This window comes from Amblyomma mixtum, chromosome 6, assembly GCF_055824585.1.
Source record: "Amblyomma mixtum isolate Tamu chromosome 6, ASM5582458v1, whole genome shotgun sequence".
In the NCBI taxonomy this organism is placed as follows: Eukaryota; Metazoa; Arthropoda; class Arachnida; order Ixodida; family Ixodidae; genus Amblyomma; species Amblyomma mixtum.
Window position 1 is genome coordinate 140,337,131 of NC_143017.1, and position 52,807 is coordinate 140,389,937.

Consider the following 52,807-nt stretch of genomic DNA (forward strand, 5'->3'; position numbering starts at 1 on the left):
CTTCGAAAGCACCAAAACTACTAAGTATCGGCCTAATAATTATTTCAATGATGGAAACTTCTTTACGCGTTGTTGAAGTGTCATATCTTGGTGATGGTACATAACGCTGATTACTTATCCAAAAGATTGCATTGCCATCGCAAGCACTTTCAGCGTTCTGAGCCCGCATTTGGCACCGCACCACATAAAGGGCTCATGAATGTTACATCTCCGTTCAAAAGATCGCTTAGCATCGTGCACGAACCGCCATCGAGGTGTTTAAAAGAAGTTCAGAAGACCCTAGCCAAGGTCGCCAGCACTTCGGGAGTTGTGTTCGACAAGTGCCCTTCTTGTTAGCTGTCAGACTAGGACAGCTCTATTAGAACTCTCGTGTACGGCACATTCCACGCTCTCAAAAACTGAAGTTTTGTGACCGTGGGTTGTGATGTAGGTTTTGAATGCGGGTTCTGAGCATGTCGTAAACACCAATTGTCGCTTGACGGCTTCATGTGTGCATAGGAGTATAGATGAGAGCATACTCCTAGGCAAACAGGAATCAAGTGATCACACTCATTGTTTCTCTGGACTGTTTCCTTTCAAAAGGCCTGCAAAAAATATGGAAAAACTCTTGGTCAATAGAACGAGCATAAAAATTCTCATGCGATCGCCAGAGAGACATTATATATGAGACAGAGGCTTACAAGCAACCTCTTCTGTAGTCAAGACTGTCTCGCGACCATTCATACAAGAGTTTTTGGGAAGTAAAATTGAAGAAGCACAATTCGCATTGAACGTAATTTATTCTCTCAAGAGAACGCGTCGTTGTGCTACGCAGCACAGTCCATCACAGAAGGTTTTTGCTATACGACTTAACCTTGGTCCAGAATTTGCTGATCGTCGATACAACGTTGTCGACAAACCACTGCACTTTGCCGGGGTAATTTTCGAGGGCGCTAGCTCCGGTGTCGAACAGCGGGTACTTCAGATGCTGCTTCCAGTATTGGCACTGGTCCTGCCGCAGGTGGGATCCCGCCTCGTATCGCTGGGGCCTTAGCGAGAGATAGGTGCCGTTGCTCCTTTGAAACTCGGCCCAGCGGACGTCTTGAGTGCTTGGGTTCCTGCAACGCGAAGCAGAGAAGGACCTCTTGTCACTACTCAGCGTTTATGACGTCACACGCGATGACGCAAGGACAAAGAAAAAAAAATGGCCTTTCGATAGCAGCGTGAACAGGGCAAACAAGAGAGCCAACGTCGGCAGCGGACGATTTCGCCTCCGCTGCCTTGCCTGGGCTCTCTGTCAGACGACCTTAAACTGCTGCGGCTAGAGAGGGTATTGGCTAACCCACATCCTGCCCCACAGACGCATGCTCACACGACGGGCCCTTTGTGCTTCTTCGCAGAACTGAAGAGGAGAGTAGGAGTGATTGCGGCTGGCGGTGTCGCGGGTGACTTTCGTGACGGTCGTCAAGTAATACGTAAAGAAATGTATAAAAAGAATAAAGTACAAAAAATGAAACACTTTAGCAAAACTAATGAGCGTCGTGTGACTAATTTTAGATGCGATTGAAGAGAAATGTGAAAGTGACCGGCAGCGCTCGCGTATTTACACATTATACAAAGACAGGAGATTCATGTTGGCCACATGTTATCTTAAAACGACCAGTTCATGCTGAAGGAAAAGCGATGGCTAACAAGAAACTTACTGTAACCTGTTTTTTTCGTTCTTCAATATTTTCTCCACAATTTTTTTTATGTTACCTTTGTTGTAATGTCTGCCATACTATATATTTCGATGCTTGCAGTTGCCGATGTTCAAACAAGGGAAAAAAACACTCGTCTCGCCGACAGTGCGCACAATCTCGCGCCGGGCTTTTCAAGAGGCACTCACCCGGTCTTGGCGAAGGTGACCCACATGCCCATTACGCTCTCGGAGAAGCGCGCCTCCTCGTCGGTGTAGTGCTTAGGCAGCCGGACGGGCATGCCGAAGACGTACTGCACTTCGTCGCTGTGCGGAACGCCCATCCAGCTACCCCAAATGCTCGCCTCGGTTCGGTGCTCGAAGGAGTAGTAGAACACGCGGTTGCCGTGTCGCACGTACGTATCGGCGAAGTGCACCGACGGGCATACGAAGAGGAGGTCGCCCACCATGTCAATTAGCCGCCGACGGAGCCTGTCGTGCTCGCTAATGGCGCCGTCCTCTTCCGCGTCCAAGTACACGTCAAATACGTCGTCGGGCACCGGCGAATGGAAGGCGTGCAGTAAGATGCGCGCCACTTTCTCCGTGTCCCCTCGTGAAACCTTCTGGGCGGACTTGAGCGGGTACAGGTGCGGGAAGCCGAGGAACAAGAAGAGTGAGCCCTCGTCCGCGTTGGTGCCGATCAGGATCTCGCCGCCCTGGAACTGGCCGCGTTCGATCTGCTGCAGGTGCGACTTGGGCATGAACTCTTCGCCGTGCACGGGCCTCATGCTGATGATCTTGCCACGGGAGAAGGCGATGTGCTTGCGCAGAATCTCGTCGGCGCTCTTTGAACGCATGCAACGAACGACCACGTCCGGGTGCGACAAGAGGTCTTCGTCGATATTGCTGGAGCAACCCAGAGTGCGAGCGAACTCGTTCGAGACGCGTATGGCTTCCTCTGTAGTACTCATGTAGGTAGCGGAGTAAAGACTTCCGCTCTGGAGGATGGCGCGCTTGAACAGGCCACGGCTCAGCGGCGACAAGAGGTGAAGGTTGGCCGAGATGGCTCCGGCGCTGACGCCGAAGAGGGTGACTTGCTCAGGATCCCCGCCGAAGTTTCGGATATTGTCGTGCACCCATCGCAGTGCCAGTAGCTGGTCGTGGAATGCCATGTTTCCCGGAGCGTCTTGCGTGTCGGCCATGAAAAATCCGAAGACCCCAAGCCGATAGTTCATGGCGACCACAACGACGTCGCCCAGGGCTGCCATCACAGACCCGTTGTTGTAGCTATGACTGGCTGACCCCATGATGAAGGCGCCCCCGTGAAGCCACACCATCACTGGCCTCGTGGGGGAGTCCGTCTGCGGAGTCCACACATTGAGGTTGAGGCAGTCCTCGCTGTGGCGACTCTCGTCCTCGAAGCCGGCACTGAGAAAGACGTTCTCGGGTTGCAGGCACGAAAAAGGAACACTCGTCGCATTCAGCACATCTTTCCAAGGCACAGCCGGCACAGGTTTGCGGAAGCGCAGTTCACCTGTAGGTGGCTGAGCGTATGGAATGCCGAGAAAGCCGAACACGGTCTTTTCTCTCACAGAAATTGGAACTCCGCGCACTGGACCGTAGCTTGTCTCAACAATGTGCGGCGACGCCGTTGATATCAGCGTGGCCACAACAAGCGAAACTGTCGGCAAAACATTCATGGCTGAAAAAAAGAATCACCAGTCAGTCGCAGTTTCCTCCTAAAAGTAAGTCGCGTAAGTTTGTACGGGTGTGCTCATATCTTGATACATTCTTGCATAAATAATTCAAATAATGAGCGTCCCCAAAGTGTAGTGTAGTATGCTACTGCCAAGGCATTTTATAGCAAAACTGCTGAAGCCGTACTTGAATATTCGCATTACATAGCACGGGTCCTTACCATAAAAAAAATTACTAATTAGCATCAGATGCTGCACTGTTTAAGATTGATGGGGTTCTAACTTGAAAATATACTAGAAATTAAGTCTCGCCATGCGCATATCAAGCAGATGGCATTCACTGAGACACCCCGCCACGGTCAACGTTTATAGATACTTTGGCCCAGTGGCTACGGCGTTCGGCTGCTGGCTCGAAAGACGCGGGTTTGATTCCGGCAGCGGCGGCTGAATTTCGATTAAGGCGAAATTCTAGAGGCCCATGTACTGTGCGATGTCAGTGCACGTTAAAGAACCCCAGGTAGTCGAAATTTCCGGAGCCCTTCCCTACGGCGTCCCTCATAGCCTGAGTTACTTTGGGATGTTAAACCCCCATAAACCAAACCTATTCACTGAGAAGAACGGATTACTAGGCCAGGTTTCTGTACAGTTTTCTTTCTTATCAAGTACACACAAAACATTTCAGTGTCAGGTGAGGTGAAAGTGATACGGATAACTTTATCGCAGTACCGAATGAGATAATCTACGCCAGGCACACAATGCACGCCGAACCAAAACTTGACCCAGTGATTCGTTTCCCAATGTACTCTAATATCCTTTGTTGAAATGTAATCTTTGCTATACTTTTTCAAAGCCCATACCTTGCCTTTAGCCGCATTCTAGGACTGGACGTAGCACTCCCTAAAATGCTCCCTTTAACCAGTTGTCTGAGTAACATCTAATCATAGCATCGTAATAAATGTTGAGACTCCAAATATTTAAATGTTCTTACTTCAATACCGCATCGCAATGTGCTCATGCTGATAGAGTGCGCGTATCGTAGGATTGCATAACGTCTCCACAAAGCAGCATATATCTTGTGCTCTTGGAAGGTTTTTACCAAACTTATTCTTCCTGCATAAAGCATAACCAAGCAAACAACGACACAAAAACTCATACGGAGCCCCACAGGCTAAGCGTAAGAAAAATGAAAACTATCAGTGAAATCAAAAACGGAAACTTTTTACCTGCTCGTGTCCGTCCTGGTAGCGGCCGCATCCCTTCCTCTGTCTGCAAATACACTGATCCATATGTGTTAGGTGTCGTGAAAACTTCTCTCTAGAAGCTGATGATAAGGCGGCCGATTTGTTTGCTGATCGATAGCGTTTGTCATTCTTATCGCGGACGCTTGCGGTGCGCCAACGTTTCTTATCAGTGCTTGCATTTGCGTAAAGAACGGCGTGCTCATTCTACCTAGACAGGACGCAAAATAAAGTTGAGAAGAAAATACCTTTCAACTCAGCCGACACTAGCATGCACAGCCATTTCAGATCTCTCAACCACAGAGGTGAGAACAGATCGGATTTAATACCTATGTTGCTGAAGTTCAGCAGACTGTTTGTCACAACTGAGCGCCTGTAGAACGCATTCATAGTCCATTCTCTGAGCTTAACTCAAGGCATTTGGAGCTTATTTACAGCTTACTGAGCTTATTGTAAGCGAAATTTTCAAAAATTGTGTGCCCGTCTTGTAAGGTACAACAAATAATGTACAAAGAAATTGTCCGATGTTGTATTTTATTTGTGTTGTTCTCATACACACTAAGTGACCTTCAATAAATCATGGCAAACGAACATGAAGCGAACGTGGCATGATGCAACATGAACCTCAAATTTCTGTTGTTTTCTGACAGCGCATTTTTGATGAAAACTCCAACCGCAGTTATGGATGCAGTAGGTGCAACCTTTTCTTAATTATTTGCTCCTTTCGATGTCCGCTGTTTGCTGGGTGCAGACTTTATAGCCTTTTAAGCTTTGGCAGGCCACATTCTTGCTTTCGCAGAGCAATAAAAAAAATCGGTGCTATATATTATTAAGAACAGCAACTCTATATAAAACTGTGCTATAAAGACACCTAACACTGCATGGTTTTCTTCTACATATATTCTCACAAGATTACTTCTCTCAAACTACTGCGTTTCAGCAACTCTTGGTGACACGCCAGCGTAAAAAGCTGATCTAAAGCTTGAGTTTGAACGTGGGTCTAACAAGTGGCCCAAAGATATACGAATCATATGCAGGAAACAAATGCATCAACGCGAGCGACCATCATTATTTGAGGTGCCTTATGTATCGGCCCATCGGGTGCAACAGAAATGCCTTGATGATAATGATTATGAGAACTTCATAGGCAAGCAGCAAGTAAGTCGTTTGAGGTTTGGGCAGTGATATTTTATTCAAGTCTTACGCTGTGAGTTGTGCATGTAACTAACAAATGAAGTTGAATGAAGACAAGACGTTCGTCTCCTTAAAATGATGGCGAAACAAAGTTTTCGGTTGATACTTTTGAATAAGCATATATTTCTGTAACAATTAGCAACATGTATTTATGCTGGTCAATTGAAAAACATTGCTTCACGCCGCCAAGTTTTGAGCGTTTATGAAGAAAGGAAAGACACTAGAAATAGGTAGCTTGGCAAGGCAAGCTTAGATATAGCCTTCTTATATGTACTGTGAGTGATCCATAAACGAAATTACAAGCTCTTTCTGCTTTTCTTCATTATGACACTCAAGTTATTAATGTCTATTATACTGGCCAGCGCCTGAAAGCTACTTAAGGTTGCGTCCAAAACTCTCTGGTCCCCAGTGCTGCTATCAAACACTGCAAATCGCTTGAGAATAAAACATCAGAGGTGCCGTCGTTACCAAATGTAACAAGGTAACGGGGTTCATTGTTATTCTTGTGGTGCAGCACTTGTGGAACGCTCTAAACTCCAAATCTGTGTAAAATTGTAAAGTTTGGTTTGGTTTCCTTAGGCTTAACGTCCCAAAGCGACTCAGGCTATGAGGGACGCCGTAGTGAAGGGCTCCGGAAATTTCGACCGCCTGGTGTTCTTTAACGTGCACTGACATCGCACAGTACACGAGCCTCTAGAATTTCGCCTCCATCGAAATTCGGCCCTCCGCGGCCAGGATCGAACCCGCGTCTTTCGGGTCAGCAGCCGAGCGCCGCAAGTTTTAAAGCAAGAAGAGCCCTTGTCCTCACCTTACGGACCCTAAGGGTTACATACAGTACACAGCTGAGAAGCAAACTCCGTTGCTTGATCAAAGACTGTGCATACCTTTTTTTCTTTTGCAGTTCGTAAAGGCAGTGCCGCCGCCGACTCCATCTTCATTTACCCCGCCACTTACTTGAATTAAAAACGCACTGGCGTAGATATGTCACAATGCGCAAAACCTGCCACCAATATGTAGGACAAAACAATTCGCCATGGTGCCCCGAAATGATGTGGTGGCTTGAAAGTTTTGAGAAGACAATTTCGATTATTACGAGGAGAAAGCTTTCTCATAATATAAGTAATGAAAAATGACTTTTGAAACCGCACTGATTTACTATACGGACACAGATAACCCCGTTTTAATTGGGGTCATGAGTTGCCGTCAAGTGCACGTTGCTTTGAAGATCTCGAGTCTCTTCAAGCCCGACCTCTTGCCTGCCATGTTTTCTGAGTACCTTTGTGTGGCAATCAAAATTGATGCTGCTGATAATGCACTCAATCTCAAGGTCTGCGGCTCTTTCCACTTGATAAACAGACCGATCTTTGCTTCGCATTCAAGTACGGCCTATCTATGGAGGTGATAACGAAGGACTAAGAACTTGTAGGTGCAAAGGTGGCCAAGGGAAGTCCAGACACCTTCGATACGAACGAGTACAGACGATGCAGGATCTGCGGAAACGTGGGGGCAAAAATAAGATTACCAAGTTAGCAAAAAGTACCCAGTTTTTCAAGTGGTGTACCTTTTTATTGCGTGTACTTCTGTCTCATTCATTTCTGCCATGCTCATACGCCTAATGTACAGTCAGGCCGGAATGAAACGCGAACACGCATATGTCATACATTTCTGCTTTGCAGCGAGATATTCCTTTACAACCTATTTTCGATTATGCATTTCAGTAGGCCCTTTACTCAGACACATGAATCAGGCTAGTTGTACACTTAAGCTGAAAGTATGCAGGTAAAATATTTTATTTTCTTGACATGCTCTGTTCGCGTTTCATTCCGGCCTGACTGTATATAAAAACGTTGTTTTTCCTGAAGTCCTGTTTGTTTTGAGTGAGAAAGTGAATCTGCAGCAGAATCTATGAAGTGGCAGTAAGCTTGCATAGGGCCAGTAGGGACGTATTTATTGCAAAGCAACATAGCTGCACTGAATTCACAGAACAGTAATAACTTTTTTTTTTCTTGTGGTCCCAGCTGCAGATATGATGCCCTGCAAACAAATGTGCCTCGATATCCTTCCGCCTCCAACTGTCCAAAATCACCGTCGTTGGCGCAATCCAAAACCTAAAGCCGCCGCGGTGGCTAAGTGGTTACGGTGCTCGGCTGCTGACCCGAAAGACGCGGGTTCGATCCCGGCCGCGGCGGTCGAATTTTGATGGAGGCGAAATTCTAGAGGCCCGTGTACTGTGCGATGTCAGTGCACGTGAAAGAACCCCAGGTGGTCGAAATTTCCGGAGCCCTTCACTACGGCGTCTCTCATAGCCTGAGTCGTTTTGGGACGTTAAACCCCATAAATCAAACCAAACCAAACCAAACCAAAACCTAAAGTTTACGAATGAAATCTTAAGATGGGGTTACTCGAGTTTCTCTGTCACAAGCTGCGAATAAACGCCAAATAAGCAGGAGTTCAAAATGAGAGACGGTGCCACGTAAGAGTGTCACGTAGTGGTGATGACAGCCATGAACGTTGGCATAGAATTAAAACTAAGTTATTATTGAACGAATTTCTGGTTACAAAAAGAAAGACGAAAACAAGCCGGCGGCGGAAGGAACACACAGAGTCGTCTAGATTGAATTGCTGTGGCTGGCTATCTAGCCAGCTCTGTTTAAGCTTGACCTGGAACGTTCTAGAAACTCACGCGCATGTTCGCGGAAAGCTGTAAAGTGTAAATCTGAGCTATTTTTGCGTGCTTCGGCAAAAGGGACCGGTCCCGAACTTCGCAGAAGGCTCGCACGTAACTTCGCATCTTCGTTAAAATCTAGTATTTAGTATATCCCGCCCCACATGGCGAACAAAAGTGTTAAGTACGCGCCCTGGCGGCGACACATAATGAACAAATAAGCGTAACAATGCTTTCGGTTCAACCAGAATTGTCCAGAATAAGAAAACGGAAAAGATCAAGCGTGAAAAGCTCCGCCGGGTGGTCGAGTGAATAGATTACAAATGGTATTTTCTAAAGGTTGCAGCGTGATACTAAACAACCTCAAGGCACAAGAAAACAGCAAAAAAAATGACACATGACTTGATCGAAAAAGGCGTAACCTGAAACTTCATTTCTTAATTGGGACGCTTAAAAAAAGGCTCAATTAAGCGAAGAGAAAAATGCTAAAAGTGAGGTCGCGTTAAAGACAAAATCGCCGTTCACGGGCACAGCCGACAGTTCTTTAGAGTCACGTCGGCAGTGCATAGATGCTGCACAGATGCGGAACACCGCAGTAGTTTAACATATCTGAGCACTTTTGAACCTATTGAACATGGTACATGTAAAGCATTCGAAAAGAGCTCGGACTGCAAGCGCAGGGTTGGTGAATGGATGTTAGGAGCGTCGCCTTTGTAACGAGGTGATGGCGAGTGCAGTAGATCTCATTGTGCACTGTTTGTATGGCGCCGTCTGTCCGATAGCAGTACAATACACATCGCAAACCCGAGCGCGTCGCCTGATCGTAGTCTAGCTGAGTAACACGCTCAGGCTGGCTGTGCTTGTAAGTTGACCGGTCAGGCCACTACATCTAACGGCGTTTACCGAGAAGTGCGAGATATTATCAGAGTGGCTGCCACCAGATGGCACTACATTACCCCCATTGGTCTGCACCACTGACCTGCTTATGTGTTAATTGCAGCAAAGAAAGTAATCTGTAAATCCTCATTATGTAAACACCTTTCATCCACCATCTTTTTCGGCTGGGGGTTCATATTCTTTTAACTCCCATATATTTGTTTTGAAAATACTTGCGCAAAGCTCATAAGCAACCCTCTCTGTTTTCTCCGCATGGCATCGATATGTGATTCATAGACACAACAGTTTCTGAGTTTCGGCGAGTTTCTGAGAAAGCTGTATAGCTTTCCTTTGTAGCCGTAAGGCTGCGCTCGGGTGGATGTCAATGAGTAATTACTCCCTTATTACAAATCTACTCCACCTTGGGGGATTCCTCTAAACATTTGACCAACACTGTTCCCACTTCGGGTTATTGATCAATTCGCTCTCGCCGTACCATTAGCTTGCCGTCCTGATTCCCACGCCTTTGAAGGCAATAAAGAAAAAAAAAGTCCCGGTTAGCTCAATTGGTAGAGCGACTGCTCCGGTGAAGCGGTGGTCCCGGGTTCGAACCCCGGACCAGAACGAATTTTTCTTTAACTACGAATTTTCTGAGAAAGCTGTATAGCTTTCCTTTGTAGCCGTAAGGCTGCGCTCGGGTGGATGTCAGTGAGTAATTACTCCGTTATTACAAATCTACACCTTGGAGGATTCCCCTAAGCATTTGACCAACAGTCAAGCGAGTTATAACAACGCTAAAATCTTTTCAATTTCGAACCACATAAGCATCAAAACATTACAATGTTGTTACTTTCTTGTTTCATTTAAACGTAAATTCCTTGTCATTAAGCACCTCTCGCATTGAGATTTGTAGCGCTATCTACAATAGCATTGTAGAAACAACCACCTGCCGCGTGCCATTGATGACGTCACGGTTTAGTATGGTGGATAGAGGTGAAACTATATGACGATGAAAGTGTATGGAAGAAGACAGTTCGTCTAACCAATCGAGTGAAGAATTTGATGAAGGTGCCAATGAAGATGTTAAGCAGTGATTTATGTGATAGTTGGTTGCAATATGTACAAGTGAAATGTTTGCGAGTGTGTTTATCATATGGGGAAATAAACGTACAAATTCGTATTCCCATTGGTGTGCCTCCCTTTAATCTCATTCATAGCAATTCTAGTAAACCAAACAGCTAACGATCGTTACTTCAACGTCTTGCAGACGGTGGCGGCCTTTTTTTGGAACATACATTAATTTATACGTGGATCTAGTTTCCCCTCCATTTTCTTTGACTTGACTTCGTATCACGTTTTACCTGCTTCAGACCAGTGTCAAAGCGTTTTCTGGTTTATGTACTTCTTCATTCGATGCTTAATTTTTCTTCCTCTTTATTTTGTCAGGGAAACATTTTGTACTTGTTTCACGTCGTGGCCTGTACTCTGTGGCTGTCAGCTCTGGCCTTGTGCTGTTTACAGGACCTCCGTTGATCCTGCCTTTCAGTTTGACTAGTGGGGGCGAAGGTCTTGTCGGAGGTCCTACAGAACCCCTACCACGCTGTGCACAGATGAGGGCCCCGTGCTCCTTTGTTCGCCTTGAGGTGCACCATGACAGCGCTGGGGAGTTCCGAGACACTCCTACTCACTGCATCTTTCCTATTGGGACAAGATGCGTGCTTGCGAGAGCACAGTATTTCTCATCTCCTCTACACCGCTTTTGCTCGCCCAAGTTTTGAGCCCTAAAAGAGCGTAATATCTACGTAATGGGCACGTTCTTTACTGTGACCGCCTGATCTTAACCCGCTACTTCCCGTATGGACAGATTTAGAGCTTTCTTGAACACATTCCAAACGGGACTCTTACTTACTTCCTTGTGAGCATTTAATTCTGGCATTTTGTTATCTTCTATACTTATTCCTTTTTTTTTTTCTCTTTTCTTTTCTCTTATGGACAACTTTTCCAATGGTTTGCACGCGTATATGGGCATTTTCCTTTTTCCACAGCGGGTAATCTAAACAAGCTATTAATAGCACAAAAGAAATTTCTACGCATTATTGCTAACGTACCATTCCCGTAATCTACCGCTCAGCTTTTTAAAGAGTTCAATATATTTAGAGTTAGTGAGCTATATAGGTTTAGGTTATCACGAGAATATATTAGTCAAAAGCACGGAAGCAATACCCTAACTGACATTGCCAGACTATGCTTAGTTGATCCAGTATACACCACCAGGTCTGCTCCATTCTGGAAAATATCTACCTGCCGGACTAATTACGGTCGACAAATACTGCGCGATCAGTTACCACGGATGCTAAATGACTATATAAATCAGGGTATCGACATTACTAAGATGACATTTTCTGATTTCATTGCCATGTTCAGCTGTTGAAGCTACTGAATCTTACTCTATTTTGTGTACCATGTGATATGCGCTAAATTGGTGCATGTAGTTCGTTTTAAGAAGTTGCATGTTTGTAACACTTGGTATGGTTTCATTTTTATTGTTGCGTATTTTGCTTTGTTTTTGCGCTGTTCTCACTGCTGCCAGTGCTTGTTGTGGGGCCAAGGACAACTGAACGGCTTTTCCCTTGAATCCTTTTTTTCACTGTATAGTGAGAAAAAAAAATAAAATAACTGTAAACTGTCCTGACGCCATTTTTTCCTTTCTGATTGTATTTTTTTCTCTGTATTTCGTGAACGACTTTTTCTCTCGACCCCTTTGATTCGTGTGTTCATGCACTATCTAAATCCATAGTAGTGATGTGCGTCTTCTCTACCTGCCCATGTTCTCACCCGTTAGCTTTTTTTTTCTTTATTTGGGGGGTGGAGGAGGAGGGGGGGCGCCGTTGCTTTCTTTTTAATTTCCGTACTGTTGTTTGCGCACTCTACACCTCTTTTCTTTTCGATTTTTTTTCTCTTACTTTACAGACCTCATTTTGGCCTTTTTGTGACGGGTGTTATTTCGTTCTGGACAATTATTCTAGCATAAAAGCGTTTTTTCTTTAACCTCAGCAGTCTGCTCCTCCTTAGTTTTTCTTTCTATAATTCTATTTTTGAGTGATTGTTTTGGCTTCTATGCAGTTTTGTCATTTCGCCACTTTAACATTATCTTTTTCCTTCTCTTCCATCTCATATGCTTGTAGCATCTCCTCTGTTTCTTGCGGCGACTACAAGTGTCCTTTGTTGATTGTTTGTATGTTTTTGCCTTTCTTGCTTCCTTTTTCACCTCTATGTCTTTCTGCCCCAGCCGTCTTTTTATATGTTCTGTCGCACTGCTTTCTAGTTGTCTTTATGTTTCTGTCCACAAACTTGCTTTACCGGATTTTCGCTTTTTCTTTATTCCCACCGTTCTTCTTCTCTTCTATTACCGCTCCGTTCTGTTTTCTTTAATTAGAGTTTTCAGCCTCTATCTCCCTGATATGTGTTCTTACCTACTCACCTTGCCTGGAGTTCTCTGTCTTCACCGCTGTGTTTTCGTGCTTTTTTGTTTATATGTTTTTGTGCATCGTAGAACAACGACTTGGCGACTTGGACTTTAGGCTCGTATGTCTATTTGTTTGTTAGGTTTTTTTGCATTCCTGTTCTTCCTTTTGTGGTTTGTTTTGTTTTTATTGCCCTAAGCCCAGCAAAGCTCTGCTAGCCTGGGCTGCCTGTCTCTTTCATTCATTTTTTATATATATTTCTTGTTACAGGACTAATAAAATGTATAAAAAAATCATTTCCCAGCTGACCCCGTAGCCACGGACAGATCTAATGATCGTGCTAGTATACAGTAAAGCGGAGTGTACATAGCAGTTCGTTTATTCACCTGGGGTATGGTTAAGTCAGCACCAGCAGCTGGAAGTCTTGCCGGCGTTAGAAATAACTGTAAGAACACTTCCTTATGCAAAGCTGCCGCCGCGAGTGAGAACTCTGCCGCTTTTACAGCTCTCATTGTGTTGGAAACAATGGGGATCCTCTGCTTTCTGGCTTCCTTTTTTTCTATTTTGTGTGCCCACCTGTCAGATCTCTCGTCTGCTGACTCTTATGACGACAATATACTAGAATGAAGCTTCGACACCTGAGGTGTCTTTTTTTTTTTTTTAGCAAACCGTGTTGTCGCTAGACAGCAACCAAAAACTAGGCACAAGATTCACTTTCTCTAGGTGTGTCTAACTTCACTTCTGCCTCTGTCCTTAATTGTCTTTCTAGACAAAGAACTTTCGTGACTCGTTTTGTTGAGAGGCAACAAATGTTCGTTCTGTTCGTTTTCTTCGCTCCTTGGTGGCTCTACCTTCCCGCCCTGATCCGCACCTGACAACGTCTGCCAACGACTTCGCAGCCTAGCGCAGCTGCTCGCCCCCGCTAGCTCTCATGGGTGAAGCCGTGGCCTGTGACGACGCAGCTGTCGTTGTTGTTTCTTCGGTGCCTTGAGCTTTTCATCACGAACAGACTTCGCGCCTGTGATGCTGTCAAGAAACGCGCAGCTGTCAGAAAAACGGTTGTTTGCTATTTACAGCTGCGGACTTTATTCCTTTTTTTTTTTTACTGAGCGCGCACTTGCTCCTTTTTTTTTTGCACTCATGTTTGAATTTTAAACAAAGACTTTTTCTTTAAATAAATAAGACCGGAAGGCAGTTAAACGAAGAGGTGTATTTCTCGCAACTGAGAATTCACTGTATACTTACGTCGTTTAAGTTTTTCTTCTATTTCTTTGCTTTATTTTATGAGTTACGATCCCGGACGGAAACTGCGCCGCGTGAAGAGAACCTAAAGTAGTTTCGACAACAGGGCGATTGTTTTTGTTGTTTAAGCATATTTTTATCCAATCAATGTGGAATGCCGCGCAAGCGCGGCGATACTGCAGGTGTCGCCGAGTGTTGATCATCCTGATCAAGTTATGTCGAGTGTCTTCCTTAAATTAACACAGCGCATAAATATTGCAGTGTGAACACATGCAGCAACTATGGATCTCACCTTTTATGCTTAATTACCAACGAAGAACGAGCAGATGCCGTCTTTTTCGAGGTTTAGTGCAACCTTCTCCTATTCTCTTAAGTAACAAGATTTAGTTGCCGTCCACGGTAGAGAGAGAGCAGGTCATCATCATCGTCATTTATTGAACCCTTAAGAGCCTTTACAGGGTCCCCCCCCTCTTTACATAAAGGGGGGGGGGGGGGTGCTACGTACATAGAACAATACATGAACAAAGCCAAAGATGTTGAAACAACAACAAAAAAAATCTAGGAAGGCAGATATATATAAACACACAATGAGACCAATGAGGACAGCGAATACAATCAGTAAAATCACATGCGAAGCAAGTTAAAACCGTTCCAAAAAGATTGGTTGGTAGATTGGTTTCTCGAAAACACAAAGGGAACAAGGGGCGGTAAAGCCGCAGGGAGCTTGCTGACGTTTCGACAAGTGGACTCGTCTTCGTCTGGTTGGATTATATTAGGTGGCGACAATTTGGTTAACATTTGAAGCACTACTCCATTTTCAGCCTTTGGGAATCACCGAGAGAGCGCGCGGCAGCCAACTCCGCAGTTTCTTGCGTAACAGAAAACCAATCGCCGAGAGCTATCGTCACGCTCCCGACGACACGGCGCTAATTTCTCCTCGGGCCGGAACCCTTACAAACATCCTCGCTCAAAGCCACACGCCGTCTCCCGTACGCACCGGCGTCGGTAGCAACTCGTTTTTCTTCGAGGGAAATGTCGTACCGGCGCAAGGGGCAGCTGCGCCGTTGAGTAACGAAAAGCATTCGCGTCACCGCGAGGATTTTATTGCCTCCTCGCTTTCTCTCTCCAGCTGACCTGTCAAACATATCTCCCAGACGGCGTGCGCGGCGGCGGCTGTATGCGCCGAATGAGCACTGCCAACTGCGAGCGCCGCGCGTACGTGACGACGCAGACTGCCGCGTCGCTCCGCGGGCAGCTCCGTATGGGAGAGGTAGGTAGGGACCTCTGTGCTCTTCAAAACGCGCTACTGTGCGAATGGTTTCAAAGCTCGTTCGCGTGCGAGGAAGAAATTTGCGCTTTCTGAGAAGCCCAGTTCTTAATATAGCGGACAAAAGCGAGACTCGCAACGCCCGAGATGCACGTTGCGTTTTTGCAGCGGAGGAAATAGGTGTGATGAGTCAGCGAAATCGCCGTGATTCGAGAACTCTTACGCGCACGTTCGTCATTGTGTACAATGCTGAAAGCTTCATTTTAAGAGCCTTCAAATTAAATGCAACTAAATTCACTTCCTAAGATACATTTGAACCTCGTTATAGCGATGTTGAAAGGGCAAGGCGGTTACTTCGTTATAGTCCGTTGCTGACAAAGCTTCCAAGGGGAATCATCACTCGTTCGTTATATTCATTATTTCGTTATAACGAGGTTCTACTGTACCTCCAGCCTTCTGCATCGTCCCTCTTCGAACCAACTGGGGTGGTTCTTCTAGCCAGCAATGCAGCCTGAACTCCACACCCCAGCCCCAATTCGGAGGCTAATTTGTCTCCTATATAATAGAGGGTGCGCTTTCTTTAATCAAGAGTGTCAATTATGATGTGCCATACAACTCAAAAACAAAGGAGAAATTTCCCCTAAACGAAGGCCATACATGCAATGGCATCGACCTATTGCCATGATGCCACGGTCGACCCCATTGCAACTGCCGCGGCCGCTAGCAGGGGCAGCGCGGTTGGCCATGACCATGACGTCAGGACAGTAGGCCAACATCATTGGCTGGAAGGTGTTTGTTGACTGGTATTTGCATCTACGTTCTTTAGCAGGATCCGACTATAAGCAGATGTAATTTTGCGCAGTTGTCTATGAATAAAAGTGTCGAACTACGGGTATCGTACTCGCTGTGACTGTTTACATTTTCATGCTGCCTTTTCTTTTTTTTACAGCACCAAAAAGTGTCCTGTGACCACTTATGCAGGCGCCGCTTTGTAATCATGAAGACATGCCTTCAAGTGCCGCCCAAGCCAGGATTGTGGTGCTCTTGATATGTCTCATCGTTGGAGCTATCCTTCTTTATAAACGGCAACAGAAGCACGAACAATCGTCCAAGCCTCCACTGCGTCGGGTTCTGGCGACTAAGCTCGTGCCGCGTCTATATAATCTGCCCAAGGATTACATAATACTTCCGCCAGCCATCTGCAACAAAAATTTGATAAATGGAAGCGTTAGGTTCTTTGTCGTGGTGGTCTCGGCGGTTGACCAAAAGGAACAACGCCAAGCGATACGAGAAACTTGGGGTCGCGATCTGATGTCAAGACGAAACAACAGCCTGGTTTTCCTGCTTGGCAAAGCTAGGAATGCTGAAGAACAACGAAGAGTTTTCGAGGAATCAGGCGAGTATTTTGACATTGTGCAAGCGGACACCTGGGAAGGGTACAGAAACCTCACGGACAAGTCCGTGGTAGCGTTGCACTTGGCCGTCACTCACTGCCCGCAAGCGTCGTTCCTGTTCAAAACAGACGACGACACCTTCGTCAACGTTGCCGAGCTGATGAAGGAAGTGAAGGACTTACCGAAGAACTCTATCTATGGATCTATCCATGCCAACAATACCCCTATTCGTGACCCCGACACCAAATGGAGCGTAACGTACGAAGAGTACAAACCTGAGTACTATCCTGACTTTGTGAGTGGATCTGCTTACATTGTTGGTGGTGACGTCATCGCTTCTCTCTACACACAGACTGGACGCGTGCGGCCACTTCCGCTGGAAGACGTCTACGTCACCGGTCTGTGCGCCCAAGCCGGTGGCATACCGCGAGTCGACTTGCCAAAGTTCAGCTCAGTGGATGTGCCATCTGTGTGTGAGATGAAGAACATGGTGACGTCTCACTACATGACGCCTCAGATGATGCTCCAGTTCTGGCGTGAGCTGCGGAACAAAGAACTGAGGTGCTAATAAGAAGTGCATGAACGACTTCAAGCTTCTGGACAGGCTATCGGCAAACCTTACGCGGCCCAAAAATGTGCATGTATTCCTTGCTCCTGTGGTAACATCATGTTGTGTGTGTGTCTGTGTTTTTTATGAACAGCCCACGATTAGTGTGCAGCACACAAAGTTCATCCATATCTTCACTGTCCTAAATTTTCTGCGTTTTCGCGGCCGCAATAACGAATTGTCAGTACGGCACATCGCTCGACAGAATTTTGAAATACAAGTGTGGTGAGACAACAACTCCGCTAGGTGGTTATACTCCTAAAAACAGAGAAGTTTCCTGACTCCTTCAGAGCCCTGAAAGATTCTGAAGGCTTCGACAACCATGTGCTGAGCGAGGCAGAGTAAATTCTGAGCGTAGACGCGTTAACGGTAGTGTTGAATAATTAGCAGATGCACAAAAGTGCAAAACTGCGCGCCGCGCGTCAAGCGAGAATGGTTACCGTGATTACTCGCGAGCATTGTCCATTACAGGCTTCACTTTAAGGCTTCCCATATTCATTTTAAGAGACGCCGCCGCGGTGGCTCAGTAGTCATGGTGCTCGGCTGATGACCCGAAAGACGCGGGTTCGATCCCGGCCGCGGCGGTTGAATTTCTTTGGAGGAGAAATTTTAGAGGCCCGTGTACTGTGCGATGTCAGTGCACGTTAAAGAACCCCAGGTGGGCTAAATTTCCGGAGCCCTACACTACGGCGTCCCCATAGCCTTAGTCGCTTCGGGACGTTAAACCCCATAAACCAACCAACCAATCATTTTAAAAGACATGATATATATCTTGATCTCGACATAACTATTCAGAGTATATGAGGTATAAGGGCGGCTTTATCATAACAATCTTGGTCGGCCCAGAGTAGACAATCGAGGTGATGGCATGGTCGGCACACAGCAGACAATCGAGGTGATTGCATCCATGACGCAGTGCTGCCGAGTACGAAATCGCAGGTTCCATTCTCTACCAAGGTAGCCGCGTTTTGATATCAGCGAACAGTAAAATCAAGTACATTGGACATACATTGGACAGCCGCAGATCACCTAGAGTGAAACCCTTCGCGATGGCATGCTTTATGGTCCAGTGGTAGCTCTGCTACGCAAACAATACTTTTTTTTTTTGTCGAGCTAGTGTGATTTTCAAAAATATTATTTAATTTTATGTCAGGTTAGTTAATGTCAGGTAAGGCGCTAATAAATTGAGGTCTCTTCCCTGCCCCCTCTATTTCCCTCTTCTTCCCATGTTATCCCATTACCATCTGCAATTTTTGCTCCGTATTATGGATCAGTAATTGCCTACTTCAGGACGGTGTCCAGAATGTAAACTCTTAAAGAGCACATAATGTCAGCAACTTGCTAATCTGGGCGCCACTAGTTTGGAGCGGTATGGCCTAAAATTTTTGCTGTTGCTTGGCTTTCGTGTCCAGTGTTTTTCAGTAATGCGCCTCAACGCGCCGCGCGCTTTTGGTGCCATTCAAAGTAAAAGCGGATCTCATACGCACACTGCGGACTCGGGTGCAGTATTTCAATGTACTGTGTCTGTGCCAGACCGATTTTGCGTACCTGCGTCGAGAAATCGGATGGCCTATCTTTTTATGGCCTTGTGACCAACTTTCGACAATAATTTTGTGCCAGGATGTAAATTTAGAGTTGTGCATCATTTCTTATATCCATTTTTCCCATACCTCCTCCTTTTTTGTAAATGTTGCTTCCACTGACTGCTCACTGTCTCGTGCCCATCGCAAAATAAAGCGCTTCGTCTGAGCAACATGTTTATCGTACTTATACAATGAACACAAATGAAAAAAATTGAGAATATTTGGGAGGCGCGTTGATTACACGGGGTAAAATGTTCAGAAAAAAAATTGAAGCGGCAAAAACAACAAAAAAATGGTAGGTATTCAACGTGCGTAAACGGAGTAGACGCGCGAAAGCATGGGTTTAGCCCGGTTGGCTCATGCATTTGCTTTGCTGGGTCATCGGCATGTCTGGCGGCGATATTAGTTCGATATTAATTAGCTGATGAAGATTACGATGTGCAGCGCAGAGCGCAAGAGAGTGCATATTAGTTCGTAGCGTAGCGTAGTTCGTAGTAGCGAAGTTTATCTGTTCGCGTCGCAGCGGATTCGAATGCCAGTCGCGGCAATACTTATTTTATTTTTTTGTGGTATGGCCAAGGTAACTCTCAAGGTCAAGCTTAGCACAACTGTACTCAGTGAGCCGGTTAAACCTCGTGAAGTAGTGTTTCGCACTAATATAGGCTGGTGAAATAAATACTGCATCGGACACTACCCATGCCTTCTAAATAAAACACCATTCTTCAGCTCCGAGTCAGCAACTCATATCTTAAACCCGCAGGTATAAGCTGTGTAGTGGGTTATAATGCTATCTGAAGAGAGCACAATTAGAGTTCGCTATGGCACAGCTCAAAGCATTCAGCTCGAAGCCCACCAGCAACAAGTTGGTATAGTCGTTAATATATGGCAGATAGAACAGACAACGCTTAATGACAAAGTTTGGTTTCTATTGCTTCTCGGAATCCGTGCGAAACAATCTTATTGGCTCTTCACCCCCGTAGGGTGAGGTATAGAGGTACAGTAGCTTTGACAATTGATAAATAGCGCTTTACAGTACTGCATACTCCTTTCGGCGCTCCAAAACTGGCTCTATTCATTCATTCAATATCATTGATATTAAACGGCATTCAATGCCGTCATCAGAAGACTGCGCGCTAAAAGTAAGCGGTATGTTTGTACGGGAGTGAAAAAATTATTCTTTTTACCGACTGTGCGTTCATACAGTGCGAGCGCTTTCATTACGCGAATAAATGTGGTAATAATGTTTTTATACATGGTCCATCATCTTGTGTGAAAAACCGCTACAGTCGACGTGACATAATTTATTGTAGAGAAAACAATACTGTTCATACGAGCATAGGTAATAGTACTCCAGAGCACCTTTTACGATAGTATTTCTTTCACCGAAGTACGTTTGTTGAGTGTCGTAACCGCTGCAGCAACCGGAAAAGGAAACGTGTTATCAACGGGGATGCTACCCTGGACCACCTGTTTGAACAATAATAAGCGCTGCATCTGCAAATCCTGCGTTTATAGTTAAAAATTACAATTAGCGTCTTTTAGGTATTACAATTCATAGATTTCTTATTTAATTTACGAAAAGAACGGCCGCAACAACCTTGCGATCAAGGTTTTTTTACTTCACACCTCTACATTAAATGGCGTTACGAGATTAGTGGGTAAGAAACAATAGGTGCACTTAGAAACAGTGCATCCAATGTTTTACAGACGAAACCCTTATATGCCTCATCAGCAACGCAGCCCGGCGTTGTCGTCGTTGACCACAGAAGTGGTCAAGAAAATTCAGTGCAACGTCACCATGGTACCCGCAAGTGACGTCAGCTAAACTGGAAGTGAAAGCCAAGGTGGCGTGGTGGCTTGGTTAAAGTGGCGCTCTATATGTATGCGTATGCCGTGTGGTCTTAAAGGCCTTCACCGGAAAGGCCTTTGAAACATTAGTACTAGTTACCAACTACAACTAGTTCTAATTACCAACTAGTGCTGGTATACAAATATAGTTACCTAGTAGTCCTTGATGACGCACAAATACAAGGGTCATCCCAAAATAAAGGTCTCCAGTTCTTTTATAAACCGAAAGAAATGTTTATTTTTTGAAGAATTTACAAATCACTTAAAAGGCAGACCATTCTTCCACTTTTTCACATAATCACCCTTGCGGTCTGTGCATTTTTTCAGACGCTGGGACAGTTTTTGTATGCCCATGTCATACCAGCTCGCCGCCTGCCGTTGAGGAAGCGTTTGATCGCATCTTTCACTTCATCATCATCGGTGAAGCGCCTTCTAGCGAGATGTTCTTTTAGCTTTGGAAACAAGTGGTAGTCACTTGGTGCCAAGTCCGGACTGTAGGGTGGGTGGCTGATGAAGTCCCATCCAAACTGTTGCGGGAGAGCGACGGTTTGGCAGGCAACGTGGGGCCGAGCGTTGTCATGGAGAAGACTCACGCTCTTGCTCAGCTTTCCTCTTCTGCAATTTTGAATCGCCCCTCTGATTTTCTTAAGGGTCTCGCAGTATCTGTCCGCGTTTACTGTGCTGTCAGGAGCCGTGAAGTCTGCCAACGATGCCCCTTTTCTATCCCAAAACACAGTTGCCATGACTTTGCCGGCAGAGTGTGTTCGCTTGAATTTTTTGGCTGCTTGGGCAAAGAGGAGTGCCGCCACTCATGTGATTCTTGTTTGGTCTCAGGTGTGAAGTGGAATGCCCAGATTTCGTCACCCGTAACAATGGAATCCAAAAAGGTGTATCCTTTTCATCTCCACAACGCCGATGAAACTCGCGGAAGTAGTCAACGCGTTGCCGTTGATGGTCGTGTGTGAGCATTCGCGGAACCGATCTTGCGCACACCTTCCGATATTTCAACTTTGCTGTCAAAATTCAATGAATGGTGCTTCTAGAAACACCAGAAACCAAAATACAGAGTTCGCCAAGTGTGATCCTTCGATCTTGCCGCATCATTTCTTCGACCTTCGCGACTGCCTCATCAGAACTTTACGGTGTCCCGCTCCTTCCTTCGTCGTGAATTTCAGCGCGACCAGCTGCGAACTCCTTACACCACTTGCGGACGTTTTTAACATCCATGCACGACTCTCCGTACACTCCCGTCAACTCGCTATGAATTTCGATTGGTTGAACGCCTTTTGAGTTCGAAACTATAAAGATACCAGCACTTGATAAAGATGACCTACTTGCTATTCACCACCTCCCGACAAAACCCGATAAGATTCCAGGCATCATAGTCCGCTTTGCTAGACAAGAAACAAGAGACGTCTGGTTTGTAAAGCGAAAGGTTCTTCGTGATGCTGAAACTCCCATCTATCTTCAAGAAAACATTGCCAAACAGTGCAGGGAACTACTCATGGCAACAAAAAATGGGCAAAAGACCACAACCTCAAGCTCGTATGACACCGTAATGCTAAAATCTACGTCCTGCGTAAAGAGGGGGGCAGCGCTTTGCGCATCAAGTCGCCGAATGACCTATATATGATAGAATCTGCCGCAGACTAAAAGGCTCATCATCCATGTATTCTAGCTTCCTCGCTTATGCACTATGGCTCGTAACAGTTACATTCTGCCCAATGAGGCAGTCAAGTTCATTGGTGCAGATTTTAAATCGTCTTTCAAGGTGTTTCATGCGAATTTGCAGTCCTCCAGAAATAAGAGTACTTCTCTAGAAACCCTCTTGAGTCAAATAAATGTTCAGTTCAATGTACTCATGTTAACAGAAACATGGTATGACACTGCAGATTACGCTTTTTGCTTGCCCGAGTATGACTCTTGTACTCTCAGTCGAGAGTACGGCCGGGGAGGCGGTGTTATGATGTTAATAAGAAAGGATATCAAGTATGAAAGACTACCTACATATACACGTTCTTCAAGCGACTTTGAAGTTTTGTCTGTTCTCTCGCACCGTAAACTTTTTGTTACGGTATATCGCTCACCAGCAGGCAACCTCGACACATTCTTTAATTTCCTGGAGTCCCTTTTTTCGTACACAAATGATAACGGCCTAACTCTCGTTTGCGGAGGAGATTTTAACATAAACTTGCTCGACTCGTCTAGTCCTTTTAAACACTTTAAGCTAATGCTAGAAATGTATTATATTAGAAATGCGATCAGTTTGCCAACAAGAGTCAAATTAAGTCATCTACACTAATTGATATTTTTCTCACTAATTACCTGTCAAATAAGCTTAAAGCTGGTGTCTTAGCTTACGATATTAGTGACCACCTGCCGATTATTCCATGTGTCAAACATCAAAATAAAGAAAAATTAGTACAGCGTAAAATTACGTTCCAACGGATTTTGCCTTCCCAGCTTGAAGCATTTAGCAGGGATGACATGAGAGTTGACTGGTCAGACGTTTTCAACAGCTCGGATGCAAATTATGCTTATGATTGTTTCATTGAAAACAACTTCTTTGACATTTATAGATCTTGTTTTCCTTTTGTTACTATTAACTTTTCCAGAAAAATAAGAAAGCCATGGATTAACGGCGATCTGATGGCAAGAATAACAATTAAGAACGACATGTTCCAACGGTTCATTCAGACCAAAGATATCATCCTCCTGAGAGAATTCAAAATGTGTCAGAATAAGGTAAATAAAGATATTAAGAAAGCTAAAGCACACTACCTGGAAAAGTCTTTTAGTGCAGTTAAAAATAATAGTAAATCAGCATGAAGGAAACTAAATGAAATTATGTGCCACTCACAAAGAACTAGCCCGGTGGAAGAACTTTTGGTAAATGGACAAATAGTTAATGGGGCTTCCCTAGCCGCCGCATTTAATGATCACTTCGCTACCCTCCCTATCCCTCAGCTATCTAGACATAGAAAGCTTTCGAATAACCCTCCTTGCCTACACAGCTTATCTCTTACGCCTACTTCAGACGGAGAAATTTCTTCTACATTCTTGAATCTCAAGAATTCACGCAGCTGTGACACTCAAGGCATGCAAATCGAGCCATTAAAATACGTTATTGATTATATAGCACCTCTACTAACGCACATTTTCGATCTGAGTTTTACTACAGGTACCTTCCCGAAACAGCTTCAAGTAGCGAAAGTGAAACCAATTTATAAAAAAGGAGATCACAATGACCTCTGCAATTACCGTCCTATATCAATTCTACCAGCGTACCCTAGAGGATTCCAAAAACTTCTTCTGGTTCGCCTTGTTTCCTTCTTAGATACATTAGACGCATTGTCGAGCGCACAATACGGGTTCCGGAAACATCGGTCTACCCAATTAGCTCTACTTGTTCAAAATGAGTATATTTTATATTATATAGAAGCAAAAAAAACTTGTGTTGGGTGTGCTCATTGATTTCACCAAAGCCTTTGATTACCTGAACAGAACCTTACTCCTCGAAAAGTTGGAATGTTATGGAATTCGCGGAAATTCATTGAAATTAATTAAATCATACCTTTCTCATCGTTATCAATTTGTTGAGGTCAATGGTCACCCTTCACATTTAATACAAACGCACGCTGGAGTTCCTCAAGGGAGAATTCTTGGCCCCTTTTTGTTTATTTATACTTAAATGATATCGCCAGTCTTAGTGATCGAGCTAAGTTCGTAGTTTACGCTGATGATACCAGCATATTCTTTTCTTCCGATGCAGCACTCAATTGTTTATGATAGCCAACTCTGTACTCGCTAAGGTAGCTGCTTGGGCACAGGAAAATGGCTTAGTAATCAGCATTCCTAAAATAAAAGCGATTGTTTTCCGTCCTAATACACAACAGTTTCCACCTAATTTAACGCTTAGTTTAAATAACACGGAGATAGAAATAGTGAGCGAATTTAAAACGTTGGGAGTGGTCTTCACGGAACATATATCTTGGGGCAGACACATCGATTATATCTCAAGTAAGCTCGCTTCCATTAACGGCATTTTGTACAGACATAGAGATTTCCTCCCTAAAAATATTTTGATACTCCATATAATTCTTTGTTTGTCTCTCATCTATAATATTGTAGTCTGGTCTGGGGTACTGCTACCCTAACTAACATAAACAAGTTGAGCAAACAAGGGAAGGGGATGAGGGGCTCGTTATAAATATGACAGAAGCCAACAGCCACAGAAACCAAGGGGCACAGGGGATTTTTTTTTAAGTTATTTATTTTGTGGTGTTGATCAATTTAGAATATTACCGGAGGTCGTGGGTTCGGATCCCACCGGCGGCAGGTGGTTGTTTTTTCTTCTGCTTTTCTAATCAGTTATCTTTAAAACGATAACATATTCAGTAATATTCTAAATTGATCAACACCACAAAATAAATAACTTAAAAAAAAATCCCCTGTGCCCCTTGGTTTCTGTGGCTGTTGGCTTCTGTCATAAACAAGTTGAGTATATTACAGCGAAAAGGTATTAGAATTATTACACGCTCTCAATACAACTGTGATATATACTCTGTAACGTAAAACCTTGGCATAATACGTTTTTAAAACATGTACAATTATAACCTGTGCCTTGGGCTTATCAGGGAAAAGTAAAGCTAAATGCAACAGTTTAATAAGGTCCGCCGAATTAGCCAGAAAGGTCCATCACGCTACCCCACACGCAATCTCGAGTTTTGGAAAGTGCATTACTTCCGGACTAATTATGGATTTCAGACACTGAGATATCGAATTCCTAATATACTTAACACATACCTAAAGGATAACATTGATATGCATGATCTTAACCCAAATGAACTGAAATCTGTATTCTTGTAATGCACCGTTTTTCTCTTTTTTGCTACCTTTGTATGCTCTGAATATTTTTTACTCGTACTTAATCTATGCCTAATTCGCTTTTCATGAATGCATACATTTGTGAATGCTTTCTTAGATATGAACCATCAACCAATGTCGCCTTTATATCGCTGTATTACATTTGTGCGCTCCTTTTTACCATTATATTGTTCTTTGCAGCGTATTTACAGTGTTCAATGCTTCCTTGTCTGATATTGTACATTCCTTTGTTACATAGTGTACATACCTTTCTTATCCATTTTTTAACAAGTGTATACTTTTGGTGTGTGCAAGTCGTACATTCTTTTTTTACCGCTTTTTTTATTGTACGAACGGTACATTCTATACTTTATCATATATATATATATATATATATATATATATATATATATATATTTTCTTTCTTTTCTTTTTTTTTCTCTTTTCATTTTTCGAGGTAACATGTGTCGGGTTGTCGGCGTGTACTGCTGCTGCTTTGTACGGGACGAAAACTTGACAAGCTGCTATCGCAGCTTTTTGCCTCGCCTCCCCAAACTTTGATGAAAATAAATGGAATATATATAAATCGAATAACTGCGCGAACTTCGCACCTGGCGGTAGCGACAAACGGGAGCTCCATTTCAAATGGCTGCCGTGCCAAGACTGACAATCCCTTTCGCGCTGAGTCATGGCTTGTTTGGAAGAAGGGGAACAATGAACACAGCAGTATGGCGAGCAGCCACGCAAATAGTTTCCCTGCAGCCGCAGCCCTTTGGAGACCTTATTTTTGGGATTAGCCTCGTACTTTCGCATTAACAGCACGTGAGTAGTTTGAAGTAGCTTTCCTTTGTAGCCGTATGGCTGCGCTCGGGTGGATGTCATTGAGTAATTACTCCCTTATTAGTTTCAAGCACCCTCCGTAATTTTTCACATTTGGAATTGGACAGTAGCATACGTAATGCCTTCTCGTCACAATACGATAACGTGCGGAACGACATGCACGCTTTCTCGAATTGCTTAGGAAGTGCTGGACTTTTCTTTTTTTAAACCTGCAACTGTTGCTCTCAGTGCTTGTATTGCATCCTGTGCTGGTGCTACCCTCGAAAACACCGAATTTTATACCAGACTGACATACCTTTCTGACAAACAATAGTGAGATGGCATCTTTTGAACTTCTGGAAAACAAAATGTCACGATTATGTGAATTTTATGCATTCGTGTGAATGACCATTGCCCTTCCTCGCGTTCGTGAAGAACGAAGTAGCTTATACGAGGTCTGTTAGAAAAGTATCCGACTTTATACTTTTTTTTGCGAACACCTGATGGATATGAAACAAACGCGCTTGCATCTGGTGACCTTGAACCTTCGTGCGCATGCACGAATTTTTTCCCGCCTGCCGATAGCGTCAGTCACTGGGACGCAGCATTTGAGTGAGGCAATGCGCAGTGCTCTCGTCGCTTTTTTATTGCAAGGAAAATGGCGGAGTGACAGCAGCAGCGCTACTGCACCAAATTTTGCCATAAACTGTGTGACAGCCAAGTGGAAACCATTCGGAATATTCAGACGGCTTTCGGTGACGATGCTATGAGCAGCACACAGATAAAGCAGTGGTACCATTGATTTAAAGATGGCCGCACATCGGTGGAGAGCGAGCCACGCTCCAATCGGCCATCAACATGCCGAAATGGCCAGGTAATTGCCGAACTGAACGCTGTGGTGATGCGGGACCGTTGCGTGACTATCCGAGAAATTGAGGAAGAGGTGGACATGAGCAATTTTTCCGCACATACCATTATCACCGAAGATTTGGCCATGGAGAGAGTGGCGGCGAAATTCGTGCCGAAGCTGCTCACGGTGGAGCAAAAGCAGCTTCGTGCTGAAGTCTCAAAGGACATGCTAGATTCCACAAACAGTGACCCCGACTTCATCAACATCATAATCACTGGTGACGAGTCTTGGGTGTACGGGTACGACCCGGAAACCAGATCCCAGTCGTCACAGTGGAAGCATTCCACGTCACCAAGACCAAAGAAGGCCCGCCAAGTGCGCAGCAATGTGAAAGTGATGCTGACTGCTTTCTTTGACTCCCTGTGTGTGGCATACCACGCGTACGCACTCCACAGGGTCAAACAATGACCAAAGAGTACTACAGGGATGACCTCCGTTGCCTACGTGATGCTGTGCGGCGCAAGAAACCGGAGTTGTGGTCAACAGGAAATTGGTGCATCCATCACGACAATGCTCCTGCACATTCCTCGCACTTGATTCAGACTTTTTTGGCGAAAAACCAGACTGCTGTAGTTCAACAGACTCCTTACTCTCCTGATATGGCCCCTGCGATTTCTGGCTGGTTCCCAAAATCCAGAGGCGATTGAAAGGAGCGCGATTTCAGACAAGGAAGAACATTATGGCTGCAACGACAGCTGAACTCAACTCCATTCCGAAAGAGGCCTTTTCGGAATACTTCCAACAATGGCAGCACCGCTAGGAAAAGTGTGTGGAGTGCCAAGGAGACTACTTTGAAGGTTATTAGGTTTCCAACGCTCCACTTTTGCAAGTTTTTTTTCTACGGCCAAAGGTCGGATACTTTTCTAACAGACCTCGTACTTTGGCGGAAACACGTCCGTTCGTAACTCGAGCATTTTGAAAGAAAATTTGAGCCCCATCTGAAAGTGTTTACTAATAGTTTTGTGGACAGGGCTGTCAGAACTAACGCAATGGTGTTTTCTATACAATCTTTGATACTGCCTGATCCACCCACCTTGCACGAGTGAAAGCGTTGCCATTGCGACGGCCTTACGAAAACTTTGGCCTTTCCCGGTTCCACCTGCGGTAATTCTGACGGCTTAGAAGTTGGAGCGTGGGTTCCCTTCTGAAGCGTTACGCTTTATTTTTCCACGCCTCATCATCGTAATGAGATTAATTTAAACTTGCGACACATTAAGTACACGAAATTAATGCATGAAAACCTGCACAGCGGGAGAATTTTCTATGCGTTTTCAGTGGGTACCTTCTCATGTAGGCGACCTGGGAAGCTTGGTGGCTGACAGCCTCGCCCTTGAGGCGATGTCTGCTGAACCATGAATAAAAGTCCCTCAAGCTACCAACTGATTCTTTAGAGAAATTGTTTGGTTTATGTTTGGTTTATGTGGTTTTAACTTCGCAAAGCGACTCAGGCTATGAGGGACGCCGTAGTGAAGGGCTCCGGAAATTTCGGCCACCTAGGGTTCTTTAAGGTGCACTGACGTCGCACAGTACACGGGCCTCTAGAATTTCGCCTCCATCGAAATTCGAACGTCGCGGCCGGGATCGAACCCGCGTCCTTCCGGTCAGCAGCCGAGTGACATAACCACTCAGCCACAGCGGTGGCCTTTATAGAAATTGCGATAATCAATTTCGGATGCCTGTTTTGGCCGCCCAACTAAACCTCCGCGACCAAGGGGCTAATCAGGCCTGAAGCCGTTCTACTGCCCGGCATGCATTCATGCTGAAGTACGAATGCATAAGAGAGATCTGGCATCTCTTCCGCTCTGTGCCTCATGTGGTGCTTGCCGGGTTTTACATAAATTTCCCATGTGCTAACCAGATTAAGGTGCGCCGAAGCGGGCCGGGCTTGCTTCTTTCAACAGCGCAGGGGTGCCACATGGTTCCTATCAAGACGTTGTTTACGAGCGTGGTAAGCGGCAGGCTTCCCACCTTCTTCTAAAATTCCTACAGGACACTCAACCGGACTTAGCAAGTGATAGCGTCAGCTGACGATTCTTGGGGGTACTTCTACTGCATCATAAATTTTCGCATATAATTAATATTTAGTTGACTACACAGTGTAGCAGACGGCGGCGTAATAATTTTAAGGCTAACAGTACGAGTAGCCTCCACCTCAAGCTCTTCATTCATAGAGTGATTTTTCGCTAAATTTTCGCATTCAAGCGCCGGTAGAGGCACCACTGATTTGGAGCTCTTCGAGCTGTACAGTTGAAAATTACCTAAAGTTTTAAGAATAACATATTTTCTCAGTTGGCGTACAAAACGTAATAAAAGACATGACTGGGAATACAAACTACAATTCGCGTCAAACTGAATCATGGATTCGAGTCAACTGCCTGCAGGCTTGAAGGAGGTTAATCCGTTCTGGAGTTTTATGCATCACGGTATCGCGTACGTTCCCTGATTGATCATCATCATCAGCCTGACTACGCCCACTGCAGGGCAAAGGCCTCTCCCATGCCTCTGCCATTAACCCTGTCATTTGCCAGCTGCGCCCACCGTGTCCCCGCGGGCTTCTTAATCTCACCCGCCCACCTTACTTTCTGCCGCCCCCTGCTACGCTTGCCTTCTCTTGCAATCCACTCCGTTACTCTTAAGGCCCAGCGGTTATCTTGCCTTCGCATTACATACCCAGCCCAAGCCCATTTCTTCCTCTTGATTTCAACTAGGATGCAATTAACCCGCCTTTGTTCCCTCACCCACTCTGCCCGCTTCCGGTCTATTAACGTTACATCTATCATTTTCTTTCCATAGCTCGCTGCGTTGTCCTTAACTTAAGCTGTACCCTTTTCGTTAGCCTCCAAGTTTCTGGCCCATAGGTGAGTACCGGTAAGATATATAGCTGTTGTATGCTTTTCACTTGAGGGATATTGGTAAACTGTCATTCATGATCTGAGAGACCCTGCCATATGCGCTCCACCTCATTCTTATTCTCCTAGTTATTTCCCTCTCATGATTAAAACTGCCTAATTGCTACCTCTAATGTGTGTGAACTCGTTGCTGTAATACGCGCTGTACTGATGACCACAGCGGCCCTATCTTCGCATCCTCAGTTCGCATCTACGAGTTCGCATCTTTCATCTGTTTCAGAAAGCAACAAAACTAAATGGTAGGCAGACAGCGTAAAAGAGAATGTGGTAGGGGTTTTAATGTGGCTAACCCGAGTAGATTTGCGTAAGCATGTGTTTAGCGTGGTTGGCTCATGGTTTTGCTTTACTGGGCGACGATATTAGACTCAGGTTAAGCTCTGATCAAGGTTCAGCTGATCTGATCTGCTCGCGCCGCAGATGGAAGTTGATGCAGACGACGACGTTCAATGCACAGCGCGAGAGTGTGTGTTGCAGTTTAACACGAGGCGTGATCGGCTACCGCATAGTGCTCTTTTGCAGTGGCCAGCGAAACTGATCTATTCGCGCAGCCACGGGTTCAAAATCCAGTTGCAGCAATATTTACTTTATTTCTGCATAGGCTGTTGCTATGCCAGGTTTTGCCAAGGTCACATTCAAGGTCACTCTTCGCACAAACTCGGTGAACCGGTTAGACCTCATGAAGTGGTGCTTTCGCCCTAAAGCCACTTGCCAACCAGGGACCGATCGTGGAGCTTGGTCCTGTTGTTAGCCGGGAGCAGCGGCTCCCAATCCTTCGGCCACAACAGCTACCCGCACCTTCTGAGGTGCATTGCAAGGACCGCCAGAGAATATTGTAGACAAGGTGGCTTCCACTGGCATCAAATGGCCCACCATGTTGTAGGAGCACAAGCACTGAAAAATACCACCCTCTTGCCTAATCCACTAATCGCCACCTGCGTTGCGAAAGCTATGTGGGAGCCCTGCGTCATAGCATGCATGGTTACATACATGCATGGTGCATGGTTACAAAGCATGCATGGTTACATAACGATGTAACGCGACGTAACGTAGGCGGCACCGATGGCGGGGACTCCGGAACGTTTTTGAAAGTGTGTGTGTGTGTGCGTGGGGGGGGGGGGGGGGGCGCAAGTGCTGTCTTTGCTTCATCATCATCTCCATCATCAGCCGGACTAGACCCACTGCAGGGCAAAGACCGCTCCCATATTCCTCCAATTAACACGGTCCTGTGCTAGCTGCATCCACTTGACTCCTCCAAACTTCTTATTTTATTGATTAGTAATGTTTTAATTCATTGTAGCCGTTTCAATGTTACTTTATTGCATCCTCGCTTATTCAACATTGGTATATACACTTTAAAAAATGGTTGGAAATTTCATAATTACTGAAACCTGCGCAGACCGCGCAAGAGAGTAAACGGATTCGAAATCTGCGAAAAAAAAAAACATTTTTAATATTTCTAAATTCGCGCTCGCACTGAAGCAAATGTGAACTGATATATTCATGCAAGTAGACATGAAAGTAGGCACTAGGTACAAAGCTATAGTATCGCAGACTGTCTGTTGCCAAGAGGGGCTCTCCACCTCGTGCTACGGTTGCCGAGATCTCTGTAGTAAGCGAGATAAAAGGGATTATTAGCCGATCAACGCTGTATGAATCCTTTTTTTATTAGGTATTGTTTCAAAAAAAGAAATATAGCAAGATATGCAAAACATGCATGACACGCAAAAAGTTCATGAAAGGCACATGAAGAGCACGGTGGAAATAAAACATTGCAAAAACGTACCGTCAATATTTGCTGCTCCTATAGCACGCTCATCTAGTTGACTTTCATGAGAGGTGCTTCCCGCTGCCAGTCAAAATACAAATACGAAAGGGCGTTAGAAACACATCAATAATCAAAGTGGTGACAAAAAAAAAGTGGTGGCTGCCCTCCCAGGAAAAAGCTGGGGAGGGGGGGGGGGGGGGGGGGGGGGGCGACCGCCCCCACTGCCCCTCGGTTCCGGAGTCTCTGGTCCGATGGACCATCTGTGACTGCCTTTGGCATTGATGGAACTTCTCCGCACAGCATCAAAAGGAGACGAACATTGGGCAGAACAAGAACTGAGAAAGCGTAGAACTGAAAGTATATTACGCACAACTTATACGTAAAAGGTAAATTATGAATAGGCTTACACAAGAAAGCGCCCAACATTGGTTACAGACAACCGAGATCAGCAGTTGAACTAAGAAACCTATTGAAGCCTTTTGATAGAACGTCGGTCCATAGACTGGGCTTCATGGTCTCTGGGAAATGAGAAGCAGGCTCACATGCGTAACCTACATTAACCGACTATTAGTGCTTTCCTCGTGTATTAAATTTCTCCGTGTGTTGGCAATGCAGTAATAAGCAGAGCTCCTCCAGCCAAACAATTGTGAACCAAACCCAGCGACTATAGGCATATTTCCACATTCACTAGAGTTCCTGTATATGCTCCCTGCTGGAGCATGTACAGGAACACTAACATTAACTAGAGTCACTGGAAAATTTTAGAGTACCGCAAAGGTGCTAGTTCTGCTGACAACAGCCGGCAGGCGCCATTTTCCTTCCAGGCCACCGGACCTGTGCCTTCGGAATAGCAAGTGACCGCCGCCGTCGGCTTGGAACTAGTTTTAAGTTAAGCTAAACTGGAAGATTCCGTAATTTTCGCTCAGAACAGTACCAGCAGTTATCGTGTAGTGAGCGGAAAGTGAGAAAGTGTGTTGGTGAAGCAGCGAAAATTGCAAGGTGCCTTTACTCGCACATCCTCGTTTCGATCGCCTCGTCTTCTATACCTGGAGCGGTTTTTTACAAATGACTGGCTGTGAAAAGCACAAAAGGTCGTGTGGCCGGCCGGTAAACCGTAGGAACGAGGATAAGGTGCCTTACGTGGAGTCTTTAGTCTTCGAAATGCAAAGATGCTTGGCACTGCACTCGACTTCAGTTTCTTTTTATATCGACCCTGGGCTTCTCAAAATCACTCACCACGAAATGTTTCTGCTTTCATGAATAAAAATAAGTAGAAGGCATTAATGCAAAAGACATCGCTAATACTTGATGTCAATAATTTTTAAAGGAAGTGTGTTTGCAAAGGATGCATAGTCGCGAACACAAATCAAATCTAGTTGGCAAGTTATTCTAGTCAAAAACGGCATCGACCACTCTTTGACACGCCTGCTAGGAACGGCAGGAACAGTTAACTAAAATAAATAATATTTAAAGTGTGTCCCTTCGGGTCGTTGAACCCCGATGAACCTATCAACCCATAAAATGCGCAGGTGAATTTCAGGTATATCCGCATTCATAATAAAAAGCCAACAATGAAGAAGAGCGGTCGCGCACTCGTGCGCACATGCAAGCACGCGCGTGCACACTGTAGGTATTTTTGCGTAACTGAATACAGAAGGATGTGTTACAGGCTGGCTACATAGTTCTTTTACTTTGTGGGTTTCGCGAAATACCACAAACAATAAGGACGCGGCATGTTCCCGCGCGCGTGAGGCATGCTGTAAACATGTAAAAATGTAAACATCTGTTTCAATTAAGCGCACCATGAGCACGTTGCGTATTTCCTGCCCTTATTTTGCGGCCAAACAAACAGAATGTGCAACATATATGTGAACCAGTTTACCTCGCACAAGCGGGTGTTCTTTGATGGCACGAAATTTTCCCGCCTTATTCACCGCCGTTGCCGATCATTTTTTCCTTCTGGAACGCAGAAAAACGCTTTTCCTGACTCCGACCTGTTGCTGCACCCCAAGGCATAGCAGCCAGTCATGATGTATTGGAATTTCTCGCGTTTGCGCATCCACGAACAGACTGAAGAAAGGAACTCCCGGAGAAGGCATGTATTCCGACCGCGCGCTTGGAAGGGATGTAGCAGCGCGAAGTCACGTGACCCGCATCAGCCAGTCGGCGCGCCGGCGGCACACGGAAAAGGAATGCGATACTCTAAAAATTTTCCAGCAACTCTGACATTCACTACGGAGCCTACATGTGCTTTTTACATGAAGGCTCCCTAACAGCCACGGGCTTGCAGTGTCACCTGGAGGAATCAGACTCACCTACTCAACGTTAGTGCGGGAGGTTGTCGCGACGCAGCAGCATTGTCGCTTGAGGCGCAAAATTGAAAATGGCGCGAAATCAGAGAACCGGTATCGGAATGAAAATGAAAAGACTGTAATGTTTAGTGACGGCTTTCTGGGCAACTGCTAAAATTATTGACATCAGAACTATACAACCCAAGCATAAATCAAATTGGGAGCAAATTTTGGGAGGCTCATGCTTCAAGACGAAGGGAGTCGGAAAGATATAGTTTGAAAGGATGGGCACTGCTCAATCTTCGGGCAATTAGAAGTAGGGAAAGATACAAAAAATACAAATGATTTTAAAGCCTTCTCGTACTAATTATACCAGAGAATTGCAATATTCATAAACTTTTTACGCCTAAAAGCAATAGACTGGCATTTTCCAGGAAATAAAGATAAGTATAGCAATACTCAAACGTTCGCAGGTACAAAATTTACATCCTGGGATAACTCCAAAGGTGCAGTAATTGCTCTACACCCCTCCCCCCATTTCTTCCCCCTTGTTTTTCTGAAATTGCCGCCTTAACTCGTAACGAATTTCTTTTTTTTTTTACGCAACAAGGGCATGAACATTGTAGGGCCCGATTTTAATGCGATCTATACGTTCAAAGATATCACATCCTACTATCAAGATAGCCATCGCCTTTACCCTAGCCCATGTAAAGGCCTCAAGTAGGCGGATGAGCGGCTCCTTCTCCGCCTCTTCACCAATACATTGTTGTGCCCGGCAGCCCTAAAACATTTCGACCCCTCCTTTAGCGGCAACTGCTCGCACTATAGTGCGGTGTCTTCGGACACCTATCACATGGTGTGGGCCTGCCCCTCCAACCCGGCCATTCCCCCCATCCCCAACCCAACCCGGGAGGACTGGGAGGCGACCCTGCTCGGCTGCCACGACTTACAGGCCCAACAAGCCTTAGTCGGGCGCGCCCGGAAGGCGGCCAACGCCACTGGGGTTCCAAACTAGGGACCTCCACCTCGTGTTTGTAAGGATCGGTCCCTTACGGGCTGATCCAAACGCCTCCTGTCCCTTCTGAATAAATCTTTTCACCATCACCACCCGCTCGCGGGCCCACTCATATTCCGCGCCGCTCACCGCGGGTACCCTCGACCATCCTTCCTCTCGATTGGGGAGGGGGGGGGGGGGGGCAGAGGGAACAAGGCTAGGCGGGGGAGGCGGTCTCTCTTGACACCTGCCGCTAAGACCACCTGACCCTGCTTCCTCAACGACGCCCGACCCCCCTGCCGCGACAGAATGTGAGAGTAAATATCTTTGTTACAAAGACCTGCCTCGAATCACTGTCTGTGCGTCCTCGCGCAGAGGAATCGGCCACAGATAATGGCGTCTAACATGAGGCTTTAATTAGCACCGATGTGGACGATTTCTCTGTCGATTTTGGGACGTGCAGCCAGACTCGTGGCAGGCGCTTTTTGTTTGGGACAACGCCGGACCGCTATAAGGTTAGGGAGCAGATCAGGCGGAATGTTAGCGGGGTAGCGACGTGTACAGTGTTTTAAATTTGTTACGGGTTTTGTGTTGTTTATGTAGTTTTCGGGCATTTTCTGTTGTATATTTCACGTTTTTGTAGATAGATTTTTTTTTTGCACGAATGCCTTCGTTCGTTTGGTTGCCGAGAGCTGTTAGCCGGTGTGGCCGGACAGCTGAAGCGGGCTTTCCTGAAACAGTGGCGCGTAGGGTAGATTCTCGCATTCACCCCGTCAGTTTGAGCGAAATATGCCTCCCAAGAGGGATATCTTAGCCGTGGCCTTGGATGCCGCGGCAGCTGGGAGTGAGGCGAGGAACGCGGCAGAGCCCGCACGAATTCCCGACGCGGCGGCTGTAATAGGGCAGGTAACGGGGATGTTTGCCGCATTAGCCCATCAGCTCGGTTCGGCAGCTAGCGTCAATCAAGCCGCAGCATTGGTAGCATCGGCGACAGCATGGCGCCCGCATAAATATGGAGGTCTCCTCCTTTTCCGGGTACACGGACGCGAAATCAGTCCACGAGTTTTTACATCAACTCGAGGACTACCAGACGGCTCTGGGCGCCCCAGATGACGTGATGCTAGGGCAGGTCCTGCCTGTAGCACTCGTCGAGAGCGCGGCGCGATGGAGGCGCTGCCAGCTGACCTTACAGTCGATGGCGGACTTCAAAGACCGCTTCCGCGCCGAGTTCTTGCCGCCTGACTACAAGCGCCAGATACTGGAGGAGCTTGCGTTGCGCAACCAACACCCAGAGGAAAGCCTCTTCGAGCACGTGCGCACAATGCAAGAGCTCTACAAGAGGGCAGATCCGTCGGCAACCGACCAAGATCAGGTCACGCGTGTGATCAGGCGGTGCCATCCAAGCTTCAAGCCGTATTTGCGGGGCCGCGGTTTTACAAGCCTCGAGGCCTATTACAGGAGGCCAAGACCATGCAGGCGGATTTACTTGCCGAACTGCGCTACCAGCCACCCTCCAGGCCAGCCGAATCGCTAGAACCGGGATGCGCATGGGATGGAGGCCGAGAATCCGCGATGAGGGGTCGGCGCGCCGAGGTAATGGCCACGGAAAGGCAGGCGGAACCCCCTGTTGCCCCTCGCACGCTTGACCCGTACGCGTTCGAGCAGCGGCGTCGCGCGGGCTTCACAGGCCGCGCGCTGAGCGAGCGTCAGGAATGCGCGGAAAAAGGGGAGAGTCGTCCCCAACCGCTTCGTGCGCCAGTGCCGAGCTAGGCGTATGCAGGGAAACGCCAGATGCTGGCGGAGATGACTGGTAGCATCGGCCTTTCAGCGTCAGCGGGAGAATTTCGTGGTGGACAAGGCGGTAGTCAGGAAAAGAACTCTCGCGCCATGCCGCCTGCTCGACGCGCTGGCGACGGAGAGGCCTTTGTGCCGCTGGCTTGTAGAGCTCAGGAAGTTGTTACACGCTCAAGCCTATTTATGCTAGTGCAGTTAGCGTGTCGATGCTACTCCGCACTCGTAAACACGGGCTCAGCGCTGTCACTGGTCGGTGACGAGGTGTACGAGGCCTGCCGGATAGGTAAAATCCGTGTCAGACCGGCCGAAACCCCGTTAAGCTTAGCAGCTGGGGCGGCAAAGGCAGTGGGAGCAGTGCGTCTCACGATGCGCTTTGACGGCAGGAAGGGGAGACATCGCTTCGTCTATCTGCCTGGCTTGTCGATACCAGTAACTCTGGGAAGGGTTTTCCTCTCGAGCGAAGGCATTGTGCTCGACTTGGGGGAGAATGGCTACCGCTACAGCCCGCTCGCCCCTCTCATTCGCTTCGAAAGCGCACCCTCGCCAGGCTGTCCTGCACGAAAGGCCCAAGTACCGCAATAGGGTCCATGTCAATCCACTACTCAAGAACATGTCACGCTCGCACAACGAGGACCGACGCAACGCTCGGATCGACTACCTAAAGCGCACAGTCGCCCGCAGCGCGCCACGGCAGTGGTGGTGGACTCGACATTCCAAGAAGTGGCCAGCGTTTCCCTGAGGCACTGCACGGACACTGAAGCTGAAACGGCCGCGATAGTGCTCGCCGTCCAGTACGGAGATACCCACGGCAAAGAAGTGCAGATTTTGTCGGACTCCCAGGCGGCATGTCGACTTCTCCTTGCAGGAAGAATCCCCAAAAAGTTAACCATATTTGCAACGACTTCCCCTGTACACAATCCCGAACTCCAACACGAAATCACATGGGCCCCGGGGCCCTCTGGGCTCAAGGGAAACGAGGCCGCGGACCTGTCAGCTCGAGGGCACACCAACCGAGCGACAGACACCCCCGACCAGGACACTACCGCCCCCGAAATCCCCACTGCCTACAGTGCACGGCTCCAATACTTTAGAACGCTTCGCCAGCAATACCCCCACCGCATAAAAGGCTAAATTCTCAGGAGGCGCGCGTTATTGCATTCTACCGAATGCAATAACTTTTTGCGAACCTGTTTGGACTTCAACCCTTCGCAGCTAGTTACTAATCCAACTCGAGTCACGCCATCATCTTCCAATGTATTAGACCTTGTGCTAACCAACGCGCCGGATCTTATCCCTTCAATCTCGTACTTACCTGGTCTTAGTGATCACACCTTGCTTCATTTCGATGTAAAAATTAATATTCCTAATCGGCGGAGCATCTTCAAGTCCATTAGAGATTATAAACGGGCGGTCTATGATTCCATTAATCGTGAATTGGCTCTTTTCTTAAACAAATATTTACCAGATTTTCCACACCGTTCTGTCCACACTAACTGGGAAATGTTTAGGGGCAGTGTTGAACGTCTCACTAATACATTTGTGCCGCTTAGAATTTTGCGGTGTAATAGCCAATCACCGTGGTTTAATAACGTTTTAAAAAGGCTATCCAATAAGAAAAAGCGTTTGTTTCACTCGGCGAAATCGTCGAATTCGCAACAACGATGGGACGGTTACTTTTCTGCGGCCGCTGAGTACAAATTAGCTCTGAAAAATGCTAAGGACTCCTTCTTTAACAGAACTTTGCCTGCTTTGCTGATTAATAACCCTAGACAGTTTTGGAACACTGTGAACAAAAAAGATAGTTCGTCAGTACTACTTACAACTTCTGACGGCGTTGCATTTTCACCTAATGAATGCGCTAGTGTTCTTAACAGTGTTTTTGTTGCTGCTTTTTCTGGCAATGTTTCCCTTACCAATCAGGAGTGTCCGGTCTTGGATGCTTTTCCCATGGATCCAATTCGACACAACTGGCATCCTGAGAATAATTGAAGACCTTAAGATTTCTTCCTCCTGTGGCGTCGATAACATTAATTCGAAATTTCTGGTTAACACAAAGATGTACAGTTCAATTATCCTCACCAAACTGTTTGACCAGTCTCTGGAAACAGGCTGTATTCCCAATGACTGGAAGGTTGGGAGGGTGATTCCGCTGCATAAGTCTGGCGATAAACATTGCCCTGATTACTTTCGCCCTGTGTCGCTCACCAGCATTCCATGTAAAATCATGGAACATGTCATCTACTCTCATCTTGCTAACTTTTTAGAATCCAATTGCTTTTTCACTAATGCCCAACGCGGCTTCCGTAAATCGTTTTCATGCGAAACGCAACTCATATGTTTCACAAATGACTTGCATTGCATTCTAGATCGCGGGTCCCATGCTGATTCTATATTTATATATTTATTGATTTTTCTAAAGCATTTGACAAGGTTTCACGTGAGCTTCATTTTCTTAAACTAAACATCCTTAACATTGATTCCACAGCGCTTGCATGGTTGCATTGTTTTCTTTCAAACCGAAGTCAGTTCGTAACAGCAAATAACATCAATTCAGATTCCTCTCCTGTTTGCTCTGGCGTGCCTCAGGGGTCCGTTCTTGGGCCCCTCCTCTTTCTCATTTATATAAACGACTTAACAACTAATATATCGTCTTCCATTTGTCTTTTTGCCAATGGCTGTGTTATTTACCGCGAAATTAATGATGATAATGATGTATGTGTTCTTCAGTCAGATGTTAACAAGGTACTGGATTGGTGTAACCTGTGGAATATGAAGCTAAACATTCCTAAATGCAAGCATTTGTCCATTTCTCGTCTATCTAATACACCCTCTACCTACTGCATTAATGGCATCACTCTTGAAACTGTGTCGTCTTATAAATATCTGGGTGTTCACGTCTCTTCTAACCTGCCTTGGAAAACTCATGTTGACTACATTACAAATAACGCCAACCGCATGCTTGGATACCTTCGCAGAAATTTTTCATGTGCACCGAGTTCATTAAAACTATTACTTTACAAAACATTGGTCCGCTCTAAATTGGAATATGCTTCATCGGTGTGGAACCCTGGGGTCGAATCTCTCATTTCTGACTTAGAATCAATTCAAAACCGCGGTTGTCGCTTCATTCTTTCCAACTATCATCGTACTAGTAGTGTAACTGCCATGAAAGCTCACCTTTCCCTACAGCTTCTTTCCCATCGCAGATCAATAGCTTCATTATGTACTTTTCACAAAATTTATCATAATCCTCATCTTAAAGAGAAGTTATTAAAAATACCACCTTATATTTCAGCACGCATTGATCACCGCCACAAAGTTTGGATCCCTCCGTGTCGCACAAGATGTTTTCATGATTCATTCATACCCAGAACTTGTGTCAGCTGGAATCACCTTCCCCACAATATTGCTGTAATTACTGATACTGCTGCATTTTGTAACACTGTTATTAATTTTATATAAGTATGTGTTCATAACTTTGTTAATTTATTAGCTGCTGTTTTCGTTTCTGTTTTGTTTTGTGAAATGCTGCCTTTTGTTAATTCTGTAATTGATTTTATACCAGTGTTTGCAGTAACTATATTCAATTTTTCTAGCTGCTGTTCTGTTTTTGGTACTTGCATGTATTCCCACTCCCCTCTGTAACGCCTTACGGCCCTGAGGGTAAATAAATAAATGGAGGCAACTCCAGACCGACACCTTTCCTAATTCATATAAATACCACATTATTTTCCCGGGCCGTTACGAAGGCTCCTGCCCGTGGTGCGAAGAACGTCCCACAACATACCACATTACAAGTGGGTGCGTTGGGCCAAAACCATTGGAACTAAAATTCCCTAGAACAACGGAGCAGTGGGAGGCCACTCTGCTCAGCTCGGACCTTGCCATTCAGCAACAGCTGATCAAACAAGCCCGGGCGGCAGCGATAGCCACTGCGGTCCTGAAATGAGGACACCACCCGTTCTGCAACCTTTCGTTTTCTTATTTTCTTTTACTTTTTCCAATAAATGTTTTCAACCTAGGCGGGTGTCCGCGCCTGTGCGACAAAAAGGCAGGGGGGCTCCCCCGATATGGTGAAAGACGGTGGCCCGTTATAAGCAATTATTGCGTCTTTCTCAGGACCCAGTAGTCAGCGCCGAAGGCTCGCGGAAACTTTACTCCCGTTTTCGGATTGCTTTACGGAGAAACCGGGCTGGACCGACCTACTTCAGCACGAAATTCAAACGGGTGATGCGCGCCCTTTCAGGTGTAACCCGAGGCCATTAAGTGCGCATAAGAGGCAGCTTCTCGACTGTGCCCTTGACGAGATGATCGCTACCGGAGCGGTGAGATCCTCACAAAGTCCCTGAGCGTCATTAGTGGTTCTAGCACCGAAAAAAGATGGATCAGTCAGGCTGTGTGTTGATTATCGCAAGCTCAACTCACTGACGCCTACGGTTGCGTACCCTTTCCAGTCGATCGAGGCTGTGATGTACGCGTTAGGGAAAACGAGGTTCTGCACAGCCCTAGACGCAAGCAGAGAGTACCTGCAGATTGAGGTGGCCGGAGGTGACATTGAGAAAACCGCATTGACCTACCACCGCGGGCTCTTCGAATTTACTCGACTCCCGTTTGGTTTGTCTAACGCCCCGAGCACGTTCATGAGACTGATGGACATCGTGCTGGGCGATGCAAGGTTCAACTACGCCATGGCGTACCTCGACGACGTTGTGATATTCTCACAGTCGTTCGAGGAGCACCTCTTTCACCTTAATTCAGTTCTCGATAGAACGATAAATCCAAAGAAAGTTCAGTTGGCGTCGAAGAGAGTGACTGACCTCTTGGGCTTTGTCGTGGATGATGGCACTCTGAGACTGAATGATGACAAACTGCAGGCAGTTCTGAACTACCCCTGCCCGATGGACGTGAAAAGCTTGCAGAGGTTTTTGGGGATGGTTGCGTTCCACAGGCAATTCATCCCACGCTGTTCAGAGCTTGCGAGGCCGCTGAACCTGCTGTTGCGTAAAGGCTCGAAGTGGATCTGGGGCAAGGAATAGAGTGACGCATTTGTTGCCTTAGCTCGCGCGATAGCGAATACCGCTAGTCTGCGCCTCCCAGACCTGAACAAGCAGTTTGTCTTGCAGACAGATGCTAGTAACTACGGTGTTGGAGCTGTTTTGTTGCAGGAACACGAGGGCAAACTTCGCCCTGTCGCGTTCGCTAGTCGCACGCTCACATCGGCGGAGCGGAATTACTGTGTGACCGAAAACGGATGCCTGGCGATCATTTTCGCATTGTCGAGGTTCGACAAGTTCCTAGACGGGGCGGTCTTCACCGTGCAGACAGATCACTAGACACTGTGGTTAAAAAGGCTCAAGAACCCAGCAGGCAGACTCGCGAGATGAGCGCTAACGTTGCAACGTTACGCGTACGCCATTGAGTACCGCCGGGGCAGCTTGAACAAGGTGGCCGATGCTTGATCGCGCGCACCGTGGAAGGCTGGCGGAAGCGCTTCAGCGGCGCAGTACAGTACTATAGAAAGCGGCGTCACCGCTGTTGGAGAGGAGGAGAGGGAATGTCGCACCCGGTTTAGCGAAAGAGCAGATGGACAAAGGTCCCGCACCGTGCTGTGAGAGAAGAAAAACACAGCAGCTCGTGGCGGCGACCGCTCGCCTGCCAAGGAGCGACGCAGAAAGAAATCTGTCTTGGGGAGTAGCGGTCAGCAGAGAAGAGCTGATTGAGGCTCAGAAAGCAGACGGTCTATGCCAGCGGGTTTTCAAAGAACTTGCGAGCAGCGCAGCTTGCACCGGGAACGCTGAGGGCAGGTACGGCGCGTATCTGATAGGCGATGATGGCTTGCTGCTCCGCTACATCCCCCAACTTGACGAGGAAGAGGCGATAGCATCCCCTTTCCGAGTCGTGGTCCCGAGAAGGTTGCCGAAACGGTTCCTGCAGTACTTCCATCACTCAGCGCTGGCGGGCCATGGCAGCGGCAGTAAGACTTACGACAAGTTGGGCCGTGTCGCGACCTGGCCAGGCATGAGAAAGGATGTGCTGGGATACGCTCGTACCTGCCCGGTATGCCAGGTAGCCAAGCCTCGGGCGGGCAAGCCCGCTGGCATGATGAAGGCAGCAGTTAGCAACTACCCGCGGCAAGAGGTCGCGTGCGATATCATGGAACCCCTCCCTCGGTCCGCGCGCGGAAACTAATTCATCCTGGTAATAACGGACCACTATTCCAAGTGGGCTGAGGTTTTGTCCCTTAGGAAGCTTGTGTCGGAACGAATTTGGGAAAAACTGTTGGAGACTTGCACTCGTTTCGGTTTCCCTTCCTACCTGATTACAGACAATAAGCAATGTCTTCGTAGACTCTTGTCGGGCGCTTCAAATCCGCCACAGGAGAACGAGTCCCTACCACGCTCAGAGTAACATAACCGAGCGGGTGAATCGAAATCTGAAGAGCATGGTCGCGACGACCGAGCAGCACATAGATCAGGACGCGCGGCTGTCGGACTGGCGTTCGCTACAAGCACAACCGTGAACCGGTCAGTGGGTATTACACCAGCTTACGTGAATTTTGGCAGAGATCGCTTTTCAGCTACTGAATGCCCTACTCGACGCGGCGGGGACCGCGTCCCCTCCGCTTTAGCAGTACGCCGCAAGGCTCCGGGAGCGCCTGGAGGCAGCGCAGCGCGCGGCTCGCGAAAACCTCGATGTCGCCAAGGGGGATATATAGAATTTGCTGGAGTGGAGAGGGCGCGCTCCGACCGAAGCCGCCTGCCGCCATCTTACCAGAGGCAAAAAGTGCGCTTGGCGCTGGCTCGCGCTCCTGTTTTCCGGCGTTGTTTTGCAGCGCAAGTTGACGTGATGGGCATGTAAACACCATCGATTAAACATCAGCCATTCTACTGCGCTCTGATCGTGGACGACATGGCCATAAGAAAACATGTCGAACTTGTTGGAAACAAAATAGTCGGGTATGTGGGCTTCGGAACAGGGCTAGACGACGACAGTCTCCCTGAAGCGAGCAATGTGTGTGTGTACACGATTGTTGGTGTCAAGGTCCGAATCAAGATGCCTGTCGCTTACTTTTTGGCTGACACACTCACTGGCACGAAGAGGGCGGAGCTGAGTAAGCAGCGCGTTGACAAGCTTGAGTCAGTGCATGCTAATGTCGTTTCTCTTACATTTGATGCTGCTTCCTCTAACTTCACCATGGCAAAATGTTTAGGTGCTGAGCTTCAACCGGGGCCTCACCTGTTTTCTACAAGCTTTGTCAACCCTGCTGATTCCACCAAAAACGTTGTCTTAGATGCGTGTCACATGATAAAGCTCGTGCGGAACTCGTTGGAAACTGTAAGCCACCTTATTGACATGGAAGGAAATCACGTGAAGTGGCCTTATATAGTGGCATTGGAGGCATTACAACGTGGCAAAGGGTTGCGGCTTGGAAACAAGCTCACAAAAGTGCACGTCCAGTGGGAAAAGCAAAAAATGAAAGTACGATATGCAGTACAAGCCTTGAGTGCTTCAGTTGCTGACGCCTTGGACTTCTGCGGACAAGTGCTCAAACTGCCACAGTTCAAGGGCGCCAGTGCAACATCTAAGTTCATTAAGCTTTTTGATCACTTGTTCGACATCATGAACTCTCGAAATCCATTTGCAAGATTATACAAGGCACCTCTTCGGAAGGAGAATGAAGGCTGCTGTAAGCTATTCTTTTCCGAGGCCCGTACATATATACATACATGGGCTGAGAGATCTGGCAGGACGTCCAGTTATACAGGGACTGAAGAAAACTGGGTTTGTTGGATTTTTGGTGTGCATAACCAGCATAGAAAAACTGTTTGATAAGCTTGTTGGAAAGGGTCAGCTGAAATACTTGCTGACGCACAAGCTTAGCCAAGACCACGCCGAAAACTTCTTCGGGCCCATACGTGCACGAGGGGGCCACAACAACAACCCAACCGCTGCGCAGTTTATGGCTGCATACTAGCGTCTGTTGGTTCATAAAGCTCTGGAAACTGCTCCCAAGGCATCGTCTCAATTCTAAAGGCAACAACTACAGGAGCTTTGATAGATGAAAGCAACATACTTACTGATATGCGCAGGTCATCAATCTTGCAGGCCGACGGCCATGACTATACTCATCGCATTGACTGCCCAGAAAGCCGGCCAGCTTTTGTCGGTGCTGTAGTGCCGTACATTGCGGGTTTTGTTGTTCGGAAAGTTTGTTCAACGATAACATGTGAACAGTGCATCGCAGCCCTGCATTCGGATGAGCTGCCACCTTTAATTTGGCAAAAGAGCCGAGGTGGAATCATTTCACCGGCACAAGACGTTGTTAGTCTTTGTGAAGCAGTTGAAAAGGGGCTTCGGCGGCTACAGGCAGAATATGATACTATAAAAATAGTGACGACAAGATCGAAACACCTCATCCTTGAAGTCCTGGGAACCTCCACAGAGAAAAAAGTGGTTTCTGAAACTGGAGGACCACATCCTTGACCTTGACCCACTTGACAACCATATTTATAGTTTGTGCAAAAAAATCGATGAAGAATATGTGAAAGTGAGAATACATCACATGACAAAAGAACGAAACCGTGAACTGCGCAGTTGAGCTGTCTTCTGCACATCTGTTGGCTGCTGGTTGATTGAAAATAAACGTCTAAAACTAGAACCGCGCACATGTGCATTCCTTTCGAAATGCGAGCAGCTCCATCAGCAAAGCGAAAAGGCATGAGCGCGGCTGCACTACGCTTTTCTCCATAAAATTTGTGCACTTAAACTGGCATTTACATGCCAGTTGGCTGCTAGTTGATGGAAACGAAACGTTTATAACTGGAATCACTCGTATTCGTTGCTCCGCAAATGCAAGCAACTTCAGCCGCAGCGCGCAAAAGCACGAGCGACGCAGCGCTAAGCTTTTCTCCTTAATATCTGAGCTGGAAAACTGCCTTCTACATGCCAGTTTGCCACTGGTTGACGAAAAATAGACGTTTACAACTACAACCACTCGTTTGCGTTGCTTTGTAAACGCGAAAAAGCGCGGCTGTGCTATGCTTTTCTCCTTAATATTTCCGTAGTTAAAATTGCCTTCTTCACACCAGTTGGCTGCTAGCTGGTGGAAAATAAACGTTTACAACTAGAGCCACACGTTTTCGTTGATTTCTGAATGCTAGCAACTTCATGAGTAGCGCGAAAAAGCAGAAGCACGGCAGCGCTCCGCTGCTTTTTTGCCTCTGCAGGCTGCGCTATGCCTTTCTCCTTAATACCTCTGCAGGTAAACTGCCTTCATCACGGCAGTTTGGTGCTGGTTGATGGGAAATAAGCGCTTACAACTAGAACCACTTGTTTTCATCAACTTCATCAGCAGCGCGAAAAAGCAGAAGCGCGGCCAGGCGCGTCTGCGCGCTGCGCTGCTTTTTGCCTCTGGTAAGATGGCCGCCGCCCGTTCGGCGCGGCTTCACCCTTGCCCATAGGCGCGTATAGGCGGCTTCCACTCCAGCAAATTTTATATATCCTCCTTGGATGTCGCGCGCATGGAGCAGGCGGATCAGTACAACAAAGGTCGCCGTCACGTCGTTTTCAACACGGGCGACTTAGCCCTCAAGAGAACGCGCCCCCTTAGTAACGGAGCGCGCGGTTTCGCCGCGTCGCTAGCGCATAAGTGGGCTGGACAGTACGAAGTTACGGCACGTACTACGCCGCTCACCTACCTACCAGCTGCGGTTGTTGACAAACGGCGAAACCGCCGGTCCGGTGCACGTAGCTGATTTGAAGGCTTTCCACCTTCGCAAGGACGATGACTGTGAAGCGGTGCAAAATCAGCTCGATGCGGCGATCTCACCCCCGGGAGGACGAGCAGGTAGCCGTGCGGTTCGCAACCGACGCTACAACCTGAGGGCCAGGTAGCACCCGTGTCTCTCGATTAATAATCACTCGCAGTGCTCTCGCCATCTTAGCATGCCTTCTAGGAAGCTGCAGCGGACCGACACCCGTGGCTCGGACACCAGAAGGCAAGGCAGACCACCGTCGAACGGTGGCCGCCATCAAGGCGTGCCACGCGGCTGGCGGCAGGAGCCGCGCGAGTGGCGCAGGTTCCACAGCCGCGGTGGCCCCCACCGCCAGCCTAACCGCGCGGCCAACCACTGGAGAGCACCTCCCAGTGGTGCAAGCCAGCGCAAGAGGGCCAGTGACCATCCAGTGCAGGGCCCCCCTCAGCACCCAGCCGGCGCTCCGGCATCCGAACAGCCGCGACCCAAGCGGCCCAGGGTCCTGCGGCACGTGGCCACCTGGACCACGGTCGCCAACGCAGCGGCCATCTCCTACTGCGCGAGGTCCAGGTGGCGGGACCAGGCGCAGACCCTTCGCGGCGACGACCTCCAGGCAATGCCACAGCCTTTCCGCGGCCTGACCCCTGACCCTGGAGGAGCGGGACCAGAAGCCACCGGCCGAGTATGACGACGAGGAGCGGGCCGGCTTGTGCTCTCTCTGCGGCAAACTTGTTGTGCAACGGCTCAGCCATGAGGCCGGTACGCTGCACAAAGCGCGCAAGGAAGCGGCGGAAAAATGCATGGCGGTTGCAGCAGCTTGCCCCGCAGCGCCACTGCGGCCTCTCCAGTGCACTGTACCAGAGGGGCAGCCCGGAGGAGGCGGCCCTCCGCATCCTCCAGTCCAGCCGCCCAGACCTGCTGGCCCCGGCGGCCGAGGAGCTCTGCAGGGCGCTGCCGGCAGGGCCCCCAGTGCAGCCGGGCGCCTCGCTCCCTCAGGAGGCAGGTGGTCAGCTGATCCAGCCAGCGGTGAGCGGCCCCCCGGCGAGCTTCCCTCCCGCCTTCGACGAAACCATGGACGCCGACCCGGAGTTCGTCGAGCGCCTACTGACGGATCCCGGGGCGCACGTTTGAGGGGGGGGGGGCCGCTCGCTGGCCCACTCAAATTCCGCGCCGCTCACCACGGGTACCCTCGACCACCCTTCCTCCCGAGTGAGGGGGGTGGGGGGGGCAGAGGGAACAAGGCTACGCGGGTGAGCCTGCGGGCCCACTCAAAGTCCGCGCCGCTCACCGCGGATACCCTCGACCACCCTTCCTACCGAGTGAGGGGGGGGGGGGGGGGCAGAGGGAACAAGGCTACGCGGGGGAGCCTGCGGGCCCACTCAAAGTCCGCGCTGCCCACCGCGGATACCCTCGACCACCCTTCCTACCGAGTGAGGGGGGGGGGGGGGGCGAGGGAACAAGGCTACGCGGGGGAGCCTGCGGGCCCACTCAAAGTCCGCGCCGCTCACCGCGGGTACCCTCGACCACCCTTCCTACCGAGTGAGGGGGGGGGGGGGGGGGCAGAGGGAACAAGACGACGCGGGGGAGCCTATAAAAGAAGGGTTCGGCCACCGAGGCGCTCTCTCTTGACACCTGCCGCGAAGACCACCTACCCTGCTGCCTCAACGACGTCCGACCCCCCTACCGCGACACAATGTAAGAGCAAATGACTTTTTTTAACTAAGACCTGGCTCGAGTCACTGTGTGCGTCCTCGCGCAAAGGAATCACCCACAACGTGGAGGGACACATCGTGCATAGATGGCTTGTGGTGGAAGAAATCACGACTTCCACATGAAAGAAAGTACGGCGAATACAACGACCACCTGGACTTCAGAGCGCCAGGGCCACAGCGCAACTCTTATAAAGATAGTCTATAGACAGTCCATAGGCTTCTTATAGACTTTGTTGCCTTCCTTTAGATATTTTTTCTCTGTTCATAGTCTATAGACAAAAGTCTACTAAAGGTGTGTGGCCATAATTCTAAAGACTGTCTATAGCATTTGTATTGCCTTTAGAATGTTCTCTGGGATTTGTGTTTAGAGAGTGTAAAGACTTTAAAAACTTGCGTGAAAAAAACTTTAGTGAAAAAACTTGCTTTTCCTAAAAATAGGACCCTCAGAATTGTTCATAACCTGCCATATAGATACTCAACTAAAAACTTATTTTCCAAGCACAAGATTAACGTTTTCAACCTGTATGCATATAAACTCTTGCGCAACTATAAAAAAGAACAAAGAAGATACATTACAAACATATCTAACTTAGCCCCAATTCAGTTATTTAAGTGCGCATACCCACGCCGTCGCAAAACACAGTGTGTAGTACCTGTAGTTAGAACAAACCATGGACGCCAAATGGTAACATTCCAACTTCCCTCACTCCTGAAAAAATTAATTGCTGCAAACATTCACATAGAAAACATTAGCTGTTCTGACCTCCTCAACTACTTTATTTCTGAAGCCACATTTTTCTACTATTCATACTTTAAACTTGTATTCATGTATTGGTTGCTGTTATAATATTTATAACCGCTTTTTTGTTTTTGTTGTTATTTCTTAAACCCGTACTGATTTTCTACACACGCTGGTGATTGTGTATTTGTCTGTTGTCTTTTTTTGTTCTTTTTCTCTCCCTCTTTTTTTTTCTTTTTTTCTCAGAAGTGCCGTCGCATGCCACTCCTACTTGCTGTACAGGGGGGTGGGAACCTTGTCAAGCGATAACCGCTTTTTTTTCTCATCCCCTCCAACACTGTATGGTGATGGAAATAAATCATTATTGTCATATATTATAACAGACGTCTATTGACAGTCTCTAGACTGTCTAAAAAAAATTTTTGTAAGGGAAGGATGGGGAGCGTGCAGCAACATTGTGGCGCTGCTTAGTGACCCCCCCAATGGAAGGAGGTCGCGTGTTGTGGGGTGCGAGCATAGAGCAGCGCGCTTGAAATTCTAAGGGTTTCACGATGTCTTGCACGAATTGCTGCATCGTTGGATGCTCAAATATATACACAAAGAGCCCTCCATGGATGAAATTCCCTTATCAAGACGGCCGTGCTTACAAGGCCAGCAATGCAGCGATGGAATTTTCCACGTACATCGCATAAAGAGAGTGCTTTTGACGGGCCTAACGAAGTGTGCCTGTGCGAGGAATGCAAGCGCAAATGTTCTCGTGTTATTTTCATGAAGCGCTGACGGAACAAACTGGAAACCACCAAAGTAGTCTTGGCAAAGAGCCAAAGGTTTGTCGCGAACGCACGCTTTCGCGCGGTGCGCGCTATAGGCTTGAAAAACATGTTCGGGAAATTAAAAATACGCACATATGCTGAAGGTTGAGCCAATTTCGCAAGTTCGAAAAAAATTGCACACCGGATAAAAAACACGAACGCATCACGTCAATGCATAGCAAGCTGAAAACATGCCCGTGGTTTAACTGTCTTGTACACGCCAGCTTGTACTCTAGAGCTGTCTGTCGTCTCGTTAACACAAGTAAACGAGGCCGCCACCCCACCAGATGAAGCCTCCCGGTTCACGATGGCTTTACCGCAAGCTTGTTCACTGACATCATAAGCGTGTCCAATTCGGAATACTTTTCCGTACTTTTCTTTCGTTAGACTCCCAGACGTCACTGGTAATGCATACAGCAGGCCACTCGTTCTACGACGATTGAAGTCATGCTGCATGCGAGCATGGGTAAGACGTCAAGCGGAGTCTGCGCCACCACCGCAGCCGCAAGCAACGGGGAATCTCGCATCGAAGCCCATCAGCACGTCTGTGCATGCGTTTCCACGTCGAAAGGCAAGCAGGCAGCGCTTCACTTGGTTAACTTTCGCGCACGCACGAAGAGTGCATCGCCTGATGCTCGACCAATGAGGCGCAGTCTTCCAACCTTCCGATTCCCTGGGTTTGGATGTTCGCCGGTCCCCGGGCAGAGACGACGCGGAAGACTTTGAAGAACTGGGACAGCGCGCCGTGCGCCCGGACTTTTCGTCACTGCCGAAGACGCAGGTAGTCACAGCTGCCACTGCCCGATGGACTTTCTGCTGTTTCCACCCGCTTTTGACCCCAGAATTCCCGCATTGCGGTAAGCAATCACTTTGTTTTCTCCGCTTCGTAGATGACATTCCTTGTTTTATTTTATTTTAATATTTATATTGAGTCGCTGAAGAAGTCGCCATCGCTGAAGAGCACAACGAAGATTTCCAAGGAAGTAGTGCGCGGCTCTTGTTTTTCTCTCGGCCGTTCTTGCTGAACGCTACGGTGGCCAGTTTTACGGGCTTCGTCCTTGACTCACCCGCAAGGCTGTTTACCTAAGTGGCACTGTCCATGATAAAAACTGCATTAACACTGTTGAAACACTAGTGAAGAAAATTTTGCTACCATAGAAGACTAAGCTTTACCACTAAGGCTACTAAAGAAAGCTAAGGGTGCAAAACTTGCAGAAAAACATGTAAGGAAGGGAAGCTTCTTGTTGACGGAAAAACTGGCGGTGCACGGGTCACCAATCCGGTCAGCAAGTCCAGTGTATTCAAGCTTGGTGAAAAGGCCACGAAGCGCGATGCCTCAGGACTACACAAACACGCTGCAAACATTTTAAATCATTCGCAGACAATTTCGAGATCATAAATGAGGCTGTGAAAAGTGATGACAATCAAACTAAGGTCATGAGCAAAAACATGGCTGCGGCATCCCACCTTCTTTTCAAGCAGGATCTATCCCTCACTACAAACTGGAGATCCTTGCTCTGTATCTTTTCTATTCTGGTTCCTGAAATAGAGCAGTGGTTCAGAGGAAGACCCGCAAATGCGCATTGCCTTTCTGCAAATACTTCAACTGACTGGATAGAAGCACGTGGTGCGACGATAAAGACATTAACTCTTGAAAAGGTGCAAACCTATATTTTCCACGTTCGAGAAATTTTCCTAAATGGTCGACGAAGTGCACCGATATCAATGGACGCCAAATCCTGAGTCACTGCACACGATTTCTTCATGTCAGTGTCGAAGTTATCTGCGACCCGTCGGCGTTTTCGGTAACCACGTATATCCTGAACGAGTTCAGCCCATCCGGTTTCGACTCAACCAAGATTGCTTCTTGTTCCCTTTATAGACCAGATTCTTTTACCCTCGCACGCAGGCTGCTGGCGCGCCCCTACTCTCGACACCAGCCGCCATCTATCGGCGCGCGCGGCCCGATGGACTGCGGGTCGCGCCGGCGCCGCACATAGAATGCATGTTTACGTGTTCGCTTCTGTCGTTGTAATGCTTCATCATAACATATGAGGGTGTGTGCTGTGCGTCACTACTTACATTTTCCCTCTACCAGACAGTACTGCGGTTATCTTGCGCGCAGTTAGTCGTTAACGTGACATCGAGTTTTTTTTCGTTCATTTGGTTGTAAGTGCGGCGAGGCAGTGCCCGTCTGTCTCGTTGTTTGTGCCCACCATGATGATCTTGATATTGATGATTAGCGCTCGTGTCCTGTCTTCACCTTTTCTGTGTCTCGTTTTTCGAGCTACGTTTTTCAATGATGATATACTGCTGGCTCAGGATTCTAAACGCTGGCAGTGCAGCGGCGACGCTGCTCCACCGAGCCGCTGGTGCGGCGGCGCTGCTCAGGGAAATTCTGGAATAGTATTGCAAACAGCAAGGATTTTTCCCGCGGAGTAGTCGGCCAGGTAGCGTACGGACTGTAAACCGGCACTTCTAAGCAGATTTCTGCGCGGGCCTGTCGTTTGTTGCCGCCTTTTACGTGCGCTATCTATCATCTATGATAATTTTAGGCACAGGAATGTGGATTTATTGATTTGATTCAGTGGTGTAGTAACTGGATAGGCGAGCTGCAGACTGAAGGTTGTCCCCACGAGGCGCGTGTTTTCGATCACCTCCTTGCGCTGAGCTTCCTCTAGTTCCCATTAAACACATTTCATGCACAGC

The 52,807-nt window shown here is 47.3% G+C and overlaps 2 protein-coding genes across 4 annotated transcripts; one reads left to right on the plus strand and one right to left on the minus strand.

Moving 5' to 3' along the window:
* Window positions 1-760: 760 nt before the first annotated feature.
* Window positions 761-34,075, minus strand: LOC149340598 (acetylcholinesterase-1-like). 3 transcript variants are annotated; one of them, XM_089549430.1, is made up of 3 exons: window positions 33,884-34,075; window positions 1,868-3,359; window positions 761-1,097 (listed from the first exon to the last, which is right to left on the minus strand). In XM_089549430.1, the coding sequence occupies exons 2-3, from the start codon at window positions 3,355-3,357 to the stop codon at window positions 824-826; spliced, it is 1,764 nt and encodes a 587-aa protein (XP_089405556.1). In that variant the 5' UTR covers window positions 3,358-3,359; window positions 33,884-34,075; the 3' UTR covers window positions 761-823. The 3 variants fall into 3 exon arrangements, with proteins under 3 accessions (XP_089405556.1, XP_089405554.1, XP_089405555.1); XM_089549428.1 differs by lacking the exon at window positions 33,884-34,075 and adding an exon at window positions 4,578-4,626; XM_089549429.1 differs by lacking the exon at window positions 33,884-34,075 and adding an exon at window positions 4,343-4,564.
* Window positions 16,259-17,337, plus strand: LOC149340599 (beta-1,3-galactosyltransferase 5-like). The gene has a single exon (XM_089549431.1). It carries the CDS (start codon window positions 16,276-16,278, stop codon window positions 17,260-17,262), a length of 987 nt encoding a protein of 328 aa, XP_089405557.1. The 5' UTR covers window positions 16,259-16,275; the 3' UTR covers window positions 17,263-17,337.
* Window positions 34,076-52,807: the final 18,732 nt, after the last annotated feature.

Excerpts from the sequence above, each read along its gene's own strand:
- LOC149340598 (XM_089549428.1), bottom strand. The coding sequence starts at position 4,608 with ATGCGGCCGCTACCAGGACGGACACGAGCAG. Across the intron at positions 3,360-4,577 it reads ACCAGGACGGACACGAGCAG|CCATGAATGTTTTGCCGACA; the intron begins GTAAAAAGTTTC and ends TCTTTTTTTCAG. Across the intron at positions 1,098-1,867 it reads GTCACCTTCGCCAAGACCGG|GAACCCAAGCACTCAAGACG; the intron begins GTGAGTGCCTCT and ends TTCGCGTTGCAG.
- LOC149340599 (XM_089549431.1), top strand. The coding sequence starts at position 16,276 with ATGCAGGCGCCGCTTTGTAATCATGAAGACATGCCTTCAAGTGCCGCC.